General features: G+C 27.1%; 2 protein-coding genes across 3 annotated transcripts in view; both read left to right on the forward strand.

Moving 5' to 3' along the window:
* The first annotated feature begins 1084 nt into the window (after positions 1-1084).
* On the forward strand, positions 1085-37408 carry LOC145841081 (telomerase protein component 1-like). Of its 2 annotated transcripts, none has more exons than XM_082948448.1 (44): positions 1085-1630; positions 1896-2045; positions 2981-3103; positions 3193-3354; positions 6229-6367; positions 7010-7136; positions 10179-10336; positions 10767-10876; positions 11053-11170; positions 12685-12769; positions 13602-13786; positions 13858-13986; positions 14762-14936; positions 15325-15424; positions 15570-15786; positions 15964-16146; positions 16590-16717; positions 16777-16905; positions 17783-17989; positions 18173-18408; positions 19387-19541; positions 19664-19803; positions 21149-21276; positions 21549-21686; positions 22187-22402; positions 22597-22755; positions 24366-24508; positions 25662-25958; positions 26150-26276; positions 26901-27082; positions 27379-27695; positions 28386-28679; positions 28974-29119; positions 29215-29345; positions 31293-31487; positions 31653-31801; positions 31900-32140; positions 32262-32473; positions 33179-33312; positions 34215-34352; positions 35248-35372; positions 35693-35799; positions 36443-36544; positions 36956-37408. In XM_082948448.1, exons 1-44 carry the CDS (start codon positions 1091-1093, stop codon positions 37091-37093), a joined length of 7515 nt encoding a protein of 2504 aa, XP_082804574.1. In that variant the 5' UTR covers positions 1085-1090; the 3' UTR covers positions 37094-37408. The 2 variants fall into 2 exon arrangements, with proteins under 2 accessions (XP_082804574.1, XP_082804575.1); XM_082948449.1 differs by having other exon boundaries at positions 32289-32473.
* Positions 37409-66090: 28682 nt separating this feature from the next.
* Positions 66091-72089, forward strand: part of LOC145840283 (uncharacterized) — a 9858-nt gene continuing 3859 nt past the window's right edge. Inside the window, exon 1 of the mRNA XM_082947482.1 lies at positions 66091-72089. This exon is cut by the window's right edge and continues 3859 nt beyond it. Coding sequence (XP_082803608.1) covers positions 66091-72089 — 5999 coding nt within the window.

Genomic DNA, 72089 nt, shown 5'->3' on the forward strand with positions numbered 1-72089 from the left:
CCTTGCTATATAACTCCTTAATTTTGATTGCTTATATCTCAAGAGTGTTTTTTGAAAATTTAAGTTTTATAAAAAAACAACTAGTAGCTTAAATAATTTAATTATTTATTCGAAATAGGATATGAGCAATAGAGGAGCAACAGGGGTCAAAATTTGAAACTTACACTAGATATTCGAGCTTATTAGGAGTTGATGATGAAGAGCAAAATAAAAGGTCTTAGGTGTTTTTAATTGTAACTTGAGTAATATTGTTGAAGGGGGCCATAGCTTTTTATTTCTTAAAAGGGGTCATTTGAAAGAAACAGGAAGCCCTTTTCTAATGATTCCTAGCAAAAACAAGGTTACTTATAAGTTAAAGGTTTTTTCAATTTTCATATGTCAGATTGTCAATTCAAAATAGTAGAACTTTTTATACTTGATGTTTGTGTATAAAAAACTTAACTGATAAAACTAAATAAATTAAGAATTTTGATTTATCTGATATACAAATTAGGATCAGTTTTTTACTAAGATCAGGGTTCCTACTTCCCTATAAATTCCTATAAATTTACAATATTCTAAAAAATCCTTAGAAATTGCGTTTATTTTTTGCTTAGTGATTGTAATTTGAAAGCCAAAACAGGGACACAGCTTGGTGAAAAAACACACAAAAGATTTTTTTCTTTTCAAATAAAAATCTTTGCAATCTCAGTACAAAACTGACCCATGGCACCACCAAGTGGATAAAATTTTTCATGTTTTATGTTAAATACAATTTATCTAAAGTCTGCTTATTTAACTAAAAATAGAGCTCAAAAACCATTGAACTCTCATAAATTTCTTATTAACACAACACTTATAAACGGTTAATGCCATTTTTACTTTATGTACCTTAAAAATATGTTTGTAACATTTAAAATTCATTGTTTAATTTTGATAATTTCCCTATAAATTTGCTATATTTTATGGATTTATCAGCTGGATTTAAAATTAAGAATTTTGTTGACTAATAGTTGTATTCAGTTTTTTAACAGCATAAATAGAAATACACAATTTAATAATGTAGTCTAAGTAAATCTATAAACATTCATTTTTTCAGAACTTGGCAAGTATGCCAGCTTTGAAAAGTAATATAAGGTCTAATGAATACTTTCCTAAACCAAAAGTTGATCTAATAAATTATAGTTTAGTAAAATCGTCTCAACTTCTTTGTAAAGATGCCAAAAAAAAAACATCAAAGAATGGTATAAAAAAAGCACTTCAAAATGAAATACTGACTAGTCATAAAAGCTTGAGTAATACAGAAAACTTGATGTTAAAGAGTTTAGAGTCTGGCTTGGAATCATTAGTGCACAACAATTTTTTGAATACAAAAAATGATTTATTAAAGTTAACAAGTTTTAAAACTAAACAAAAAAATACAATGTTGATGAACCCTTTTATTACTAGTAATAAAACTAATAAATGTGTTGCAAAGGTTAATAAAGTTAGCCTAGAAAACCCTATGCTTAAAGAGTATGAGTTGAAAGTAAAGTCTATTTTGTCATCGACTTGTTTAACACAAATTAGAGGTTTCAACTCTGCAATTGGTACAGTTTCTGATAAAAATCTTACTCAACTTGGTGCAAAAACTGATAAAAGTTTTAGTCCGGTAAGTTCAGTAAAACTTGACTAATTCAGTTGTAATAAAGTTTTAAATACCTTATCCAGCTTTTTACTAATTTAACATAAGAAATACTTAATAATTCTAAGTAGTACTGATATGATTCTTTGTAATATTAATTTAATAATGTTGATATTATTATGAACTGGGGTTTAAAATATTTGGTTGAAAATACTACACTTAAAGTTAAGATTTTTTTGTTTTTAGTTAAAGGAATTTTATGGCTTAGTATAACATAAAAAAAAATAATTAGGTTGATAACAGTTTTATGTTGTCTTTACGGACTATTGAAAACTGTTCCCAAGAATACTATGTTAATGAAAAACTTCTACATATGAAATTTTTTACAAACAAAACTTTGGAGCCTGAAAGCAATGTTGACTATGAATTGATAGAGAAAAAAGTTGGTAATGTTAAAAAAAATGTAGTGTTTGTAACTATAACTTAACTAAAAGATAAATTTATAAATTTAGCAAAATATAAATTGTTACTGTAGGTTTTTTTAGATGTACTGAAAACATGTAGATAATTTGAATCACTACAAACATTGAGTTTTATCTATAAATATTTGTTTGCTATAATTTTTCTCTACTTAATTACTAAGTCTAGTTCCCAACATAGTCATATAAGTTAGATTGTATGTAAGTGTTGCATTTATAAATACTACTTTCACGTTCTTGGTAGATTAATGGCATCTAGACTTAGGAAATTTTGTGAAAAATAGTTGTTTTCAAACCAGTAAATTAAAAAACCGTTCATTATTACAAATTAACATAGGACATCCAAAAGTACACTTTTTGATAAAAATCACTAAAAAGTTATAAAAGGCACGGTAGAAATATTGATATACTATTGTTTTATGTTTTAAAAATATTTTTTTAATCCAATACAATTTCACATTTTAAACTTAAAATATGTTTTAATTATCTTTTTAAATTATAGTTAATTTTAGAAATGAGTACAAAAAAGTAAGGGATATTTTAGCAATATTAATATGTTTATTTTATACTAAAATGTTATACTTAAATTTTAATAGATTTGTTTTAATGGTGTTTTTAGGCGTGTTTATTATATAAAACTAAACTAGTGTAAAGTTTACTGCAACAATTCAGACTAGTAATACGGTGTCCTTGTTTGAAAATAACTGGAAACACTAAATACCTATACCTAGGAGTATCAAAAAGAAAATACATATATAATAAAATAAAATTTTCAAGTACTTTTTGTTTTTTAAGAAAACAGAAATTAGTAGCAAACAAAAAAGGATCTACGATTTGTCTATTTTCAGCATAACCAAATACTTTAAAAGATGTGTTTTATTCTAATAACACTTTTTAGATTGAAGCGATCAAAATTTTGATATGTTCCCTTGTTGACCCTCCTAATTATGATGACCCAGGTCATGAAATTGTAGACACATTGCAATACTTATTAGTCAAAGATCCAGAGTTCTTGTTAAAGGTTTTAAACTGTTATATAAACATATTTTTTTTTAGTTTTATGTAATAAAATATATAGTTACAATCTTAAATTTTTAATACATATTTCAGTTAGCTCTTTATTCTCGACAAGACTTAAACATTCGGAAAATGAGTAATTTTTTGTTAGCATATGCCTCAATAAATTCCCAAAGCAAGCCATACATTAGAAAATATTTTAAATATTGCATTAACTTACCTTCTGATATGATAGAAGTTGCGACTTTGTTTATGGTTAGTATTAGTTCTTGATAAATAATTGTCACTATTAGTAATATTAAATTGAATTTTTAAGTAAGTTGTAGTAACTTGCGTTTTTTAAGTTAACTTGATACGTTTCTAAAACTTTCTCCAGTTTTTAGTTGATCAAAAGTTAAATGGTAATTATTCATCTAATTATGATTGAAATATAAATGATTTACTAGCCAAAAATTTACAACAAATAAAACTAGTTGATAAAGTATGGAAATTTTATAAACAAAAATGAAATTTTTCTTCACACAAAAATAAACTCTTATAGTCTATGTATAATTAAAACAATTAAAATAAATTAATTAAATTTGCTACTGCTTACTTTCTTTCTTGCTATCTTAATTAAATTAAAGATAAATTAAGTTGAATTTCACGATTTGTTTAGCATAAGACTCTTGTTATGTTACTTAAATTGTTAAAATAACAAAGTTCCATTTGTAACATAACAAATTTAATTATGGCGTTATTGGTATAGAACAGACTGTAGTAGTGTTTCAAGTTTCTCATTAGAGTTGCTTGGGTGCATGAATGTTCAAATTCCGACAACTCAAATTCATCAAAATTTAAAAGGGCTATAACTCAAAAAGTAGTATATATATGAAAAAAGTGTTTGTAGGTCTAATAACTACCAAGAAGTTTTTTTTTTGAAAAATTATAGATATTTTATCAGTAGTGCTAAAACAAATATTAAAATATAGTAACTTTTAGTAAAATTTTAAGTCTCGACCCAAATAAACATTTAGTTTTAAATTTTATATTACTATCCTAATCTTATAAATCTATAACCGCTTTTTTTTTTAAATAAATTTTATTTTCTTATTTGAGGCCCTTTAAACATTTTTTTAAGAATTTGAGTTGTTGAACTTTGAATTTCTAAGTATTCCTTAATTTAAATATCTTATAATTGTGATTACAAGTTATTTTCAATTAAGATTATATTTTGTATCCTTATTTTTTTAAAAGCACTCGAAATGTTAGGTCTAAGGACCTGGTATACTGGTATACACAAAAAAAAAGAGAGTCAAACTCCACAGATACAGTTGATGCCATGTCCAGAATGAATGTATGTAAATAACTTTATATAAACTAGATATGTGTTGTATAAAGCACAAATTACTTTAAGCGTTTTTGGGCTTGATGCTAAAATGCACCAATTCTTCCTCATAGTCTGAGAAAGCATTTTAACAGAAACATGGGTGAAGTAGTTTGTTTATATTACTTTTACTTAACTCTTCTTTACCTACAAAATATGTAGCACTAAGTACAAAACTTAAAATGAAAGAACATGTTTGTTCTGTATTTTAATTATATTATAAATTTTAAAAGGAAAAATAAAAACTTAATTTTTTTATTTTTTTATTTAAAGTATAGGAACTTAAGGGTTGCTAAATTGCAACTTGTGAGAAGGTTCTTATTTTAAGGGTATGTGGCCCACCAAAAGTAAAACTGCGGCCTGCAAACATGCAGTTTTTGCTTGTAAAGGAGTATTTTTAAACTGTCACTAGATACTTAAGGAACTGCAGCCTGCAAATATTTTGGTTTCCGAAATTTGGCTGGAGACCTCAAAATGCCCACCAAACGCTGAACTAACCCTATAAGAGTTAAACTGTATTTAATCATCAGTATTATATAAAAGTTGGAAGTGTTCAAAACTTAACAAAACAAGAAATAAATCTTGAACCCTAAAAAATCCTTAACTAACATTAATTAAACAAAATTTAAAAAATTAATAATAGTTAATGGATGCAATATATTCAATATATAAATAAAAATTGTAAATTTAGTTCTTAAGTTAAAGATTTCTTAAAATTTATAGACATTAGCTATTAAATTAATTTTGCTATATTTTATACATCATATATAAGTTAAATTAAACTATGAAATAACTCGGATCAGGACTACCAAAAAATATGGAATCCTAGAAGAAGTGGAATTTGAAAATATAGGCTAGAAAAACCTGGAATTTAAGAACGTTTGAAAAAGACCTGGAATTTTGAAGAAAAATCACTAACAACCTGGAAAAACATTGAATAGTATACAATTTTTACATGTTAAGTAATGAAATTTTGATTTGATGCAAATATACTGTCATGTAGTTGAACTTTTTTTCGTTATTATTAATATTTGCTTATTAAATAACACATTTGAAGAAGCTTTACAATAGCTTTTCATTGTTCTTAAACTAATTAAGAATTTAAACTTAAAGTTATGCTAAAAATAGACTCACAAGCTTGTACTTTTGTAAGCCCGGTAAAACTTCAGAAAACCGGATAAAAATTTTGAAAAACCTTTAGCAACCCTGCGAAGTATGTTATTTTTGGGAACTGGTCAGTTCCCACCTGCGCACAATTAACCGCGTACCGACCAAAGATTAGGGGTAACAGTGATAGTAAAAAAAAAGTTGGGTAGGAGTTGAGCAGGTGACAATTGTAAGTACACCATTATTTTTAAAAACTTACTGTGCTAAACAAAAAAGCAAATATATGCTATATTTAAATCTTATGTCATCTTATAAAAAGAAAACTGTATTGTGTAATCATCAATGCATAGCATATTGAGTAATTAATAATATTTGTTTTTTTTAACTTAAATTGATAGTATTGATGTTTTTATATAAATATGATTTTAATCTGCCAAAAAACTTGACTGGTATGGGAATTTTAGTTGATGAAAAAAGTATGATAAAAAGCTTAGTAACCGTAATTTAAGCTGCAAAATAATTGTTAAAAAGTAGATAAATTTTATTTTTAATTAGTTAAGTACAAAATATTTGTAGTACTTAACTTATAATGTAGTTTATGTCTTTGCCAGCCGAACTTATTTTAGAAGTGTAAAAATGCTTTTAAAACATTTAAGGCAATGCAGCAATCAAAGATAAGTAACAGTATTGCTCCATTGGAAAGTGAAGTTCCAATTCGTAATACAACAAGCTGGCCGAGCTGTTTGAGAAAAGCTATGATTGAAAAGTTTCCAGATTTTAGTGAATATCAGCTAGGTAAACAGTGAAAAATAACTCCTTAACTTTTTTTATTTAAGTAGATTTTAAAAATATTGAAGTACAAAGGTAATATTGTTTTAAAACCATAAAAATATTTACTACTATCTTAAAAACGAAATAAATAATAGAAGAATAATCTGTACATAAAAACTAATGTCAAAAGTTTTTTTGATAGACTTCTTAGGTTATTTTCTAAAAAGTTTTATTGAAACATTGATAAATAAATAAATTGAAAATACTAAATGTTGTGAAACACTATATCAACTAGTAAAATAAAGATTTCAGTTTTTAAAATAAATTATGCATTAATGCCACTCTTTCAAGCTAATTCAATTTTTTTTTTAAACTCTGGTCAATCTTTGTTTTTAGCTGACTTAGCTTTTTATTTTATTGTTATAAACTTAGTTTACAAATAAAAGACTAGTTTATTGATTAAGGTAAAACTTTTATATACATGCGCTTCTCTAATTTGTAATTATTTAATATTTTAAACCTTGAGCATAAACTAGTTCTTGGTGACTCATGCAGGTTTCAAAGTTCAAAGAATTACAGCCTTAATAGTAAATAATATTAAATAATTTTTTCTATTTAGTTGAAGTTCTTTTTCATTTAAAATTATAACTGTAAAGTATATCACAGCCAAGTATAACAAAAAGTCTGCTGAAAAGAAAGATGACAGGCACAAAACAATTAATATGAAACAGCTATTAAGAAGATTACATATTGCACATCCAGCTAAACACGTTATGGCTATTCTAGGGAAAAAGTAAGTCTTTTTAGTTCTAACTATGTTTTGATAATGACATTTTCAACTCAGTATATTTAAAGTGTTTGTATGTTAAGAGTTCTTGAAAATTCTTGAAGTCAAATATTATATTACTATTAATTTGAGAGACAGTTTTTGTTTTTGTGTACAACCTAAAAGATAAAAAAGTGTTTTGGTTAGGTTTACTCATTCCTAAAGCTTGCCACTTAAGCCCTTATAGTTTAGAAAATTGTCAATTGGTGCTTCAACACTTTTTTATACGAAAATTAACTTAAGCTTTTATATGAAACCTTTACGTACAAACTACAAGCAATTTTTTTTAGAATTAAACAATGTCATTTAATTTTTGAGGTATTTAATTTTTTGTAAAAAGTTTCCAATACAAACGTATAGCCTGCAAATTTTTTGGGGTCAATCTTCTTGGAAATTTAAAAAATCCTTATAAATCTCTCTCCTCCTTCATTTTTTAAGCAATGTTTTTCAAATTTTCAGGAAATGTTGATTTTATTATAAGAAAAAAACGTTAATTATGAATTTTATTAAAAAAAATCTTATTACTAAAACTAAAAAAAAAAGTCTTTATTTTCAAAATAAAAAAGTTTTTTACAAAAAATTTTTTAATACCAAAGTAATGTTTTTTTAATTGTATAACAATTAGACTGTAAAATTTTGAAGAAGATTGCTTGAAAAATTTAGGAGAAGATAGATTTTAAATGAAATAGTAGTTTTTTTGCGGTTTAGTTTTTCCTTCCTATAGGGAACCTGTTATACGGCCATACTTTAACCTGTCATATCTCAAAAAATTGTTTGAATTTTTTTTAACGGTAAAAAGCAACTTGAAGCTTAGTAAAAACTCTATAAAATAAGATGAACTTGTAAAAAAAATGGCCAACCCCCTATGGCCTTAAACTTAGTCTGTTTTACTAAATAATAAAAAATATGAAAAAAATAAAAACAACAGTTAAGACAAGTTTTATTCATGGAAAATAAAATCTGTGCACACTTACTTGAAATATTTTATTCTTTTTTTTTACTTTTCACCTAGTACTCAACAATATTTAGTGAAAGTTTTTAAATTAAGTTTAGTGAGTTTTATGCCCCCAAAAATGGATCTCGTGCACTTGAGTGTGTATATTTGCACACCGTGAAGACCACTGATTAAAACAATTAAGGGTATCTTGCTTAAATTTTATATTTAAGTTCAAATTTTTAGATTTGTAACTTTGCTATAAAAACTTTCCTGGTATTATTATTTCTTGTCAATTTTAGGTTAATGATTAAAAAATATTGTGTTTTTATCAGAAACTTAAAAAAAAATGACTATTTGCAAAATGAATTTGATTCTTTGTTGTCTACCAAAAATTGTTTATAGCAAATAATGACAACAAACTTCGGATGATAACTTATAGTTTTACAAACATTGATAAAATAAAAAATGCTATGATTACAAGAAATTTGATGGATTTTATTTTTGTGCAAGATTATTTAAATACTTAACATGTTGAATAATACTCCTACCAATTGTTACACTTTGTTGAACTTTAACTAGATTCAGATAAGTTTACGAAATTTAAATTTGGATGATATCTTTTTTTTTAAGGTATTAATTTTTTTCTTAAAATTTTAAAGGTTGAACAAACGCAGGAAGTCCATGCATGTACAGTACATTGTACATTTACCAATCATATAATGGATTATTACAAAAATGTAATGTTAAGATAAATTTGATAAATTAATAATTTTTTATATAAGCACTGACGACGATTTTGACCGAAACTGACTTTGCATTAAAAAGTCTTAATGAATAAAAAAAAATAAATCGTATAATGGAATAAAGCCAATAAAACTGTGTATATCAAAAAGTTAAAGCTTTTAGAAACTAAAGTGAAGACAGGGTTGCCAAAAAACCTGGAATCCTGGAAAAACCTAGAATTTTCATCAAGATTTTTTAAACACATTTAAAAAAGGTTAACGATATCTTTTCAATGTCGATATACTATTTAACACAGTTTTTTACCTAAAACTTAAATTTAAACTAAAAACGAACCAAAAACATTTAATTTTAAAATCCTGGAAAAAATTTGCCAAAAATATTTAGCATCCCTGTTAAGGTATTTTTTGAGTTGAAAAACGATGAAAACACATTCATAATTTAAGATAGAAAAAAAAATATTTTGCTGTTTTATTAAAATGAACTAAGTAACAACATATTGAAATTTTTCTTTAATTAAACTTATATACAGGGTTGCCACTTTACCTGGAATCCTGGAAAAACCTTGAATTTGGGAAATTTTGAAAATAAAAACTGAAAAATCTTGAATTTTGAACGAAAATCACTAAAAAACCTGTAGTTTTAACAATTTTCACATGTTCAGTAGTAGAATTTCGATCTGACACAAAAATTCTATCATATAAATATAAAATTTTTGTCATAAAATTTTTTTTTATTAAAAAATGTAGTTAAAGTAGCTTATCAATGTTTTAATAGTATTTAACACAGTTTCTTACCTTCAACTTAACTTTAAACTAAAAATAGACCCAAAAATATGTACTTTTAAAAACATTGAAGAAATTGGGAAAGTATGGAAAAAAAAATTAAAAAAACAAGTGGCAACCCTGTTATATGTTTAAAAGGTATGGAGAATGGTGGTTAAAATTTTAAAGATAGATCTCAGTTTTTAGATTTTATTCAAAAGTACTTAAATGGTAGGTCTTAAACTTAATATGTACTTTACACATATTTTTTATATATTTATACTTATAATACTTACAATTTGATTGTAAAATGTAGTAACAAAGTATTTTTTTTTGTTAAATGTCATCTAAATAGAACAAAAAATAATATATAATCAGTTAAAATACTGGAAAAAAATAAATCTTCAAAATTTTTAGTCAATACAGCCTAAAGTAACTTCAACTATCTTTGCTTTTTTCTTACTAGGTTTTTTTAATGTTTTTGATATACTAAAAAGCGTAGACTAATGACCTTTGAGTCATTATAGGTCTCTAATTTGACTTAAATTTACTTAAAACATGTGTCAGGTACCCTGAAAGCGTTGATAAGTTTAGAGAATGCAAGTTAGACGGTGAATTCGATCCTCGGTTATCAGGAACTCGTATGAAGCTTAAGGTACCAGATACATGGGAAACCTTATGCTCTTTGCATGGGAATAAACCAAGTGTATGGCAAAAATTACTTGGTTTGTTCGAAGGCCAATATTTATAATTTCTTAAGTTGACTTAAATTAAAATTGTTGTTGATAAAAATTTTGAATACAAAACTGATTGTCAATCTACATTTATTAAGTTAATTACAAACTTTTAAATCATTGAATTAATTTAATAGTTGTTTTCAGTTAATACCAAAAATTTATCAACGATTTATTAGAAAATACATTTTTTCTAGTAAGTAGTACTAAAGTTAGAATTGAAAGTGTTTATGAACTCTTAAATTACTAAATAAAAATTACTTGATGGTTTTACATTACATATTTAAACTAATGTAAATTGAAAAAAATTGAAAATTCTTCATAGAAAAAATAAAAAAAAAACTGATAAATATGTTTTAAGTTAAAAAAAGGTGTAATTAAGATTTTTTGTCTAGTTAAAAAAAGTTATCTTTTACTATAGATGAGCGCAAGCTTGGGTACATGGCTTGTCTTCGAAATATACGAAATATGATACAGGCTGGTATATCTGAACAGCATCATCAAAAAGTACTTAAATGGCTTCCAAATCAGGTTGTATGAATTAAATCTATAAATTAAGTTCTTAAGCTTAACACTTAAATGTATTAACATCAAAAAGAATGTTATTAATTTTTTGGTTATTAGAGTATACTAAATTTGTTAAAATATAGTCTTAATACTAAATAAGTTAAATTGTAAGTGTTAAATCTAAATATCAAACTTATCAGAATGCAGTTGCTAATGGCCGTCAGTTTCCTATAAGCTACTTTTCAGGCTATGAAGTTTTAGATGAGCTAGAAACACAACTTGATAAAGCACTAGAAAAAAGAGAAGAGTTAGCTAAAGGTAAGAGGTTAAGTTAAACAAACTTAATAACAATTAATTAAATAAAGTTTATGTAAACTAAACTAATAGTTTTTATTTGCGTGAATTGAGAATAAAGTTTTATATTTGGCTTAAACTAGAGTATCTTAGTTTTTTTTTTTTAATGTAGTAAATTTTCGACACGTGGTTCAATCTTTTTTTTTTTGAAATTTTCAGTTCTCATGCCAGTTTTGAATTATAGAAATAACTTAAGGCTGATTCAAGATTGTTAATTATTTTATGTGAAACTCCTGCTAGTTAATTGAAAAATATTTTTATAAACTTTTTTTTCTAAATTTTTGATTAATTAAAGTTCTACCAAATAATTTTAAAATATTATATGATAATTAAATAATTATCACAATATACCTACAAATATATTTATACATCGTTTTTACTAACTTCTTAAATATTATTTTCCTGGATGTAATTAAAATAAGAATGTTTAAACAAATGTTTAAATATACAAATGATAACGGTGACAAGTAAAAACTTTTAAAAACGTACAATGCAGTTCTTTAAACAATTTAATTTTCAAGTTTATTGTACTAAATAATACAAAAAATTGTTTTAACTTCAAAAAAAAACTAATTAATTGGAAGTCGTTAACAAAATTTGCGCAATAAAAATTAAATTTAATCGTCCAAGGCTAAAAGTAAGAGACATTTGATGCAAGTTTTTTTAAACTATATTAGAATAATTTTATTAGTCATCATTAACTTCAGCTATTTTGTATAACTTTAAATAGTTTTTTTAGTGTGTTAACTTAATTGAATTAGATTGTTTTGTGTAATGTTTAAGGCTTTTATTCATTGTTAGAAAATTATTTACAACTTGTCACTTAAGGTTATATTAAATAAAAAAATGCAATTTATACTAGTTAATCTACTAAGGTAACTTTAAAAAATACTCAATGCACTAAATATCATTAAACTAAAGTAAAAAAGAAAGAGTTGTGTACACTTGATACATCTTATGATTTTATAGATAAATAGATCAAAATTGTATTTGTATTTAAATACTTACTTTTAAATTTTTCTCTTTTTCTTCAAAGTGCATTAATTTTCAAGTCAGATAAACAAAAGGTTTTTGTAAAAGCAACGAGTTTTTTTTAAATAAAAACGTTGTTCAGTCTTTATTTACTATTTTATATTCGTGGACCATGAATCGCTTTTATGCATCGCAGTACATATTGTTAGCTGATCAACTTTGCTTAAAAATTGTTATAAGATAAAGCTTATTTTAGTAATAACTTTTCTTAAGGTTAACATGTATAACGAACACTCAGTTCTTAAATTTACTAACTTTTTAGCTAATTTTTAATAACAGATATTTGTAACTATTATTGGTAATTGATTTCAGTAGTAAGAAAAACCATTGCTCGTATACTATGACTATACAATTTTTAAATGACAATTTTTTTTTAATTTTAGATATGATTATTAAGGTATGTATTTCTTTTTAACTAAAATTCTTTGTTTTCAATAAAATCGTAGGTATAGAAACAAAGTATTCTCAAAAAAGTCAAAAGCGTAAGAAAGATAAAAAAGTTAAAGATGATTTGCCAGACTGGGTAAAAAGGTAATTTTCAAATGATAAATAATTTTCAAAAACACTAAGTTAATATACGTTTTAAAAAAAATTAGTTTAAACTTAATAAATGAGATTTTAAACTAAATTCTTACACAATAATAAATAAGTAGTTGATATAAAGTAAAAATGTTAATTGTTAATCTCAAATATTAAAAGAAAAGAAAAAAATAAAAATGTATAATTGAAAACCCAAAATATTTGAATTTCTTAAACAACTAGCAGTATCTTTTTCATTTGAATGAAGTTCACCGTTTCAAAATTTGTTACTTCATTTCGAATAAAAACTATTTTACTAGTTCTCTATTTAAAAACAATTAAAATAAGATATGTACTTGAACTAAGACAGTTAAATTGTAAAGTTTGTGTTATAGACATCTGAATGTTTTCCGTCACAAACAAAAATACTATGTACTGTGGGCACAAGGTTTTCTTAACATTAAGCATAAGTATTTAAAAAACCGTAGATAAGTCTTTATAGGTATTCACTTTCTCTGTTGATAATCAAAGTAATGCCTTTTTTCAATCTACAAAAATAGTTTTACATAATATTATTATACATTGCAACTTAAATAAAGAAAAAATCGACAAAAGTCTAAGAGATCGAAAGCCTAGACTTTCGTGTTCTATATCTAATATACTTAAGCAATTGAGTGTTTTTCCACAGTTTTTATTGTAGTTAAGCAAAACAGTTGCAATATATTTTTTTACATTATGTAAAGAACAGTTAAGATAAAAAAAGCTTATGTATTACATTAAACGGTTTGTATTATTAAGTTTTTCTAAAAAAAATCTTGAAATAAAAACAACAAAAATGTCACAGAAAACTTGAAAAGAAAGCGCAAGAAAAGATGATGTCTACCTGTTACACTCCTGGATTGCTTGATAGATACAGAAAAAGCTTAAATGAAGCCATTGAAGTTTCTGTGCGCTGCAATTTACCACCAATCAAAGGGCACAATATAATATTTTGTGAAGTAGACGAGTGGCATGACAGTACTAAATTTGGTGTGTGAATTTTTTAAGTATATAAAATTGTTATTATTAATCAATTAAGTATAAAACAATATTTTTTCTAGGTCAAGGAAAGCGAACACTGCAGGATATGATTATTTTAATGTCGCTTATGTGTGCTTACACTTCAGAATCTTATGAGCTTTATCTTTATTATAGAAATAAATCTTTTGAGTACAAAATAGAAAGGGGAGGTAATTTCTTTTTTTTCAAAAAACTAAAATAAAAACTTAAAATAATATTATTGTTGATGGTTACCAAGTTTCCTAAATCTTTGTTCTAAATAATAGTTAGTATGACAGTAAAGAAAAAATAAAAATAAATGTCTGAAGATATCGAAGTAGTTTTGTTAACAACTGAATCTTGAACCTTTTTAAACGCAGATGTTTCACTTACAGTTTAAACTTAAGTTTTAGACTACTTATATAAAACATTTTTCTAGTGTATATATTTAGTAGTTCCTACTTATTGAAGTTCTTTTTTAAAACCAGCAATCATATACAATAGCTCGCTTTTATATGCAAAGCATTTTGAACAGAAATAAAACAGCTTCTTTTCAGAGAAAACTTTATAAGTTCGTTTGAAATGGTTCAACCGCATGTAATAGATAGTTATTTCGTATTTAGTACACTGTAATAAATATATTTGTATAATTAAGATGATACTTAAAGTTCAAAGATAGATTCTTATGAATAAGAGTTAAGTACAAAACTATACACTAAAATGTTATATTAATCGAACACTTGTTATATTTTTGAAAAGCCCTAAACAAAAAATTGTTTAGCTGCCAATTAAAGATTTTGATATAATTTGGTTGAAAATAAAGTCAGAAATTTACGAAACACTTGTAATTGAAAACAGGTTTTAAATGATAACCTAATCTAAGAGCATATTAGAGGTCAATAATTTTTTTCAAACCTAAATTTTTTGAACTTAGAAATAAAATTTACTATTTTGAGTTTTATTTAGGTTTGTTGAAAAACATGACTTCCATAAAAGACTTTGAAATGGAATATTGTGACGATGAAAGTCAAAGTGTGCTAGCATATATTGAGAACTGCACAAAAACTCGAAAATTTTTTGATAAGCTTATAATTTTCGGTGATTTCGATGTTGACGAGCAGTTTACTAAGGATATGATAAAGTTCGTTGATAAATAGTTAAATTTTGATTTGAGCTTTAATTTTATTAAGTCGAAATATACTAACTTCAATGAAATTTTTTTATTATTAAAAAAAAAAAAAAAAATTCTAACATAAAAATTTTAAAGACATTAATCAAGCTCAAGTTAAAATTGAGATCAAAATTAAATTTGATTTTATATTTTAAAATAGTCATGCTTAACTAATTAATTAGGATTCTTGATTAAGAAATAAGTTCTGTATAATTGTTTTATTCTAAAACATTTTCAAAATGAATTAAAATATGTTATTGATTAAATTAGTTTTAGTTAATAATTAACTACAAGTCTTAATAAAAAAAATTAATAAACTAGTTATTAATGAACTAATTTTTATTCTTACAAATACTAGATACAAAAGGCTTGTACACCCATGTGTTTCCTCTTACATTTTTAACGGATTAAAAGGAAGAAGCAGTATTTCATATGATCCACTTAACCAAACTTACACGGTTAGAACTGCTTAAAGATGTCGAAAAAAAAAAGATATTTTGTAATTAAAAAGACTAAACTAATACTAAACAATTAATTTTTTATGTTCATACCATTTAACTAATACTTAAACTATTTTTATGATTGTTGAACACTTAAAAACAGATAAAGGGTTATTCTGATCAGATGCTTAGATTTATTTCTGAAAATGGAAATGGTGCGCTTATTCACTATGTTGATAATATTGATTTAACAAAAGGTATTAGAGACTTGCATGAGCGTAAAATACAAGCTAAAAAAACAAATGATATCCTTTTGATACCGCCACAAGTTTCAAGCAATTTAAGAACACTAAAAGTTTTCATATCATCAACTATAAAAGGTATTGTAGAGATTGGAAACAATCACAATATATTTCATTATGTTGATATGGCTTATACTTATGTTAAATTGTACAGTTAAAAAACAAATTAATATAAAATGTAAAGATTTTTTTCATAGAAAAATTTCGGTCAAATGAATCGTAGATCAGGTACAAACTTTTTAAATGATTTTAAAGATATGCACGGAGAGCGAAACACGCTGGTCAGGTCTATTCTTCCTGATTTACAACGTAAGTGTTATTCAAAAGGAATCCGGTTGGTTGAGTGTGATTTAAGATGGGGAATTCCGGAAGGTGCGACTGGTCGTCGAATTGTAGAAACTTGTTTAAAACAAGTTTTAGAATGTCAACTCTTTTTAGGTTTAACTATAAAAAATAGCTCAACCAGTATATAATGAATAACTGTTATTTATATTTTTAGCATATTGTTGGAATAAAACTACCTTTAATCAACAGGCTTTCAACGTTGTTGTAGCTTTTTTTAATTTATCTGAGGCATTAATTTGAAAAAAATTTACCACTGCTACAGGTGAATTTACAATGAGATTTATTACATTAAGCTAACTTAACAGCTGGTCGAAGTTAAGTATAATATTTACAAAAATATTTATTGTGCATAGAAATAAGCTTGTTATCATATCAAATAAATCTGAAAACTAAATTTTATAAACCAAAAAACTTACAAAAAAAATGAGAGTGTTGAAGTTTCATAAACAATAGAAACAAGTAGTGTATATTAAAGTATTCTAAAAAGAACTATCTGTTTATATATACTGTTGGTAACTTTAAAAAATGATTATTAGGTTTTCTTGGACAACGCTATGGTTGGGCTCCAAACTCCAAAGATATTCCGTTTGAAAATGAATGGCTAAAATGGTTAAAAAAAGTTCACAAAGAAGGAATGTCTATAACACATCTTGAAATGTTGTTTGTAAGTTAAGTTAAGTTTACTAGCCAGTAAGTAAAACAACTAATATTTTATACTTACAGGCTTTAAAAAGGAACAAGGATGAAAATATTCCTTGCTTTTTTTACCTGAGAAACAATTTTTCAGAAGTTTCTAAAAAATACAGTCATATACTTAATGACAACAACCCGAACAAAAAAGCTAAGCTAGAGGTTTTTGCTCGTTTTATTATAAGTTACTTAAGAAAACATCGTTTTTAATTGACGCTTAAACTGTGAAAAAAGGTAAGCAAACATAATGCTTTGTTCGATATATTTATATGTGAGGAAGAAGTTATAACTGTTTGTTTTTATTAAGTTACTGTTTGTTCCTATAAAGTTAATACTTTGAGAAGTTGTCAAATTAAATTATATTGTTTATAAATAATAACACTAAATAATTAAGTATTATAGCTTGATGTTATTTTATTAGTGATATAATTACACTATAAGCATGTTTAACTTTGTATGTTAAATTAAATATAAAATTTTTTGATGCTTTAAATCAGTGTCAAGTTTTTCAAAAATTATCAAACTATGAAATTAATTAAGTCGATTTTTAAAACACTAATGACATGAATTTTATTTACTTTTATAGTTCAAATTAAAGAGATTTTAAAAGATTGAATTTTTAAAGGTCTTAAGCTTTTTTGCTTATTGTAAGCAAAGTTTAAAAATATATAATTTGTTATAATGAATCTTAAAGTTTTTTAATGTCATTTTGAAGTTTACTTATATGTCTTTATTTTGGTCAACTAGCATTTTATCTAATTTTTGTTATACAGTATACATTAAAAATAAAAATACTTCAGTTTGGTTTTAATTAGCTAAAACATAGTTATACTAGTAGTATATCTTATCATTGCATCTACCTTAAGTGTAGTTCAATGGGTCTGTGTTAACTGCTTAGTTCAGTTAAATATATAGTTGAATATAAAACCTCACTGGAAATTCAAAATTGTGTACGTTATTATTAAATTGGAGTAATGTCTACAACTTTGATTTTTTTTTGTAAAGCGTACAAATACAACTAATAACAACTTTTTTATAGGATTTAAGAAATTTAATTATCAATAAATGTAATACAAGTAGTATTGAAGTTGTAAACTATGAAGCGAAATTAGATACTTCATGTAATCCTGTGAAGTTTGACGGTATAGAAGTTTTCTCTGACAAAATTAAGACAGATATTTTAGACTCAGTTGAAGATATATCAAACAAACAAAACCATGAAGTTGATACCGATCACGCTTCTAAAGTAATCAACTAATAGCATAAGAATCTTTTGACGTTTTAAAATAATTTAATTTATAACTTAATAAATTGCATTATTATAATCATATTTAAAAAAATTGGTGTAATTTACACTTTTAATAAGTTCCTTAAACTTTAAAGTACATAAAGATTATTTAAAAGCACAAAAAAAAACTTCTTTTTTCAGACTGCAAAAATTTTTAGTAATATGGTGTCTCAGACAACAAAATGGAAATTTGAAGGACATTTAGATTTGGTACATAAATTAAAAGAAATGCTTTTCATGATTTCATCAAGAAACTTGAGGTCCTCGAAAATAATATTTATTCGAGGTGATGTAGGAGTTGGAAAATCTGCATTTCTTCGTCATTTGTTTCAAAATAAGGATAACTTTTATTTCTCAACATCTAGCGAAAAAAAGTTGTAAGTAAAGTAAAATATAAAAAATTCTGCCTTGAAAGTTTTTATATGAATGAATTTTTTTTATCAAGAATTACTTTTTCTAAAGCTTAATTATCAACTTTTAATATAATAGTATTTACATTTAACTATAACAAATGAAAAACTATAGTTATCAAGTTGATAATTCTTGTTGTAGTCTCGTGTTATTCAATACTTTCATAACCATAAAGCCATATATTTTTTATAAGGTTTAATAAAAAATAAGATGCTTAAGTCCTAGATAAATTTGAAATACTAAATAAAAGTAAGATAATATTGATTTAAAGTAAGAATTTTTTTCATCTAATTTGTTAAAAAAAGGTAGCAATCTGTTAAATTTTCAAATAAGTTAGTTAAATAAAATACTAAATCAAAGTGACTACAAATAAAGATAAAGGAGTCTTATATTTTTACTTAAAATTAAGTTGTAACATAATCTGAGTCAAATGTAAAATACAAAATAGAACAAAGTTAATTTGAAGACAATAAACAAAATATTAAAAAGGTTAAGGTTTATATAGTTGTGATTTTGAATATCTAAAAAACTTCCACAATACGAGGGATAAATTGAAATTTAGAATACAAAACTTTTTCATATGTTTAAATAAATAACTACACCATAGGAGAGTTAAGTTTAGTACATAAAATTTGAAAGAAAAACTACTTTCTATTGTACTTTGTTAAAAACTAAATTATTGGTAAGGAGTTGAAAAATTAAAATTTCTGTAAAATTATTACAACCGTTGGTATTTAAAACTCTGAGCATCAATTATGTTAAAAGTATACAACAAGAATGTTAAGCTTCGAATAAAAATGTTTTAGAAGTACCAAAAGTAGCTTTTAATGTACAGTTTTACATATAACTTTTATTAAGTGTTCTTAATAATAGTCGTGTATATGAAGTAGATTTTTTTAAAGCATGAAACCTGATTAGTAAGTTTAAACGAGTTTGGTTTTCAGATGGTGCGAAAATCAACTAAAACTGTTCTACATAGTTGGAGGTGAAACTTACTTGTCCCGTGACGTAGACTTTATGCTTGAGTGTCTCAATAAACAACTAAATAATATAACTAGATCTATCATTGAGAATGAAATAAATGACGAGAAAAAAAAAGGTTAACATCAACATTTTACAATATATTTTACATTTACTTTCCTGAGGTTTTAATTCAATGTTAAATTAGTTCAAATTAATCAGTAAGTTAAAAATAGGTTTATAAAACTAAAATGCTTATAGATTTTGAGCAAAATATAAATGAGAAGTATTCTGAAAATCTTTGGGAAAAACTAAAATTTTTATCTAAATGGATGCCACAACATAGGTTTTTGATCGGAGTCGATGCTGTAGATCTACTCAAAGCAAAAAATGTTCTTCAGGTTTCAAATATGAATTTTTTAATAAACCAAAAGTTATATTTTATAGTGTAACTAGGGGTGGGCAACGTAAATATTTGACGGGCCGGATCCAGAAAAATATAGTCCTCAGCGGGCCGGATCATTTCAAGTTAGTGATCTTTTGGATTCAGCTGGATCCTTTTTAAGATCCGGATCCCATTTTAAACATATTATCCGGATCCGCCTAAATACTAATTTTAGAAAAAGATCTAGACCCGAATTGAAGCTAATTTCAAAAAGGTTTGAATCCGGTTAGATGCTTATTGATCGGGTATTTCAGAATTTTGAATCAATATATTAATTACCAAGGTTGTCAAGTATGAAATTTTATGTTGAATTTAGTTAAGTATTCATAATTCTACATATATTATAACGCTGTACTAAATTAATACTAGTTAGTCCTAAAAAAATTATAATTTGGTTACTAAAAGTTACTCGAGCCTAACATTTCAAGCTAAAACATAAAAAATTGCTAACTATTCGAAATTAAATAATTTTGGAAATCCTTATCTGGAGTTTATATTGATAATATTTGTTCAAAAATTGTAAACAAAACAATATTAAACTACTATTATTTAATTTAATTAAGCTAAAGAAGATTCATTACATTTTTTACATGTATAAAAGAAACAAAACAAAAATAATTCTGATATAATAAACAGTTTTACCATAAAAAGCATATTTACAATATTCTAAACATTTAAAAAACAACTCAATACTTATCTGGAAAAGACAGCAGTTTTTTACACGTCTATTTTTTATGAAAACATTATGGTAGGTATGATCATCAAAGTTACTTCAGCAAACAATTGCTTTTGGATAATTTGAGAAAGGATTACTTCAACTGACTTGAAACAGAACAAGATACTATAACAAAATAGTGTTTTATCACCACGAAATGATAAGCCATTTTAACAAACGTTTTCAGGGTCAAAGTCTTACAGTTTTGTTTAATGAAATAGTTCAAAAAACGTTTTGTACAATTTTTGTGATAATTAAATTTGCTGGCCGGATTTTATATAAATTTTGAAAATGCTTAGCGGGCCGGATCATCTATTTGCGGGCCGGATTAATGTTGTCCGCGGGCCGGATTCCATTTAAAATTAAAAAAGGTTTGGGGGCCGGTCATTTTCACTCTGCGGGCCGGATCCGGCCCGCGGGCCGTACGTTGCCCACCCCTGTAACTTGAACATTTAAGCAAACTGTTTTTAAATTCAAGTTTTAACTTTTTTAATTAAAATTGAAGTATATATTAACTAGATTTTTATCTTTTCGTTGTATAAATATTAAAATACAAACTAAGTTACTAATAAGAATTTAAATTTAGTGGGTACCAGAAGTTTTACCTAGCAATACAACACTAGTTTTTACCACAAGCAAGTTGTATATAAATGAGGATACACTGAACAAACGGTCAGACGTGATTAACTATACCCTCCATAAGTTGCTGTATAGGTAAATGATTTTTTATTATTGGAAACAAAATATGTTTTTGAATACATTAATTATTTCCACAACTTTTTTTGTTTACCTTTTTAGCCCATGACACTTTTTTTTTTGTTACGTGATAAAAACGTTATTGACATGCCTTTTGAAGTAAAATTAGATACTGATCAAAACATGTTGCTTGATGTGATTAAATTAATATCCAATTGATTATTTAAACAAAGTTTTTGCGTATAGTAAAAAGTTATGTTGAGTATAAAATATGTTTAAATTTATTATAGTGATAAGAAAAAAGTACTGAAAAGTTTATTAGAAGATTATGGCAAATCTTTAGACAGTTACAATAAAGAGGCAATAGTAGTTAGCAAGAAGGATTCAAACTACCCTATTTACTTGCATATGCTTACTGAATATGTTAGGTGAGATTTAAAACTTATTTTCTAAGGTATACACATGAATACATAAATTCTTGATTAAAGGGTTGCCAAAAAACCTTAAAATCTTATAAATACCTTAAATCTTTGAAAAACCTAGAGTTTGAAAAATACAAATAAAAAATTAATAAAAAATAAAACATTGAAAACCTGGAATTTTGAACTAAAACTACAGTAAAGAAAAGAAATTTTAATAAGATTCGAAAAATCTATCATATAAATAAGTAAAAATGTATTATTATTTTTTTTATAGGAAAACACTTATAAAGTAGTTAATACGGTATCTTTTTAATGTTGAAAACTATTTAAGACAATTTTTATCTAATCTAGAATTTATAACAAAAGTTGATCGAAAAAATTGTTCTTTGAAACCTGGAAGAAATTCAGAAAACCTGGAGAATTTTTTTTTCAAATCCTTTGGCAGTCTTTACTTAATTGTACTTTGAATTTGTTGAGTCTTTTTTAATTTATGTAACTCTACTCAGGTTGTTCTCAAACTTCGAAAATTTACAAAACGACTTAAAGATTTTACCAGAGTGCCTATCTGATATTGTTCAAATGTGGTTATATCGGGTAGAAAATGAAAACAGTGATTTACCACATTTCATACAACTGCTTTTGTGTGTTATCTACTGTTTTGCCAATAACGGTATAAATGATAACACACTTTTTTCTATACTTCAGTATTACTTCACCCAAAGGTAAATTTATAAACCTTAAATAGTACTTGTTCAACTTCTTAAATAAAGTCTTATTGATTAACTTAAAAAATTTGAAATAGCTGTTAACGATTTGTAATGACTTATGCTTTCAGCGTTTCAAACTTAAATAAAACTAATGCTTAAGCAAAAATTTTAACGAGAATAAAGTTTTCACTTACAAAATGTTCATCTAGAAACCTGACTAATCACGAACAATTTAGTATGCTTAGAAGTCGTTTTACAAATGCAATTTGCTGCTTGAAAATTTTGTTTTCATTCGAACCGTGTTCTGATGAAAGAAGCTTCCTTATTAGATTTAAAAATAAGTTCATATTAGACGCTGTCAAGTCCAGGTTTGTTGCATTTCGAATTCAATTTATAGTTGCAAACTTTGTAAAAGCTTAAAGTACTTAATTTATTAATTTGAAAATTATAACTATTGTAACAGTTTGCAAACCTTTAAACTGAAGCTTTAAGACTTAAGAATATAGTAGATAAATACTAAACGTAAATACTTTTTAGATAGTTTTCTAAAAGAGTTAAATTTTAAATATGTGCGCTGTAAGTCATAAAACAAACTTTGTACTCTAGATTATAAAGTATAAAATATTTTAAACAGAAAATACTATTTCTATTTTTGAATGTTATTTTTTTAATCACTACGCTATAACTTTATAAGAACTAAAAAGAAGATACTAAGTATAATATAATGTAAAAAAATGACTAAAATTATTTTCAACGCGTTTTAAAGTTAGTTTACCATGCTCTCTTAGCTAGTTAATGGTACTAACTAACTGCGCACAGGTAGACAACTTAAGGAAACACTGATTTAGAGGACAGTTGAACATTTTACTGATGAATTTTTATATTATTGTTAATTTTTACAAAACAACTATGAATCTTAAACGTTCTTCCACCGTGAACCTTAATTCATAACCCAAACCACTACTCTATAACTTCTGGCTATAACCTGAATATGTGAATTAACTCTTTTTTTTAAATCACTGAACTAAAAAAACACGTTGTATATTTTAACTGTTAAGTTTCGATATTTTATCTGAATAAAAATATAGTAGATATGCGTGCCCGACTATTCAAATTCGGATAATTCAAATTCCGACAATTCAAACTCAAAATAAAAAATTGAAACGGCTAAATATAAAAAAGTAATGTATATTTGTCTAAAATAAATGATGCATATGTAAATAAAATAAATATCTACAGGACATTTTTTCTTTTGGCAAAAAGTTAAATATTTTTGGAGATAAAGCTTTATTAAAGTAAAAAATATAGTTATTTATAGTAATTTTTAAATATTTTGAAAAATATTTTAGATTTTTCAAAAAAGATAAAAGTGACTTGTAGGTATTAATAAGATCTACATAAGCATTTTTTATTTTTTTCAAATTTATATTACTTTTTGAGATATAGTGTTTTAAATATTTTTTTAAGAATCTGAATTCTCGGAATTTGAGTTGTCCGAATTTGAATTGTCATGTAACCAGTCGATATAAAGACTTGAATTGTTTAATTATTCTGAGTAATAAGAAGAAAATGTTTAATTTTCGATAATAAATATCAAAAAAGTTAAGAAAAAACAGTATTGTGTAATGCCAGTAAAACTATAGGCAAAATTAATTTTATCTTAAACTAAAAAATTAGATACACTATATAATTTATACATAAATAAAAAAATTATATTTTAAAATAATCTGCACAATTAATATTGTTTATGAAATTAAAATCTTGAAAGGACTGCTATAAATAATTTTTTAAATATTTGTTAACGCTATAACTAAAACCGTGTTAAAAGTGTATAGAGCATTTGTAAACTTAAATTAGTGTTGAAACCATTAATAATAAATTAATTCAAGCTGATTTTTATTCTTTTTTATACTTCCAAATGATAAAATCGTATTGTATAAAACTTAAATAAATTAACTAACTTGTTAAATTTTTAAAGGTATTTTCAATGTGATAAAGACATAGCAACTGTTCACAAGGTAGTAGTGTCTTACTATACCACTATTCTGTGCACTAAGCAATCTTTTACTGATGAATTTCACACTGCGTTACTTAACCTTCCTCTACAGATTGATGCTTCTGGTAAGAACTTCTGTTTTGCATGGTTATATAATAAAACATAATTAATATATTGGCATTAGAAGTTCAGCAATTAATTATAATATTTACATATAAAAAGTCATCTCATATAATATATATTAGAAATATAGTCTATTAGTTAAGTATGCACACTTATAATTTTAGCATCCTTTTTTGTTTTTAAGTTTTAAATGTTAACTACTAAAAACTAAAAGTACAACTACATATTAAAACCTTTTATTAATAGTTTAAAATTTGTATAGTCTATTTAATTTCAAACTGCAATGGCTTAACAATTTTTTAAACAAGATCCCTTCTACTAATTCTATTCAAAACTAACGCAAACTTTTGAAGTTAATTGCTAAAAATTTATTCTATTGAATATTTGGAAACACTTAAAATGACGAAAAGAAAGGTTATTTATAAAAAAATATATTTTTAATTATGAATAAAATTTTAAAGTAAAACAGAAATCAAAACGAAAAGTTTTTATTACGTTCATTAAGGATACAAAAATATCGAGTACATTATAAATCGTCTTATAGAAGCTTTTTTTTATAACATTTTATAGGCTTAACACCTTATGTTTACATTTATAATTCATGATACTAAACTAATTTTAAATGTTAAATTTTAAACAAAAGTTTTTGCTCTGTTGTTTAAAATTCTTACTTCACATATGTCATTAGCAGTGAAGAAAAAATTGTTTCTTGTTTTAATGTATCTTAACTTTTAAAAATCTAAGTGCTGTATAACAAACTTATAAAATTATATTTGAGTAAGGTAAAAGCTTGAATAATTACTTTTAAAATAACAAAATGAATGAAATGAAGCTTGTAGGATATAATTCAAACTAATAGTTAAAAATGCATAAGACTACTAAAACTCTTATTATTTTATATCTGATTGATTATTGTATATCAATAAAACTTAATATTGATTAATTTAAAAATATTAAATATGTATGTGTATCATGACTTGGGTATAACTATTTTTTCTTAAAATTTAATCAGGTTACTATGTTTTACTAAATTTTTGCAAACAAAGGAGAAAAAGTTAAAAATATAACTAGAATTACTTGCTAAATGTTTCTTTGTAATGTAATTGATAAGTCCTGTATTAAGCTAAAAAGTAAACTTATTAATTTATTATACAGAAGAGAAAGAACGATTGAAAATACTACTGAATAATGAAAAGTTTATCACCATAAAATGTTTGAGTGGCTATGTTCACTCACTAATAAATGACTTTTCTTTACTTTCCGATGAACATATAGTAAAAGAAAGTGTAGCTGCAAAACTTCAGCATATACTTAAATCAAATTTGCACCTACTCAAACAAGATCCTCATCTTTTCTTTCCAATTTTGTTTTCAAAAGACCCTCAGTTAGCTCGCAATTTCTACTGTAAAGTTTTCTCTGTTCCTTCGCAGCGAAAAGAAGACACAGTTTCAGGTATTTAAATGTATATTTTGTATTGGAATGGCGAGTAGTTAAATAACTTAAGTTATATAGTTTTAAACTAAACTTAAAAACCTATTAAAAAACAAAAACTTGATGTTAGAATTTAAGCTATCGTATTTTGAAGTTATCAGTTAATTTCAAAAAAGTTGTGTTAGTTTTTTCAAACCAAGTTTATTAAGCAGGTGAGGTAGAGAGAGCGTTAATTATGGAAAGTGTAGATAATGAGGAGGAAATTTCTATTAATAAAATGTTTCCCTCCAGTTCTACTTTGCTCAATTCAGCTATTCTGTCTGTACGTCATTCACCAAGGTATGGCTAATAGATTATTTAAGAGTTTTTTAGTCAATAGTGTTAAACTATAAAGTGGTTGTAACAACTAGCGCTGTTCTTTTCTTCCTTTTTTATCAAAGTTAAAAATGCTTAAGTTAAGTAAAGCGCGAGTAGTTTTTGGGCAGTCTAGTTTTAGCTTTGTAATAATATCATATCGTGCTAAAAAGGTTGTGTTCGCCTCGTACTTCTTGTACGCAGGCGACTGTTTTTTATAAACTTTAAATTGAAGTAGTTATTTGTATATTTTGTTATTATGTTTAATCGCAGTTTCTATTCATTGTAATACAGCTTTGTTTTCTAGACTCGATTTCTTTATATACAAATAGTTAAGCATTCTTACAATCTAACTATTTAATTAGGCTAAGCTTAAAAGATAGTCTAAGTTAAGTTCGCAATTCATTAAGTCGACTTAGCTAAATAACTTAGCTAAGTCATTTCTAAACATTTAAATAACATCACCGATATATTTATAACGCGCACGGAGTCAGATAATAACCAGTATCGCGTATAAGTAACATTATTAAAAACATCGGTCGATTGTTAAATGGTTTGATAAAAGATAGATTTTTTGCTTATGCACTAATAATTCGATACACAAAACAGTGGTAAAGTATTGGCATGTGGGGAATCAAGTGGCGACATCTCAATAATCGAATGTGATACTCTCAATGTTAAACACGTTCTTTTTGGTGCTAAATCGAGTAATATTTGCCTACATTTTCTTGATGAACTGTTCTTGATGAGTGGACACTTAGATGGAGATCTGGTCGTTTGGAATGTAGATAGTATGTATTTTTGATACTATTTAATTTACATTCAGACTATATTTGTAAACAAATACTAAACATTTATTTTTAAAGTATAAAAGGGTTCACATATATTTTAAAATTTATTAGTCTTTAATTTTTTCTTACACCTTAGATCTTAACTAGTATTTTTTTCTGTTTCAGCTAACATAAATTTTTTGTTTGTAACATATAACTGATGGATAAACAATTGAAGTTAAAAGTGCAATAAAAATTAAAAACTTCAGATTGTTTAAAAAGAGCTTAAATAATAACAAGCAATAATTCGTAAACAGAAGGGTATAAGGTACGGCGATTAGAAGGGCACAAAAAGGAAATTACAAGCATTGCTTCAAGCACAGCTAATTCTTATGTAGCAACATCGTCTATGGATGGTAAAATGAAACTTTACCAAACCAGGCTAGACCAAAGCGAAGTGATTGGGCCAGTTTTAACCATAAACTCTGAGCGTAATTCGCCTATAAACAGTGTATCATTCCATCCTACTGTTTTAAAAGCAGTAGTTGGTACATGGTCAGGCTGCATGGAAATTTTCGAGCTTAAGAACGGAAAAAGAGTAGCCAAAATTTGCTATAATGGTACCAATAACTCGGTAAAGCATAATTTTTGTTAAAATATTTTTAGTAAACTAAACTAGCTAATTTTTTACTGTACAATTATTATAAACTATATAACTTAATTTTACTTGTGTTAACGACTAAATATATCCAAAGATTAAATGTTGAAATTTGAAGTGTTCTAAAATTATTATTAAACAATTTAAATTAATTAAAATCTTCAACCTTTAATTGAAACTATTTTAAACTAAACTTAATAAGCTTATAAATAACGCGTTATTGAAAAAAAAAGAAACTAACTTAAACTAAACGCTCGAAATGTCAATTCAGCACATAATTCTAAAATGAACATGACAATGCAGTACTTTGCTTAATAGTTTTGTATATGTGTAGTAAATAAAACACAAAACAATTTTTTATTGTAAGTTTTTTTGAAATCAATACAAAGTGTAACCAACAAACATTACGATGCTAAAAACTGCGCTGAAAAATTAAATAATGTTTTTTTTTTACATTAATTAATAATATAGACTTTACTTTGAAAGATTTTTTTTTCTTACTCTACTTACTATTTTAAAACATGTTATATAACTTAAAATTGAACCATTGTTTGTAAATTTCGTACAGTTCTAAAAGTAATCTAAATGAAAAAGTGATGAGCATTTTTCTGTTTTATACACTCAAGTACTTAGTTGTGAGTGACTTACTTTGAACTTACATTACAGTTTCGAGATGTTAAGTATTCTCCATGTGGTCGATTTATTCTAGCCAGTATTTTATACGAAGATGGTGTTCGTATATGGAACGCTGACAGTGGGGATTTCATTCGAAACATAACACAGAACTCAAATGACTATCTTGACAACCAAATAGAGTTTTTTGATTTTAATAATAACCGGAATGACTTACTTGCTGTCGCTGGTATTAATAGGTATCAAGACAATACCTCTGCAATTCGTATATTTGAAAATACGAGTGGCTCTGTAACTGGGTGTATTCGAAATGTAACAGAAAACAAGGTAACTAGTGTATCTTTATATTTTTTTGTTAGTATATACTTGTACTTTGCACGAGAGTAAAAAAAAAACAGGACAAAAAAAGTTGCGGACTGAGGGTAAGGGTTAGGGGTAACAGTGGTAGTAAAATAAAATCACTAAAAAAAAAGATAATTAAAAATAATGTATAATAAAAAAGAAAGATAGGATATAAAATTCCCCCCGTGCAAAAGTGTCCCTTCGTGCATATTTGACTACTACCCATATGAAATAATCTTATAATTTAAAACATAATGTTTAAAAATAATTATTTATCAGAATGACACTAGTCTGAAGTCTGCCGTTTGTTGTTGTAAATTAGATGATAATATTTTTATCGGATACAAAGATGGAACTATATGCCAGTACAGATGTAGTTCTAAGAATCGTTCCTATTATTCCATTAGACCTTTCTCTGCTGTTGTGTAAGTAAATCAACTATATAGTAACTCATATTATAATTGTCAAGTTTAACTATGTAATTTTTATGTGTTTTTTAAAACTTTTTGCTTGTTTTTAGATTCATCGAAGCACTAGCTGAAAGAAACTTGTTAGTGGTAGGATATAGAAATGGTAAAGTAAAAGTAGTTGAGTTTTTTCAAAATGAAAATAAAGCACCCCAACTATACTGCGAAATGGAAGGAAATTCTGGTAAGTTTGAAGTTGTTTGTTAAGTAATTATTTGAACAAACGAAGTTGTGATTCTAGAATTTATCAATAGTTGCAAACAAATTACATGTCTCTCTACAAGTTGAATTTGAACGAAACCTTAAAAACGTTTATTAAACAACATGTGTAGCTCCTAAAGAAATGTTTGTCTATGGTTTAAGTATTGAGTTGAAATAAGCGAAAAAAAAAATCATCAAAGCATTCTACATTCGCTGAAAAAAAAATATTGAAATATGTCTTTCTTAATATATTTTTTAATAAATAATCATAAAATGTATGACGATAGCTTTTCCTAAGTTGATTAAAGCAATGCTTCTCAAAGTGCGCACAAAAGTGTGCATTTAAGTTGTATTACTGTTCATAGAATTTAGGTGAGAAGGATCTAGATAAAAAAAAAAGTGTAATAACTAAAGCTCATTATAGTTGCCCATAACAAAGTATGTATAATTTAATTACATGTATAGAATCATAATATCCCTATTTTAGTTGTAAAAATTTGTTTATAAAACTGTCTAATTTGCCTAAAAACTTCCTCAAATATTTAATTATGGATAGCTCTTTCAAATATTTAGAAAATTTATTGAATTAAAGAAAATTTTATAAATATAATTAATACTAGCATTCTTAAAGTCATATTGTTCTTAACAAAGTATTGTTAAAGTAACTTCTTACATAGCACAAAAATAGTTACTTATGATAATACAGAAAGGAAGTTTAACAGCGTCACTATAATATTTAAATCAATATAAAGTAACTTAAAATTATTAAAAAGAAATGACCATTTACTATATTAATTAAATACAAACAGTTAAAGTGGTTGTAAGTTACATACTACACTTGTAAAATTTAGTCTTTTATTATATATCTCGAATAGTACTAATTAAATAACTATGTGTACTTTGCAAACAATAATCCATCAAAATTTATAACTATCTGATAAGCGCTATTAACAAATTAGTTGTATAAAATTTTATATAAACTGTTGAATTTTACTAAATTTTTTACTTAAGCTTTAAATTTGTTTTAAAACTTAAATTTATTATACTGCTAACTTTTTTCTATAATTACTTGAATATAAAATTAAAACAAGACATTATAAATATTTAATCTATAACTTTAATTTTCTTTTATGTAAATTTAAAATTTTCAAGTTTCTCAAATCATCCTTCTGTTGTGTCAAACATTGTTTAATATTTTTAGTTTCCAACCATCTAATGTGTAAAAAAATTTTACTTCAAAAAAATAACAAGCTTTTATTTTATACTCAATATTATTGCTTGAAGTACTTTCAAATGCGTCGTCAGCAAGCCATTAAAATAATAACAGTTGATTTTTTATTTGCTTGCTGTGACAATGCATTTGAGAGTACTTCAAGCAATGATAATGAGTTAAAACTAAAATGTTTGTTGATTTTTGTTAAGTATAATCTTTCATCAGGTGATACACAATAAGATATTAAATCTTGAAGATCTAAACAAGCAGAACACGTCGCAAAAAAAAACATTTTTTTTCTTATTAATTTTACTAAGTTTTATGTCCTTAAACTAATAAACAAGTTATTTATGCCTGAGTCCAATTTTTTACAATAACTCATACTTACGTGTTATACTTATCATAACTAATAAAACTCTATACTTGATAACTAAACTACCTAATGATACAACTTGATCTTGTTTTAAATTGCATCAAAATAAAAATTAGCATTGTATTTTACATGACAAAAACTAGTTACAATTCAAATAAAAAAGTAACTTCTAAACTCTATTCCTTGACTTATAGTTAATGAAACTTGAACTGTTAAAAAGACTAACAATTATTTTAATATAAATTGATAAAAATTGTTTCCGGTAAGCCATTGCTTTTTGTAAAGTATTTTGCATTTGGTTATTTTAAGCTACTTAAAAAAGCTTAGCTGATTATCATTTGCAGATAAACTTTGCTGTGGATTATTAATAACAAATAAAGAAAATTCTGAGGAACCCATCATTGTGACATCTGGCTTAAGTGGTCTTGTGAATGTTTTCAAGCTAAATTCACAAAATGTTTATGGAAAAATTCAAATACGGGATAGTTATTGCATGTGTTTGGATTATTTTTATGAAGAAAACTTAGTTATAATTACTGGTTAGTTTGCGCGCAGTTTGTATATTACCATTTCGACAGAAAAATAACTCAAAATTTTACTTAAAGAGTTTATCACTTAAAAGACTTTTTATCTCCTGTACTAAAATATTCTGAATGTGTCCTTCTCTTAAAATTTATTAAAAAAAACACTGTTTTGTACTATAGGAGGTAAGGATGGTAGCATAAAGTTTTGGAATTCTCATGAGGACTCCAATGGTAGTTTGGAAACTAATTGTTTTGAAAATATTGAAAATGCTCATGCTGATTGGATTACCAAACTTAGTTGCGTTGAAAACAATGGCAGTCTGTTATTGGTTAGTTATGTTTTATGTTAGCTTTACAATTTGAAAAATAAATCAAGCGTTAGTAATGAAATAATATATACTTGTTTTAACACTTATGAAAACACTAGGGTTCTGGCTGCCATGACGGTTCTATAAAAATTTGGAAAAAAAATGAAATTTGGTCTCAAATGTTTCATTTAAATCGTTACCATAAGTCACCTATTTGTATGTTGCTACTGAATGATGAAAATAACATTACTTCTTCTGATATTGAGGGACGAGTTTGTCATTGGTACAGAAACACCCCAATCCCATTGATTGAAACGGACAAAACATGCGGAAATTTAAATAGTATACACGTCTATTCAGGTAACATTTACTTACAATGCAAACTAAATTTTATAGAGTTATTTCTTTAATTTTTTTTTTATTAAACTTATAATGTGAATGTTGTTAATTTATACGATTTTTTTACAAAACTTGAAAATAGATTCTGAATTTGTTTCTCACGCTTCAGAAGAAAATAATCCTGGGTATACAAATATAAAAGACTGGGCTAAAAATGTTGATCAAGATAACTGGCTTTTGAATCACAATTCTAATTTAGCTAATAGAAGCAAAAATGAAAGTAAGGTACATTTACCAAACAATATTTTGCTTGTATCTGAAGATGGATGTTTGAGAATATGGTCGAAAAATGTAGTTAGTAATTTTAGTATTTAAATAGCGCAATAATGTTATAATTTTAAGTAATAAAAGTTTAACTAAGTCTAAATTAAAAAATTGAACGACATAATTTTTTTAAGTCGAGGATTTTTTATCTAAAAAAATAAAAAAAGAGATTTATCTACTTCTTGAACAAAAGTTGCTTTCATAATTTTAAAAAACTAATCGCTTGCACTTAAGAAAAAAAGATAAAATGATAAATATATACTCCGGGTAAGAAATCTAGTAGTGCCTAAACAACTTTTTTAATTCATTAACATATGTTAAATAAGTTCAGAGTGTATTATTATTGTTTAGAAATTTTTATGCTTAATAAATGTTTTATTTGTGTACACGACAATTCCAATTTAATCGACAGATTCAAAAAAAAAAATTATGCTAAGCTTGGTATTAAAATTTTTTAACATTTTTTGAAATTAGTAAACTTTTTGATGGTTGAAAACTTAAATGTGTAGTACACATTGTGTACTTGTAATTTTACTTTAGAGATAACAATATAAGTTCTCGCCCTAATAATAAGGAGATTTAGTTTATTTGAATGATCTATTTGAATTAGACTTTATTAACCTACTGAGAATCTTTTTTGAATTATTTCAAACGAGTGAAACATTGTTTTGAAAATATAAATTGAATATTAGCAGTAAAATTTGAGTTGAAAAACTAAAATGTTGAAACTTCTAGGAAAGTAGGCTTGCAACTTTACTAACTGAAAGTTCACCAACAACTAAAATGAGTATTAGCCAGTATCAATGCGCCTCGGCATCTTCAAATCGTCTTATTTGTTGGAATGTTAATGACTCTATCAGTTCATCAAGGTTAGTTTTTTTAGTAATAACTCCAATATTAATATAATAATAATATTAACTCTTTCTAATCCTCTTTCAATTTTATAAAGTTGTATCTCATAAATATTTAAGTTAAAGTTAAGTAAACTAGAATAATAAAAACACAAATTATAAATAGTTAGTTTGGTATTTAAAAATGATAATTAAGTTTAATAATTAAACCCGTTTGTTTTAATTGCTGTACAACAACATTATTGTCATTTATTGATTGTTTTTCAAAAAGTTTTTTTGATTTTTTACATAGTTTCTCTTTTAAAATAGAATTCAAGCTAATCAAGTGTTTGTTTTTATTCAAAGTTTTCTGAATCAAAGTTGTTCCAAGCCAGCTGCAACTTAATAATTTAATTTTTAACTAGTTTGCTTTTTTTTTAAGATTAATCCTAAAGTCAAAGTACAATAAAAACAATTTTTTTGCTAATGTAATAAACGCTTATAAACAAAAACTTTACTTTTTTTTAAAGTTAATATACAAGCTTAAATTTTCATCAAAAAGTGACACTAATAAAAAAAAAAAAGTAAAAACGTTTCATGCAATTTTTGGCCACATTTATCAGTTATGCGGGTTCACTAAAAATTAATTAATTCAATTAAGCCTTATTATATATATATGTAAATATATCTAAAATGTTAAGTTCAAAACATGTACTACATATGTTTCATAAAGCTTATTGTTTTAAGCTTCAACTTCACATTTTGCATTAATTTGTTAAAGTCCTTTAATTTGGCTCAGTTTAAATTGACTCAGTTAATTTATTTCTATTTCTATTTATATATATACATATCTATTTATACTTCATTTTATAAAAAAAAAATTTGTCAGTGTTTATATTAATAAATCAAATAAGAGTGTATATCAAACTATATTATTTTAGTTCTGAAGACCGAAGACTAATTAAAGATATTAGAGTGACAAATAAGTACATAGGTGTATTACATGATGATACGGATTCAATAAGATTTTTCAAATGGTGTTCTAACTCCTTAAAAATTATAGAAATCGAAGACGTAGAGTTAGTTTGTAACTAAAAAAACTTTTTTTAATATTTGCACTTGAATAGTTGTAATTTAACATTATGATATAAATAATTAAAATAAAGTCGAAAAACTGTAAAATTACCTTTTCATCTACTTAAAAAATTATCTTAAAATATTTTTATGTAGTAGTGAAAACTAAGCTCAAGTTAAATGTTTTTTTCTGCAAGTTTTACAGTGGATATTTTCTATCTATTTATAATGAGTACCTAACTATGCTATTATGCTATTAGAGTATTTTAAGCTTATTGACTTAAATAATGTAACTTCAAAAATGGCACTGATGAAAATCATAAAAAGTATTCTGTTATAATTTCAAGTAGGTTCAAATCGAAAATGCGTTTAAGTATAACCAATAAACTTTTTATATGCATAAAAAAGTTCATCACTAGGCCTTTAAGTTTAAATATACTAAATTCGTTAAATATGGTTTGCTATTAAGTTTTTATAATAATTACTGATGCATTAAACAAAATCTAAGGCAACTTGAAAATGTTGTTGATAAAAGCAACACAAAAAATCTTAATATAATGACAAGTAACTTTTGTTTTTTTGGGAAAATTTTTGAGTCCTAGATCTACTTAGAATCTAAAACAAAGATTATAAATTAGGCACTAGTAAGTCTATTTTTAAAAAGTTAATTTAAATAAAAGTGTTTATAATTAGTACTGATCTTTTATACCTTTTTAACAAAGTAATATAAAGGTACAGGCCGTTAAATAATTCCATAATTAATTCTACGAAAAAAGTTTTCAAAAATTAAAACAGTTTTTTTCTTATATAAGTTAAGTTGATGCTTATAAAAATTGATATTTTAATTTTGTTCGCTTAAAGTTTATTTCAGAAAATATTAACATAAATATTTGTTTTTAGCTGTATAGCAGAGGTTATTACTGATTTTGAAAACCATATGAAAAAGAAGTTGCAACTTCAACACGAGTTTGAAAAGAAATTTGAAAATTTTGAATTTCCTGAATTTGACCTAGATATTAGCATTGGTACTTTTTTTTTTTACGTTTAAAAATTGTATACTTAAATTTTGGTAATTTATAGTTCTATATCTTTTTCGGATTCAAGTTATTAAAATTTTGGTTTAAAATTCTAATTTTTAAGATAGAGTAACTGACAATTGTATTAATTGATATTAATCAAAAAGATAATTGAGCTTACTAACTGTTTTATTTTTTAGTTATAGAATATATTTTAGCTCTTAAATATTGACGTTGCTTAATAAATAAATCGTATATAGTTTTCAAAGATACCTAAACTTAGATTTTATATTTATGTTCGTGTGTTAAATCAAATTAAAAAAATTTAGATCTTGATTGCAAGTTAATTCAATTTTCTTCGAAATTTATCGTGCTGGTTAATTTCAACAAAGAAAGAAAAATCTATTTATACGATGACAACAAACTGAAATCACTAGTAAGTATAATGAGTTTACTGCAACGAACTTTTGTTTATTTTAAGTGTAAAAAATAAAAATAAAAACTGTTTGATTTTTTTAAGTACTGTTTTAAACTTAAGTGTATAAGATTCAATTTTGTTTGTTGATTACAAAAAAGACATAAAATTGATTTTTTTTTGAAAAGTAAAGGTATGTAATCCTAAATTTAATAATTATTGGTAGCGTCTACTAATGTTGGTAATATCAATGTTGGATTAATTTTCGAATAAAAACATAAGTTGTACTCCTTAGAAAAATGTTAAAGTTTAAATAAACAATTCACGTATAAACTATATAAATATTTAAATGAACCTATAAAAAATCACACACCCAAAAAGGTATTAAAGTATAATTAAAAAGCTTCTGACAATATTTAAGATAATTTAACTATTCTTTTGACTATTGAATTATATACTTACTTTTATACACATGTTAGCTTATAGTAGATATTTTTTTCTAAACCTAACGTGGAAATTAACCTATAAAGGAAGTCATAAACAAAAAAAGAGTACTAAATATTGTAATATTTCGTATATATTTACAGTACTGAAATTAATATAATTGTAATTAAGTTTCTTCATATTCAAAGCTGTTTTTTTCTAACTAAATATTAAACTTTAGAGTAACAGTGAAACTAGTATCAAAGATTTTGATGTCAGTGAAAATAGTGTTGTTACATGTGATGGAAAGTTGTTGAAAATGTGGAAAGTAGTTAATAATCAGGTTTTATAAATTAAACAACAAATTAAAATTAAATAGAAAGTGTAATTTAAAAAAAAGAATATTATTAGTAGTTATATTTTAGTTTCATTATTTAAACCCTGCTAAGCAATAAATAGTAGTTAAAATGTTTAAAAATGTTTTATTTTATTTATTAAATATTTGTCACATTTTTTAAAGTAATTTTCAAAACTATATATTCTTTTAGCTTGGTATTGAACTCTTTTTAAGTAATTTTTTTTATCATGTTATATTAATTTTCATTCTGTACAAAACTTAATATCTCATGATTAAGATGGCATTATATTTGAGCTATGTTTTTTAACAGTTTTCCTGTTAAAAAAATATTCTATTACTACTGTGTTCTAATTAATTTACAACATTGTACTCATCGCTAAAATGAAATATTTACAGTTGAAACAAGTTGGACAGTTTCTATCTGAAAGCACTATTGTGTGTGTGAGTTTCCTGAATAAAGATTTTATAATTTATGGAAATGTTATTGGTTCGATAAGTGTTATTAAATGCTCTTCGTCTTATTTCGTTATTTGAAGTTTTCCATCGAATTTACACTTTTATCCAAAAACATAGTGTTTGTACTGAAATATATTTTTGTTGAACTGTAAATTCTGAATCAGCTTTTATCAATTCATCATAGAATCACATAAAAGTTGCAATTTAATAAAGGTTATACTAATTTGCAATACTGTTATTTTTTAGTTTGTTTTTCTACCATTAAGTTGTAATATTATACACATTCCATCTTTTGAGTATTATGTTTGCTAATACTGAAAAATTTGTTTTAAAAATTGTTATACTTCTGTTTCACGTGAATCTTTCTCAAAGTGTAAAATAAAAGTTAAGATTTTTGCAAATTTCATTTTCTCTATGTTATTTTTCTACACTTCGTAATTTTTTTATTTTTTTGATCTTTAAGCTTAAATTTTATTTTAGAAGAAAAAACCCAATGTATGTACTTAAAATTAGTTGTTAGTAAAACAAAAACTTAAATGTATCAAAAACTAACATCCTTATCTTTTTTATAAGTTAGAATACAATGTTTTGATAATTTTTTCAGGTGAATAAAAACCAATAATTTTTAGATTTTTCTATTCGTACTGAAAGTATAGACTGCACTGAACGTCCATCAACAATTTGCGAGACAGCCTTCTGCCATTTTCGTCGTATAAGAAGTCGTTAGCCTAATAATGATGAAACCAGTAGTAGATTGTCTTGAAAAATTTTGATGCGGTGCAGTCTAGTGTTGATTATGTAACAGCGAAAACATTTCAGCCTTGCTGAAGACCTTCAAAAAATTGCCACTAGCCTATTGAAACTAGTATTTTACTAAATCTGGCCATAACTTGACAAAGTCCGGATCTAACTAAAATTTTCCGACTAAATCTGGATCTAACCAAGTTAATTTTTATTTTGTTTCAGCTGGGTCTTGATCTTAAAACATGATCCTATCAGGTTTCCATTTAGTCCAGAATTTAAATAACAGATCATTAGCTGACAAAGCTTTTTTATTTCGTTATTATGTTTTATAATGAATATTTCTAATCTTCATAAAAACAAACTATACTGTAATCTTCCTTTATTGTACCAAAATATGTTTCTGTGTGTTGATTCGTTAACACACAGAAACCTGTGTTGGTACATTAAAGGAAGATAACTGAATAAATTGTTTTTATTTATATTTCAGTAAACTTGTTTCACTAGGACCTTTTGTTAGCAAACGATTAAATCAATATTTTGAACAGTTTTTTCTAATCTTCAAGATTTAATTTCGTTACAATGCTTGTACGTAAACTAAACCTATATGTCACAATATATAAACTGACTAATACTGACGCAGCGTGATATTCGTTAATTCAAAATAAAATAAAGTATTATTTCAAACTGATATATGGGACCATACCACTTGTTTTAAAGCAGATAACGACAGCTTTTTATTAGGTTGAACAGAATATATATTAATTTTTAAATCCGATGATTGATGAAATACAAATATATACTATCATATGTTAATGATAACTTTAATATTAGAGTATGTTCTTAATTGAATGTTTTCAGATAGCAGGTATATTGGTTAAGTACATATTTAGAGTTTTTATTCCTTAATAGATAAGTAGTAGGCAAGTTAAACAGATAAAAAGTAGACTTTGCTTATCTGATCGTAGTCAAAAGAATTACTACTAAGTTATCAGACTTGAAACGAACACTAATTATAATCTTAATATTAAAACTGACAATATCAATTAAGATTGATTACGTCAATTTTAACGAATTACCCACAAACAAAAACTAGTACCTAAGCAAGTTTTCTTTGACTGAACGGTTTCTCGTGAATATTTCTTTCTGTTGAGATCTATTACTCTTCATTTCATTATTAGCAGTAATGGAGTAAAAAGAGAGATTACTATTTTAAAGATTTTTGTTTATTAAGGTTATACATTTTTCTTTAAGTGTTTGTTCTTGTACAGTTTTTTTATAATGAACAACACATTTAAAAACAATGACTAAAATCTGTTCCAAAGACCTTAGAAGTAAGTGTTAGTTTTTTTTTCACATAGTCTTATGTATAGTTGAAAAGGGCCTGCCAATTGAGAAAAAGCAGTGATCTCTTGTGTTTTTTAAAAACTTTTACTTCTTATAAAGAGTTTTTCTTGTTGTAAAACCGAGATTTTTCAGAACCAACTTTACAAAAAGCAATGTATAGTGTTTAGAATTTCCGGCAGTAATATTGTTTTATTGAACGATTTAAAAAGCGCTCAAAAGTCTTGGTTTAGAACCTGGTATACAAAGGAACTTTACGGATTGAGTCGTACGCCAAGTGCTAAATAATTTCTTACGAGCTACTTCACATAATTTTATCATCTAAATATTTAAATCTTTAGTAAAAAAACAATGAATTAAAAGAAATTTAAAAAAAATTCCTAAGCAAAAAATTAACTGAATCTTTTGTTTAAATGTACTTAAAAACTTTTCTAATAACATAAGAACTAAAAAAATACATATTTAACATGAAATAAACTTTAAAAAAGAGATAAATATTACTAACATGTGAATGCTTGAATGTTAGGTTACAACTTATTTAAAGAAGTTAAAAATGTAATACGCTGAAATACTTAAACATTAAATTTTCTTTTTATTAAATAATTCAACTTAAACAGTAAAATTAAATATACATTTGAATAGACTAATATATAATTTTTTAATAATTTTAAAGGTCTGAGTGCTACATAACTGAACTTGACTTTCATAAATGAAAATATAAAGATAAGTACTAAAACATTAATACACATGAGAAAAAAAACAATAATAATATTAGCAACAACAAGTAGGATTTGAAATAATAAAAATATTTAAATTCTACTGCCAGGAATCTTTTAACACTAAACACAGTGCTTTTCACAAAGTGTATTCAAAAGTTTCCATGATTATAGAAACTTGTTTTCATACTCCTCTATAATATCTGTATTTGATTTATTTAGTGATACTTATTTTATAGTCCTTCAAAAAATTAACATATTGTAAGAACAAAAAGTTAACTAATTTTTAAGAGAATGTAAAAACTATTCGGTAAAATGGGATCTGTCCTGGACAAGACGTAAACTGTATTCAAGTGGTATACGATTCGATAACCAAAAAGTTTTACACCAAGTTCATGGACCAAACTTTTTGAGCTTTTTTTGTCGTTCAATAATCAATATATATCTAAACCTAAAAATAACAGTCAAAATAAACTTTTTTTTATTTAATTTTTAAACTATGGTACTGATGTGATTAGAGTTAAAAATAAAAACTTTAAACGCGTTATAACAAATTTAGAACATTACAACTTAAAAGTCCTAGGCATGACGTTAAGCTGTTCTGGTGTATGACTCGATAACCAAAAGTATTTTTGTACACCAGGTCCACAGACCAAACCTTTTGAGCGTATTTATTTTGTCGTTCAATAAGCAATAATAATAAATAGTTGTATAAAGTATTTACTAAATTTTTAACTTATATATCTATACCTTAAAATTATTATTTAAAAGCTTATAAAAGTATAACACGACATGAGTTAAAATACAAAATTATATTATTTTCTATGTACTTTAATTCATAGCTATCCTGATTGATTGATAGCTGCAATTTTTTTATGCAATGCTTTTTTTTTTTAATCAGAGCTTTATTTTACTAAAAAAAGCTGAGGTTAACTTTTGTTATAGTTAATAATACTGTACCCTTCTTAAACTACCTATCTTGTTCTCCCAATATTTTTCCTTTTTGTTCTCTTCACAAAATTATTTTCATGATAAAATTAATTAGAACAGCAAAGTTCACTAACTATTAAAACCACTCGTAATTTTTATTTGTTTACAGCAATAAACTTCATCAGAGTTACAGCTTATTACTTGATATAAATATTATATAATATTTTTGGGCTGTTTTTACTAAAAAAAATAAATGTATTACCACGAAGCAACGTTTTTACTATTTAAAACTATTTATAGCAAAAGAAGCCTAATTGAAGACGAAAACCGTTTAAAATTAAAATAAATGATTTATTTTAAAGTTAATTACTATAACATATATATTTATTTATTTATTTTGCATTACTAATTTAAAAGCAAAGATAAATTATTTTTCAAAATTAAGTGTTCAGAAATAGTATAAGAATAATGTAGTTTAAATAGGCTAGACTTTGTTTTTTTATTTAAAGCTATTTACCAATCCTAAATTAATCATCTTTTTCTCAGCGACAGTCTCTTGATCCTATTAAACGAAGTATTGAGCTTCTTATAAAGCAAAAGTTCAACTTTGGAATACAACACCGGGTTGAGCAAACTGTTGATTGGTAGGAGTACAATTGAGGATATCGAGTGAGCGATTCCGGGTATTTCGTATCCTGAAAGTCCGAGGAAGGACATAATGATGATTGGCAGCCAACACACCACATCCGTTGCCACAACCAAGAAGACTCTCACAAACATGGTCTTTTCATTTCGTACCGTTTTTTCTTTAAAGCGCTTTTCGACTTTTTTGCGTTGCATGCCTCTAAAGATTAATGCGTACCCTACGCAAATAAAAATAATTATAAGAAAGTTGAAGCTTAGGAGGGCCGCTGAAAATCTTGAAGCTAAAAAAGATTTTGAAAAGAAATCAGGCAAGCACACGGATGATGAGCTGTAAAATCCAAAAGTTTTTTTCGCTTCGATGTTTAGCGCAGGAACTATGCTTTCTGTTTCGTAATCATCATCATAACCTAAATGAAATATCAACACTTCCGGAAAATTATCAGTGCCGTTTGTTTTATATATTTTTCTAAAGTTCTCAAATTTTTCAATAATGTTTTGCAAAGCTTTTGGATCAATGAGACGTTCCACCATTTTGTTTTTTAAGTAGATATGCTTTGAGATGACGTACTTTTGGATAAACTGTCTTTTTAAAACTACCGGTGTCAAAGATAAAACTAAAGACAAACTCCAACAAAAAAGTACAAGGATGTAAACTTTGTAAGGTTTGATGTCTAAGCTTCCGTAAGGTTTGTAAACGGTGTACAATCGGAAACTTGTCACTAACAAAAGTATCAGCAGAGAAGTTTCGGATGAAAGTAATGTTAATATACCAACTACATCACATCCTACACTCGAACGCCATTCTAAATTTTTAGCGCAATACTCACCGGAAAACTGCTTTGATTTAAAAGTAATGAAAGTCAAAACTAGTCCTAACAGTATGTCTGACAAAGCTAAATTGATGATAAAAAGTAAGTTATAAAACTTTATGGAGTGCTTGCTTTGAACTCTTTTTATTTTATTTATGTTTTTAACAATTACTATTGAGTTCAAAACGACGATGCTTATAGAAACGACCCAAATAAAATTTCGAAGGTAAGAGTTTTTGATCATTTCTTTATCAGAGCTGAAAGAATTTTCTTTACACTCGTCAGACTGATCGGAACAATCTAGCTCATTGTCGCCTACTTTTTCTTTTCTAATTGACACTGGGCTTCCTTTGGTGCAATTAAAATGCGTTTCGCTGGAACAGTACTTCTCATCCGACTCGTCAGAGCAATCGATGTTGAAGTCGCATACTTTTTTTATGCCAATTAATTCATAAGTGTAGGAGTTGTTGTTTTCACACAAAAACAGCCAGGGGCATCTTAAAAAATTATCTTTGCAAATTTCGTACGGAGAAGGAGTTATTTTAAGAGAAACTTTATTTATATTATCGATAAACTTGCTTGATCCATTAGGGAAATTGAAGTAAGAGACAAGTGGTTTAGTTTTACTGAACTCATTTTTTAGAATAACGCTTAGTGTTGTCCCTTGGTAAACATATCTTTCTGTTTCTTCGAATTGGTTAGCTTGATTCATTCCGTACCGTGAAAAAGTTGTGTTTTGCGGAAATAAGAAGCTGAAGCAAAAAGGAAACTTGTCCATATTAAAACATTCTCCGGAGCATTCGTCTTCTCTAAACGGACATTCATACTTTAAGTTGCAAGTAATATGTTCAGTTTTTGAAGAATTCGTTGTTTGATCTTCATGCACCCATGACTTTTTGAGAAGACTAGGAGTCTTGTTCAAAGCAGTTTTACCTTTTGCACATTTATGACTTTTTGTTAAGGGTCCACTTATTAATTCTGTTTCGAGCTCGTAGGGACTCAAAATTTCATGACTGCAGTACTTTTCATCTAGAGAATTAAATAAGTCTATATTCAAATCACAAATTTGATTAAACGATAGCCCGTTTGCTTTATTGAAGTCTTTTGATAATTTTTTGCACAAATTTTCTGTTTTAGAATCTTCACAACTACATTCGTCTGACAAATCCATACAATCGAAAATTCCGTCACAAATTTGCGAACTTAGAACTATTGTACCGTCAACACACGACGAACAAAATGAAGAAAATTTTCCTGTCTGATCAAAGCACTTATCTTCATGATGCTTGCAATAACTTTCGTTAGAAGAAGCTCTTCTAGGCTGTGGAACAACTTTTCTACGAAACCCATAATCTTCTATCAAGTGGTCAGATAAACATTTCAAACCAAATATAAGCTCTGAAATCAACTTTTTCCCGTATTTATAAATATCTTCATTGCTAGAGTTAACATGACGTTCTAAATCTCCGCTGTCTCCTAAAAGACTAAGCCAAGTTGCAATATAAACTTCACTGTTTGGTTTGTTAACTCTGTACATAGTAGGGTGTTTACAGTATTCTATTTCATCACTACCGTCAATGCAATTTTGAACGCCGTCGCACAAAAACCTTTTTGGTAAACATTTGCTTTTGTCTAAGCACAAAAACGATGAGCTTCCAAAACACTGCTCTAAAAATGTAGTTTCGTCCAAGTTTGAGTTGCAGTCTTTCGTGCCGTCCCGTATCATGTGCGTAGGAATGCACCTGTTATGTACTGAAAGACCATTATAATTTTCGGAAATGCATCTCAGTTCCTCTGGGTAGCAAGGGAAATTTTCAACACCCTCGTCAGACTGGTCGTCGCAGTGCATTAAAACGTCATTTACAGCACTTCTCGCGACGCATTGGCTTGACTTGCACCTGTACTCTGTTTTCAAATCGCATTCGATCGTTTGTCCGTCTACGTTGACCTGTAAAAATATAAAATTTTACTCTTTTAACAGAAAACAATGCTTTTTTTATTAAAAAATCTAAAGAAAGCTTTAAATAGTTTTACTTGTAGAACTATATAAAGTGAATGAATACTAATTTTATTAGATTTCTGATTTGTATTTTACCTTTACAATAAAGTTTTGTTTATATTTTAGCCTTAATTTGTTTATTTTTTGAGTCTGAAAACATTTAATAAACTTATACTTTTGAATTATGTTGAACTATTCGGAATGCAATCTCAACAAAGTCACTTGAACCATCATCAGAAATAATAGCAAATGTTGTCATGTTACCTTTTCTGTTAACAGCTTCAACTACGTTGGTGGATAAGCCAGTTTCGTAATCATCTAAAATTCTAAGGCATCTAATCAATATAAAACATTTTTAAACTGTTCACAGTTTTTTTTTTGATGTAGTTATCTTACAAAATTAAAACTATTTTGAATACGTTACTACTTAAAACAGTCTAAATATTTCATTGGTGAAATAATTCGCTAATCATCAAACAAATGAATGAAATATTTAGACTTTTGTAAGTACATTGTAAGAAATAAACTATGTTAAAACTACCTATAGTTTAGAAATTTTCTTTTAGCTTTAAAATCTTGAAGAATTATTGAATGATCATCACATAGATACTTTGAATAGTTTGCACAAGCAATATGTGTAAATTTGTAACTAACACAAACTTTGTGATTATAAGAATTTTCACATTCATATTCGCTGTTTGTGCATTTTCTTTTATGTATAAAATTTTCAAGATCTGTTTTAAAAAATTACAAATCTTAATAATAGTTTTATACTCAGGTTGAAAAACTATAAGTTTTACGTATCATTAATATTTACTAAATGAAACTCAATAGGTGTGCTTTAGAGAGTTAACATGATGAAAACTATATAACTACTTTTTTGTATTAAACAAAAAAAAACTTAGATATTTAATAACCAAAAGTATTTAAGAAATTATCATAATTAAAATCACGTTTTTTCGGTTTTTTAGTACATATTATTTTTCAGCTAAGTTGTGTATTAAATCAAAAGTAAATTCAAAAACATAATATTAACATAATGTACAACTTAGACTATTAAACATTATTTTTATATAATTTACTGGTAGCATAAAAAAATGTGTTTCTAGTATGATAAGACACATCTTTTAAAAAGCTTGCTTAGGGTTTTTTTTAATTTAATATTTTTATAATTTTATAATTTTATTGAAAAAAAATTGAACATCAACCAAACAGATGAGCAGAAACTTACTTTTCTGTGGGTTGGAAAGTTTAATGCGTATTTTTTTACTAGACGTTTCTTGACCTTCAAAATTAATCCTAATTGAAGAAATAAAAGGAAAAAATGCATATATAGTTAAATAATGTAAATTTTGCATATTTTGACGGAAGTTTTAAACTTATCTGCTTTTAAAGATAAAAAATCTAAAAAGTATAAGATTTAGATCAAAAGACAATGTTATACTTTTAAGTATCAAATTAATCTAGAATATTTTACTAATTAACATTGTTTAAACTAATGCGTTCTTTTCAACATTATCCAAAACAAGCGTTTCCGCTGTTTTGCTAGTGGACAATGCATTATACGTTGCACGACAATTAGTTAAGATGACTTCACTGATGATATAAGTAAACAGTGGCTTTGTGGTAAAATATTATAATAGTTTGTAGATTAAAGACTATAGTTTTCTTCAACAACAGCGAATGAAAAGTTCTAAGAAGAACAAAACTAGGGTCTTTGTCTACTGAGAGCTATTTTATGATGATTAAAGTAATATGATCAAAACTTGTTATAATAAGTAAGTTGTTGGTAGATAATCTATAAAAAAAAGTAGGGTAATTTGGTAGACTGCATTTTTTATCAAAAAATTCAACAGCTTGTAATCATTCAAATAATATTTTTTAAATCATAAATAGCATTGTTCAGCTAGTATGTTTTTAACAATTTTAATAAAGAAGTTAATAAAATTATGTACAAAATAAAAATACCAAGAAAAAATGTATCTCATTCTAAATCTCAAATATAAATATTAATATTTTCTAACAAGTTTGTTGAACACGAAATAACTATCTGTTCTAATAAACATAAAAAGAAAAACTTTGCTCAAGAAGCATTATGTAAAAAAAACTTCGAAAAATGAGTGAAACACCACTCATTAATTTTAACTTGTTGAGCTATATACAACAAACAAACTTCAACAGTATAAATTTTAATTTAAGAAAAAAACTTCCCAATTTAAATTTATTATAAGATAGTATATGACATAACTTAAAAATAGTTAAGCTATGATAAAAAATTATTTATAAATCTGCTTTGAGACAAAAAAAACTGGTATTTTAACTTATTATTAATGGTCTAACGCAACCAACGATCTGGATCCAGCCAGGTAATATCTTTTTGGATCCGGATCTGGCGGGTTATTAATTCTAAAAGATATCCGGATCCGAAACTTGAGGATCCGGTAGATCACTAGCTAAAGTTTTATATTAAATTAATTAATTTTGGATACTACTGGTCAAATATTAGCATTATGTTTAACACTTATGTAACTTGTTTGACATTGTTTTACTTATTGAAACGGGTCAAATATGCACGAAGAAACTTTTTCACGAAGGGTCACTTTCGAACGAGGGTTCATTTTTGCACTAAGACACTTTTGCACGGAGGGCCACTTTTGCATGAAGAGTAATTTCTTTACAAAAGTTAAAAAATTCATATATAAATAAAAAAGTAATAAAAAAAAACAATAAAAAATATATGTATTTAAAAACAAAAACAACAAAAAAAACAAGTTACCGACCAACAGTAAGGATTGATAGTAAAAGTAAAAAAGATAAAAGAAAAAAAATGTCAAAAAAAATAGAAAAATGAATTAATTAATAAAATAAACAAAAGAAGAAAAAGAAAGCCACCGACCGAGGGTTAGGAGTAACAATGTGGGTAAAAATTAAATAAAAATTTCAACCCGTGCAAAAGTGTCTTTGTGAAAAAGTGACCCTTCGTGCAAAATAGACTCTTCGTGCTTATTTGACTCCTACCCATTATTTATAGTGTTGAGAACATTTTAAAACTTCTAAATATTAAAAATAAAATATGATAGTAAGTTTAAAATCTTAAAGTGTTACAAAAAATATAAGACGTAAAAATACTGAATAAAATAGTTTTACATCCATAATGAAGTTTCGATAGAGAACAATAAGTAGTTTTAAAATGTTTAATGAGTTTATTTAAAGGAGACATTAATTACTATGCCTAAAGATCTTTAAACTTTTAAATTAGCAGATTAGGTTTAATAACAACGAAAGTAGTTATCAGAGATTTGTAGAAATTATAAGCTTAAAAGTTTAAAGTTATTTTTTTAAAGTTATTTATTAACAATAATATTGGCTAAACCACAAAAAAATCTAAATTTGGCAGAAAGTAATTAATTCTAATGGTGTTTCGATTAAGGTTTTTGTTCAGCTGACCACTTTTTTGGTTAATTGTTTAACTAGTATAGTGTTTTTTCTTGAACAATAAGAGAAAATCGCACAAAAAGTTTGCTTTAAGGACCTGGTGTATTTTCGGTTATCGATTTGTATTAAGAATTTTTTGGGAATATTGGTTCTTCGTTTAACCAGGAAAAATGGAATTGTTATCTTTTGTTTCATATATTTGTTAAGTACAAATTGTTTTCTCTAAAAATACAGTCAAAAGCCGGATAATACCTGCATGCCTTTGTCTACCCTTATTCTATAACAATCTTGTTTGACTAAAAATTAATAAGCTTAATTAATATTCAAGATTAAAAACAAATTTTACAGTAAATTTTATTAAGTTTTCAGTTTATAACAGCATAATTTAGTTTCATACCGACACCAATACACTATTTTGCAACGAATTTATTAAAATTGTTTGTAAGAATTAGTTCTAAAGGAATATGACCTTTTGGTCATAAAATTGTCTTACGGAATACTAGCATTTCGAACTTAAACCATTCTTAAACTTTGCACTCCTGTACAAACATTGGATGGAAGTCGTATAACTCGAAAACTAAAAAAAGACCTATCTATATTTTCTTCTTGGACTAGAGTACATAAAAAAGAGAATCTAAGAAAAAAGTTAAGTTATTTATAATTTTAGACACAAGACATGGCTTTCATGGTTTTCGGAAGAAAAATTTAGAAGAACATTTACGTTTTCTTTTCTGAAACTAAACAGTTTACGAAAATAAAAAAGTTTCTAAAGTTTTTAGTTTTCAACAACTATCTAAATTTTTAACCTCAAGCTCTTTTTCGACGTGAAATAAACTATACACGCTCTTGGTAGTCTCAGTCTACCGAGAACTTGCGTTCTGATGGTCTAAATTGCATTATCAATACTTTATTTTAACTTGAGTTTGCTTCACGACACATTAAAGTCCAAGCATTAGCTCTGATGACTTTTGCCGCTGTTTACCTTGATTTTTATGTTTTACAATTTGTATAAATATGTTTTTTATACTTTCTTTTTGATTTTTATTAGTTTAATTAAACTAAAAGAGTTTAACGAAAAGTATACAACAGTTAATAAAAAGTAAAACTTATTTAATTTCAAATAAAAATGGTTGATCATTATCGCAACTAGTTGTTTTAGCTAAATTAAACTCTCACTTAAGTGCGTTTTTTAAACTTTAGATCAAATGTCAAGATTAAAAAAATATCCGGATTTGGCCGGACCTTAGTTTGGAAAAAATATCCGCATTCAGCCGGATTTCAATTAGGAAAAACATCCGGATCTGTATCCGAACGGTTATAAATATGAAAAAAAGATCCAGATTCGGCTGGATAGAAAATTTGTGGATCTGGTAGATCACTAATTGTTATATTTCCTAATTAAAAAATAAAAAAACATAAAACTACGTGTTTACCAAAAAACAAATTAAAACTATTGATTTTCACACCTGTAACATGCACAACATGTTTATAATTCTGAATCCTAAATAAACAAAATATAAAAAGTGTACTAGTAGATAAAACCGAATGAAAACTATCTTAAGTAAAAATTAGTATTATTAATATTATTTTTACTTAATATCAAATTAACAAATATTTAAGTATTTACAAATTTTAAACTTTACAAAGCTTGTAAAACTGTATTAATAGCTAAAAGTTTATACCTTTTTTAGTTTTCTTACTATCTCAAAACTATGTTATAACAACAGCTTTACAAAAAAATGTATGTTTTTTTTCTAGAAATATTTAGATACATATAGTTAAAAGTAAACTTAAAAAAAGTGTTACTTAGATTCAATGATTTTTTGTGAACAATTAAATGAATACAAGCACAATGAAATTAAGTGAGTACTTCTATTAGAAATATAAAGTTGAATCAAAGAACAATTTTTAAGAATTTAACATTAAAATATACAACTTTTCTACTTTTTATTCACTTTAATTTTACGTTTAGAATAAAATTGTAGTTTTTGTGTTATTTCTCATAGTAAGCTGTCTACAAGCTACAAGCTGTCTACAAGTTTTTATTATTAGAAACACTTTACTTTATTTTCAATGACCTTTACGTGACATTAGACCTATCAAACTACAATAGAGTTAAATACTGTATGAATAAAAAAACATTATAAAAAGTTTTATTGTTTTTTTTTTATTCTACGTAAACTTATAATAGCTTACTGTTTAATTTGTTATAACAAACTTTTTTTCTCATTTTTTATTTTTTAAATTTAAGTAGTACAAATTAACTTGTTTAATTTAAAAAACTTCGTTAAGGTTTTATGGGAACTTACATAGTGCAATTTTTAATTACAAGTATACTGAATACTTAACTTATTAAGTTAGAAAATAGTTTTTAAACTTTAATGAATAAAAGTAAAAACTTGAAAAAAATATTTGAATAAGTAATTAAGCATTTTCTTTAAAACATTAATTTAAAATAGTCTTAATTTACATTTTGGCATAAATAACTTAACACGATCCTAAGTAAGGCCCACTACAAGATTCATTATTATAGAACATAGTATGGGGTACCTATATTCTCGTACTCTATTCCATTTTATACAAATATAAAAGTAATATGTGATTGAACAGAATCTTCTTTACCTATAGAAACTTAATACAGTTTAAACGCACAATTTTTTTTTTTTTAGTTGTCGGTAAAGGTTTTTCTGAATGAAGTAAAATCCCTGTAATAATTAACAACAATCTTTTTATCAACTAAACTCATTGAATCTATGACTTTTTCATGTTGTAAACTAATAAATTTTTAACTTTTAAACAAAAAATATAATTTTTTTCAATTAATTTACACCTTTAAAAACAATTCAAACTATTTTTTTGCAGTTTTTGCACAAGTCGTTAAAAAACTTTATACATAGCTCCACGGACAAAAAATTTAAAATGTACTTTATTTTAATTGATTATGTTAAAAGATTCTGATTACAAGAATTATAACATTCTAAAAAGCTCCACATAGTAAAACAAGGGTTCGGCAGCTTTTTAACAGTAGTAACTCGCAATTACTAAAAAAGTTTCTTCACGAGCCAGTTTTTTCTTAAAATTTTTCACGGAACCTTAGTCTTTTGGTTGCTCTTTAAAACTCTTTAAATGTAAAACTATCAATGTAATAATCAATGAAAAGCTCTACTTTTTACTGAAATCATCTTTTTAGCTGGTTTAAAACGTTGCGGCCCATATCTGTTTTCCGACCCTTAAATTAAACCAAAGCTTAAAATAACGGTTTAATGACAATTTAAACATCTATTATGGATATGTTCCTTTTTTGTAATAGTTCTTTTTATTTTATTTTTTTTATTCATACTTTAATAATTTTATTTTTCTCTTTAAAGTAAATCAATTTTATAAACTATTAATGCTTTTTGTTTTAGGTTAGATATATATTGTATAGTTTAAATGTTTAGTCCTGGACAAAACGTTAAAAGGTATCCGTGGTGTGCGATTCGATAACCAAAAGGTTCTTTGTGCACCAGGTCCTAGAACCAAATACTTTGAGCGTCTTTTTTTGTCGTTCAATAAATTATATAATTTTGTAAAAGTGGAAAACTGTAACTTTTTCAACAACTATTTATTCAGAATAAACGGTTTTAAACAAGTATCTATGTTTTAGTTCAAAGTTTATTGATCTATTTTTTTAATTCTATTGACAAATTTAAAATATATAAGCCTATATATATAAAGCTTAAAAGATTGTTGACTTTAACTATATAAATGCTTTAATTTATCAATTTAAATTTTGCCATGATTCGTTAAACACAAACATGGTCTTAAAATTGTTTATTTAGGCCAGATTGAACTGATCATAAACCAATGATAAAGTAAAATAGGAGTCAGCACTTACATTTTTTAGCTTGAAAACAAACTGAACAAAACAAGCAAGCTTATGCTTTTCGAGTTAACATTAGTGCTTATTTAATGCCTAATTTTAAGAATTCTACTTATAGATAATCTAATTAATTTAATACTATAAGTTTTTTGATTTATTCTTGGCTGTTAAGACTTTTTCCTTACAAATCTATGGGTCCGAATGTAATGTAATGGTGTTTCCCTAATATTTGGGATAATAAGCAAAATATTCATTTTTTTAAATTTAATTTTACCCTTATCCCTAACTAACCTTGCCTAAACATGATAGATATATATCAAAAAAAAAAATTTCTAATAACTTAAAATAAAAAAATTATGCAAAAAAACTTATTTATTTTGCTGACTCAGCAATTACTAGGGGAAACAGCCATACATTACAACAAGACACAAAATCTATCCATCTAAATTTTTTTTTTATAATTCTAACTCTCTTCTTTTTTAATAATACCGACCCCTAATGTAGAAAAACTAGTAAATTATATGATTTTGATTATTACGTTAAGTAGTAATAAAATTTATGCCTTTTTTGTATATCTTCCCTAGATTAAAATGTATAAACTAAATAAAAATGTTGTGGTTAAGTTATTTGTATGAAAATTGTTTACTTTAGTGAATTAGCATCCGATTTAAAACGCTTTTTTAAATAATATTTTATGGGACACACTCAGTTCCGACCCGCGCACTATTTTTACTTAATCAACTCCTTCAAAAATAGTTTATACACAATTCAATTCCCGCCCGATCCATTCCCACCTAAGTTATGTGACACGGCGTCATTTTTGCACGGGTTTCATTTTTTCACAAAGGGTCACTTTTACACAAGTATCCACTTTTTAAAAAATTGTCATTTTTGCACTCGTCATCAGTTTTGCATAGGTGACACTGTAACAATGTAACCTAGGCAAAATAAAAAACATTGTTTCAATATATTCAAGAACTAAAATAAGAATTCGTTCCAAAAGAAATCGCTTCCTTTTAGTGAGACCGTATGATTAAATTAATGTGGAATTTTTTCTCTTCTAAGTGTATATAAATGAGTTTAGAGAGAGTTAAGCCGGTTTTATTCTAAACAGTAAAGCGGAATTTTTGGCGCATGAACTTTAACACCTGTCATTCACAAATAATTAAAAATTTTCACAAATAGCAGATTTATACCTTTAACCATATCTTAACATCAGCTATACTTCACGGAAAATAGAAAAAAAACTTTACGAAGAGTTCGTATATAATTTTCATTGCATTTAAGCAAATGAAAAACTTATAATTGTATCACTTCTCGCACCGGTCAAGAACACGACAAACCACAGCTAATTAAAAAATATAAAAAGCCATAAAGAGTTTAAACAAGCTCCCGGAGTGTGTGGTGAAAATATTTTTTACTTCCAAAAGATTTTAGAAACATAAAGTTTCTACACTAACTTTTTGATCAAGGTAGGTTAATTAGTATGTATTAAAATGTTATAAAGCTTAAAAAGAGTTTTTAATAAAAACAACATAATATTACTCAAAAATATATTTAAAATATGTTTATAGATGTATACAAAAAACAATACCTATTATTATTTAAAATGTTAATTCATCAGTCCTTTTACCAAAATACATTTATTAAAAAAATATTTAACTCTACCTCTTTTAGTTGACTGATTATACCATTCAGTAAAAAGTTTAGCGTTTAATCAGTATAAGAATAATCTATATCTAGTTTAAGTACCCTGAAATAGTTATTGATGTTTGCGATAGGTTTATCTTGAATTTTAGCTAGTTTTATAGTTTAGCAGTTTTAGAATAACTTTATTATGAGAAATGTTTAACTTTTCACTACAACTTTGAAATCTTACTTACACTCATATAATATACACCTTTATACCTACTTTAGGGTAATTAAAGCTATTAGTACTTGTTAGACATAATTTACTTTAAAACTGTTTGCCTCGTATTGTGTGTAAGTGCAGTTTTAAGCAACAATTTAAATATATTTTTCTTTTTTACATAGTTTTTTCCTAGGTTTGTGTGTAAATACTGTTAAACATACTTATTAGAACTTTTTTTTTGTTTTTCTAGCTCAACTTTCCGTATAACATAAAAGTTGTTTGTTGTAAAATATATGCACTGACTCATACCTTTCATATTTTAATTTTTACAATTAAGTCGGTATTAAATTTAAAATGATTGGTATTTAATAAATAAACAAATTTAATATCAATTTCGAAAGTATATCATGAATTATTTTCAGGGAAAATACAATTAAAACGATACAAGATAAAACTAAACATATATATTGCAAAAATAATCAAAAACTAATCAATCAATTTAACTAAAGTATGATTAAGAAATGTACATTATAAATTAATATAAATTGGTTTTAACTAAAAAAGGCTGTAATGTAATCAAATTATTTCATTTTTGCACAAAGTAGGTTTATTTAAATGTCTTAAAATAACTTTAAATCTGACCAAATAGAAAATTTTTGAGCATTGTCTAAAAACACTAAGCCAAGAAATTTCAAAACTTTTTCATTAAATTACATTGTACACTAGTTTTTCAGCTGTAGACAGTGTATTCATAGAAGTTCTGATTGCCAGACTCTTTTTTTCTTTTATATCACCAATGTAAGATATATTGCACTATGGTACATGCTTTTTCATTTTTGTTTTTAGATGTTTTGAAGTTCACTCAATGTAGTTACTTTCGAAATAGCACTTAAATTAGTAGACAACAAACTCTTTTCTTCTGATGTCGTTGAGTCTTTTACGCTTCGATTATGTATTGGCTCGGAAGTTAACTCTGGAATTCATTAAAAAATATATTATGCTTGTAATTTTTACTATCTTCATTAAACTAATACAGAATCAACTCCAATATATAAGATTTTTAGTAGTATTGGAAATTATTTCTAACCAAAAAGTTTAACTTTACTTGACTAAATAGATTGTGTTTTTATTAATTTATTCTATAGCGTTTTAGGCTACCCGTTTAATTTGAGAATTGATTTTATAATAAGTGATTTATCAATTAAGTCACAGTTTATTTAGCCAGGTAAAACTAAATGTTAGTCTTATATTTTGTTTTTTGTTTTGTTTATAAACATGTTAAAATTATTTTCGTCAATTTAGCTATATCTAAATTCAAAAGTCAACCGTGCAAAACTGTCACTCGTGTACAACTTGCACATAAAATGGCTAAGGTAAAAAAAGCGATGCCATGAAAAAATAACGCTTCAGCCGTACAAAAGTGGTTACTGGTTACTAGTGTGAGAGTAATGGCAGGCTTAAAATCTACACCTATGCATATCTAAAGTCGTGCAAAAGTGACTATCCCTGAAAAAGTGATGCGATGTAAAAGTAACTGACGGGCGGAAAACAATCGGGAGGGATTTAATTTGGGTAGAAATAATTAGGGTTTTAATTGATTGGGTAGAAATTGATTCGGGTTGCAACTGATCGGGTGAGAACCTATCGGTTCAGAATTGATCGCGGGTTAGAATTGAGCGTGTCCCTTTAAATTGTAAAAAATTACAATATAAAGTCTGTCTTTATACTAATTTTTAAAATCTTAAAAGATTCAAGCAGAGTAAATTTTACAGCATGAAGTCGTTACAAGTCGAAAAACAGAAACCATGGTTAAACAATTAAATCTTTTAGTATGGTGATTAGTGATGCTTGCTATCAACAGTTTATTAAAAAGTATATCCTTATCTTTCGCACGTTGCTTGTGGTTGGTCTGATGGACCAGGTTGGCTACGGCGCGAAGAGTGTGGGTCAACACCCCTTTTGTTGATCCCTCTGTCAATGGTACGCTGGCTACAGCGAGTTTCGGGGTTGTTGACCTTGTCTAAAGTATGATGTATGTTCTCTTTAGAGAACATACTATCCTTTTTGGGGGGCTTGGATCTATTACTCATTATGCTATACCAAGAGTTAGGTGTGGCCCACTAGTTGTTTAATTAAATTTAGATATTTTAGATATTTAGATATTTTAGATATTTAGATATTTAAATTAATTAAATTTGATTTGTAAATTTCAGAGATTATTAAGAGCACCAAAAGCAGCTTGCTTCTTAATTAATTATCCACAACAAAGCTTATTTATTCATTTTTATGTAACCAAATTACAGATAATTTCAATATAATTAACTATTAACACCAAAGTTTATTTATTTAAATTTATGTAAAATCCAAAGTACAATTAACTTCAATTTAATTTTATCAACAGCAGAGTTTATTTATTCAAATTTATGCAAACCAAAAGTACAATTAACTTCAATTTAATTTTATCAACAGCAGAGTTTAGTTATTCAAATTTATGCAAACCACAGTAAAATTAACTTCAATTTAACTTTATTAGAAATTTCCATTTTAAGAGACAGAACTAGAAAATAAGAGATTAATGACAATACTCACAATTTAGCACATAGGAAGTTCAGCTTGAGCCTTTACAAATCTAATCATTCAAATCTAAGGCGGCAATTTAGAAAGTTAACAAATTAATACAAAAAACCCCTAATTAGAGAAAACTCTTTTGCTGAATTTAATTTAAAGCCAGAGGCGTTACATTTTCCCCTCTTATTAAACATTTTTAGAATTTTAACTTAGGTTTTTTTAGATAAATATTAGTTTTAAGGTGTTAAACGTTTGTTAAACTGAAAAAAACTTTAAATATAGTCAAGGTTAAAACCATTATACACTAGAGCACTCAACTTAGAGATATATAAGCATGCAACATAAGTTTATAACTTTCTTTTTGTAATTTACATGTAATAAACAGAAATAATATTTTAAGAGATACTTATGATCATCAACTTTATGTGCTAAAACGTACTTGCATATAACAACATTTTTGAGCTAATTCAAAATCTGGATTTAAACACTCTACTAGCTATTTTTAAAGTAAAATTAAAACTATAAGTATTTAAATGTAGTAAATGCTTAAGACACTTTTTAAGTGTGGTAAAAATGCTTTTTTTAACAAAATAAAAAAGAAATTCTAAAGAAATTGTAAAGAAAAGACTTTTTTAAAATATAAATTTACAAGTTCCTAATTACAATCATGAGTCAAAAGCTTGTTTAAAAGTCAGTGTTTACCGTTCATGATGATGATTCCTTACTCTTACACTGGAGGTTGAGGCTCGGCCTCTTCTTACTCGCCTTCTCCTCCTCTTCTCTGGTTGCTCCAGCTGCGGCCGCTCTTCTTGTAGCGGTTCTCCCGGAACTCTGGCGGGAAGTTTGGCTCCACTGACGTCCTTCTTCGCGAATTAATCGCTGGCGACCTGGCGTTGTTCACCATCGTCATCAACGCCAACGGATTTGAGGGTCTGCTTGACATCATCAGCAGACGGGTTGGCATTGCCCCATGGCATCCGAAGGTGTGCTGCCATGTATGCATTTCCAGACGAATCAACATCGTCACTACAATTCTGCTGTACATAGTGGCAGCCTGTTCTTATTAGAATGGTTCATTCTGAGGTCTCTGGGGTGTGGCAGTTCGACTTACCCCACCAAACTAGATGAGTGAAAGTTATTGAGCCATGATTTTTACAATTTGCTTGGCAAGCTTTCCCAGTGCTAAACAGGAGACAACCAAAACTCAATGCAATATAGAAAATTTTAGATTTTTATATAAAATATCACACAGTACCTATTTTAGCTAAGATAATTACAAAAAAAATACATGTCTATAAGATACCAATTTTTAATGGTTGTACAAATAAATATAAAATCAAAAACCCCATTAATTTTAAAATTAAAAAAATTCTTAAAGTTTAGTCATTTAACAGTAATATAAACAATGCAAGCAGCTTCCAGGTGTTGTACAAAATAATCAGTGAAAATCAACTGTTGCTTATTTGAATAAGCCCTTAAGTAGTATTCATCTAAAAAGTACCAAATATCTTTCTATGCTTGTACAAAAAAACACCAGGTCTCCTGGCTTTGACCATGGCAGGCTTGTAATTATCCAATATTATCTCGAGCTCGTAGTTGTGTTTTGGCTTTGCGTGGTAGGTTGGCTTCCTGGTAATTTCAGGGAAGTCCATTAATAGTCTTTTGCATTTTTCTTCTAACGGAGTCGTATTCTTACCACCCAGATTGATGTGGTTGACTGAAGCGACTATAGGGGTGGGCAACTCAGCAGGTGCGAACAGTCTAGCTGATTCGTTTGACCCCATCTTGCATAGTTGAGAGGTAGATGGCAGGATCGCTAGTTTGTTCTTTCTTAACAGGTCCATGCCAATAATGCCAAAGTGGCGTGATTCTTGAATAACCCAGAACGAGTGGTTGATGGGTTCTAAATTCCCCAATTGAAGTTCGACATCCGCGCTACCAATAGGGTGGGTTGTTTTGTTACCAAACCCTTGGATGGTTCTACTTTGTTTAGGAAAATATTTGTCTATACCGTTAGTCAATTCCTTCGGCAGGATTGAAATTTCGGATCCGCTGTCAACCAAAAAGATAACATTTGTGTTTGAATCCGCTAAAAATAGTAGGCCCTGAGGGTAGTTCTTCGGTTTGGGTGCAGGGAATTTATTCAGTTGAAATGTCCATTTTTCTACACTTTTATCTTTATTGTGATTGGTAGTGTCGAGAGATTTTTGTTGTGGTTCTGGCTGCGGTTGCGCTGACCGTTGGGACTGCCCGTTGTGGTGCTGGCTAAGGTGGCTCGGATCGTTGGCGCTTGTCGTGGAGGTGCTGGCTAAGGTGGCGCTGACCGTTGACGCTGGCCCTGGTGATGCTGGCTGTGTTTGCGCTGACCGTTGGGACTGCCCGTTGTGGTGCTGGCTAAGGTAGCTCGGATCGTTGGCGCTTGTCGTGGAGGTGCTGGCTTCGGTGGCGCTGACCGTTGACGCTGGCCCTGGTGATGCTGGCTGTGTTTGCGCAGACCGTTGGGACTGCCCGTTGTGGTGCTGACTAAGGTAGCTCGGATCGTTGGCGCTTGTCGTGGAGGTGCTGGCTTCGGTGGCGCTGACCGTTGACGCTGGCCCTGGTGATGCTGGCTGCGGTTGCTCAGAACTTTGGTTCTCATCAGGTGTTTCTGCTGCACTACGTGAGGCTGTTTGCTTTATATGAAAAGTCATCTTCGGTTTGTTTGAAGGTGTGGACACTTCATTTCCTGGATGACTTATAGTGCAGTTTGAGGCATTTCTGGTTGATCTCGGTTGAGATGGGGGTTGCTGTCGAGGGGCGGTTTTATTTACAAACTGGACAGCTTGGGTGTGAGATAGTGTAGCCCCAATCACTCTCCCTCTCACTGCGGAGAGTTTGGGAGCTCGTTTTTTGCATGAGGCGGAGATATCACCTGGCTCCTTGGTAGGTCTTGAGCCTTTGAGGTGTGTGAAACCTGGTGGGTAACCTGGATTTGAGGATCCATGTATGTATTCTGTCTAACCTGAGTTGAGATGTCGTGATTTGTCCTTGTGGATGGATTTAGACTTCTCAATTCATGTAATTCTTCTTGTAATTTTCGAAATTCCTCTAGAAGTTTAGCCCGTCGAATTTGTTCCTTCAAATCTTTGATCCCCTGTACTAACTCCTCGGCACCCAGTTCTTGAGGTGGCACTTGAATAGGGGGTCTCCTGTTGTTTTGGAGGGAATAGTCCATGTTTAAGTGGTTAGGTTGGAGTTGCTGTTGGAGTGGCAAGGGTGAGGTTCTTGCTGGAGGAATGGAGCTGTTGCTAGGTGGTCCTGTCACCCTTGGTGGAGGCCCATAGTTGCTAGGTGTAGAATTTTGTTGGGGTGGGTAGCTTTGTCTTGGCAGACCACTTGGATTAGGCTGGTCTCTAGGTTGTTGATAACTGCCCATTGCTGCCTGGAGTTCTTCCTCCATCACGTCCGGGTCACCATATCTTTCACGCGTAGGGTGTGGTTGGTCTGATGGACCAGGTTGGCTACGGCGCGAAGAGTGTGGGTCAACACCCCTTTTGTTGATCCCTCTGTCAATGGTACGCTGGCTACAGCGAGTTTCGGGGTTGTTGACCTTGTCTAAAGTATGATGTATGTTCTCTTTAGAGAACATACTATCCTTTTTGGGGGGCTTGGATCTATTACTCATTATGCTATACCAAGAGTTAGGTGTGGCCCACTAGTTATTTAATTAAATTTAGATATTTTAGATATTTAGATATTTTAGATATTTAGATATTTAAATTAATTAAATTTGATTTGTAAATTTCAGAGATTATTAAGAGCACCAAAAGCAGCTTGCTTCTTAATTAATTATCCACAACAAAGCTTATTTATTCATTTTTATGTAACCAAATTACAGATAATTTCAATATAATTAACTATTAACACCAAAGTTTATTTATTTAAATTTATGTAAAATCAAAAGTACAATTAACTTCAATTTAATTTTATCAACAGCAGAGTTTATTTATTCAAATTTATGCAAACCAAAAGTACAATTAACTTCAATTTAATTTTATCAACAGCAGAGTTTAGTTATTCAAATTTATGCAAACCACAGTAAAATTAACTTCAATTTAACTTTATTAGAAATTTCAATTTAAGAGACAGAACTAGAAAATAAGAGATTAATGACAATACTCACAATTTAGCACATAGGAAGTTCAGCTTGAGCCTTTACAAATCTAATCATTCAAATCTAAGGCGGCAATTTAGAAAGTTAACAAATTAATACAAAAAACCCCTAATTAGAGAAAACTCTTTTGCTGAATTTAATTTAAAGCCAGAGGCGTTACATCCTTTCTTTACTTTCGTTTTCTTAGACCATGCTAAAAACTGTATCTATATAAAGTATTTTTTTATTTTATGTATAAGTGAAATTATCTTAAACTATTTTTACAAACTCTTAACTAAGTTATAACTTTTTAATAATGATATTGCTTGAACACAGTATTAAGTTGAAGTCAAAACAATTCGTCTGAAGTAAAATTTTGCTTATTTATTTAATATTAAAATGGTATAAAAATCATTAACTTAATATCTTAAAGCAGTGTTATTTTTCAATAAACATAGATAAATAACTGGCTAGTAAATATTTAGAGTTATATATTAATTGATTTAAACTCTATTTTATACTTAGTAAAAAGGACTACATTTAGTTTAAAAAAAAATCCCCAGCATTCGGATGAAAATTAATTTGAAAAATAAGTTAAATCCTGTTGACGGGTATTCTTAATCATAAACATAATGCTTTTTGCCAAGCCTGCTCCATACCTTACTTTATACCAGGGTTTTCCTTTTTTTTTTTCTCAAATTGTCCCCTTTGAAGAAATTAAAAAGGCTATTGCTCCTCCAAAAAGAGTACCATTTAAAACACTAAGACTTTTTTTTTTGCTCTTCATCTACAACTCATCATCTCAACATCAACAACAAGTATATCTAGTAAGAGTTAAAAATTTTAAAATTGCCCCCTCCCTTTGGCCCTATTACTAATAACTGCTCCCCAAACTTACTAAAATCGCACCGAGGGGGGAGGTACCGCCCACTTTGGGAAACCCTGGTTTATACTAAAGTCTTTTAAATAACTTTACTTACAGAACGATAATGTTAAACTTCTTAATTAAAGAATAAAATTTCTCAACCTCTACAGATATATGAAATAAAATTACTAAGACTTTCTTTACAAATTCTAAATATAAAAAAAGTGTTTTGCCCTATATCGCTCTTCAGTTATCGTTACAAAACAATAAATGAATTTTTCATAAAATATAGAGGTGGAACTACAAATATTGAGAAAATAATATTTTTAATATAAATCTGAAGCCTGAGGGAAATTTAATTTATTCGTACAAGATACCTAACCACATGTTTTAAGCATTCACAAGATGCAAATAACCAAATGTTTTTTTTTGTCTGGGAATGTTATTTGTAAATTTTTTAAGTGAAATAAAGTTGTAAGATATAAATATATAACAATTAAAACACCAAATAGCCTAGTTATGGATGTCTATTTAACTTTTGCTAATTAATCTGCTTTGAAAGCAAAAACAGAGCAACTTTTGAAATTTGAAAACTTATAATAAGCAATGAAAATTTGAGACAAGTTAGGAACAAATTAAACACTAAAAACCATAGTAACACCACATTGGAAAATATTTAATAATAATATTTTTTTTTTTAGTTAAAATATTATTTGAAAAAAGGTGGCTGCTTATAACACCACATACTTTCAATATACTTTGCAGGCTAGAGTGTTCTACAGAGCATATTTGCCCACAGACCATACACTCCCCACCCTTAAAGCTACAAAATACATAACTGATGACTCTTTTTAAAATACAAAGAATAAAACTTCCGTAAGTAACACTACTTAACAAAGTATATGCAGATTTGATGGTTATAATACATCATATTTAAATATTATCACAATTTAAACTAGGGTTTGCTAGCTTTTTTAAGTGGTACGCCATTTAAAATAAAAAGTTGCTTGTAGCCATTATGCAATAAAAAAGTCTTTGGCTGGTCCTATTTATTGAAAATAGTTGTAGGAATAAATATATAAAAATGTTTTAAAACAAACAAAAAGTTTTTTACAATTTTGATGTATTAACTACCAATCTTGATTGAAGGTAGACTATCTATCCTTGGCTTAAGAATTTAGTTTTTTTAAGGCTTATGGTAGTGCCACAATCTGAGCATACAGAAAATAACTAACTCAGTAGCAGAGTTACTAGAATTTTTGAATTTTCATATGTTATTACAAAATTGTTAATCACTTAAGGCTTTAAGCTGATAAATTCTGGTTACTATGCTCAGTAGTTTCTGAAGATATTGGGCCGAATAAACTACAAGTAGAGCATCATAAGCAAAGAGGAAATATTGTACTGTTAAGTTAATCGCCTTGTAATTTACTCTCAGACTTGCAAGTTTGAAAAGTAGACTATTTTTTTATGCAGCTTAAGTGCTATATTTAAAAAACCAAAAGAGTAATTCAACAACCATGAAAACAAAATTTCAAAAAGATTCTTACAACTTACAACTCTCAATTTCAAATAAATCCAAAGCACTACCATTATATTGAATGTTTGCCTTTGTTTTTGTGTGAAAAAACTTCAAAATTTCAAAGAGATGTAAGGGACATTTAACCTTTATTAAAATAGCAAACAGTCCTTCTCTACTTAGTAAATAAAGGTTTTGGAAGATCAATAAACGCAATATACAAAGGCGCCTTCTGTTTATTACGCTTCTCTTGCAGGTGTGGTACAAAGAAAATCATATTAGTGATAAAATGTTTAGACATAACCCACTACCGCTCAGGATATACTCTTTTAGCCTGCTACTGCATTGTAGGAACAACTATAAGTTTAGAGGCTGGTAATTCCAAGAAGGTAAATTCCCTTGTGGTTGTTGCAATTTGACCTAGATTGTTTGATTTTATGATTTTACCACTTAGTTTAGTTATTTTTTTACAGCTAATATTTTAGTTAAGTTAATATCTTAAAGTTATTACTTTAGCTTCAGGCATAACTTCTGGCACCATAACATCTTTCAAACATTTTACTAAAATGTCATGAAGAAGAAGATATGAGCAGGTGTTGCATTTTGGAGTTACTGTCTTGTTGCTCCATGGAGACATCACAAAATATGGGAACAGGTCAATTATGCACAAAGACACTTTTGCACAAAGGGTCATTTTTGGACCAGAGTAAAAAAAAATTTAAAAAAAAACATAAAAAACAAAAAAGTACATGACCAACTCACAGGCTAGTTTTGATTTTTTTTTGAAAAATTCAGGCTAGCTTTAATAGCTCTGGTTTATGACTTATGTTTTTAATGATGTTTTTTAAGTTCTGTTGTTAATATTTTAAATAAATAAGCTTTGTTGTTTTAAATCTATTTAAAAAAAAATTTATTACAGTTTATCAAGAAGTTTAATTTACCTTCAATATAATCTGTTGACAAATATCTTTAATATTTTTATTAGCCTTAGACTTTTTTATCAATTTAGATTAGTTTGTAAATATTGCTTTAATTATTTTTTTCTCCCTTTTACCAATTTTTTCATTAGGTTTTTTGTATTTAAATGTAGTTTTGTAAGCTTAAGCTAAGCCTTAATGTCTTGATATTATTTTTGAGATATTTACTAGAACTTATCATCTTGATAATTTTAATTATTAATTGAGTGAAGCATTGTTTTATGGATAAATTCACAAAACATTAAATCTGTAATATACAAGCTGTATTAATAACAGTTGTTTTTTAATTTTGACACTAATTTTAATTTAGATTTTTATTTAAATTTTCTTATAAACTCAGACTAACTTAATATAACTCAGGCTGATTTTTTTGCCTCAAAGTGAGTCAACTCTATTGTAAAAGTATACTCAAAGTCTATGATAAAAATGTTATTATAGCATCAACTAGAACCACTATCATAGATAATGAAAGAAGGTGGGACAGTACTTAAACCAGTGGTCTGTAACTTTTAAAACCAGTTCACATATATATAATAAAAAGCCTGTGCAGTGCACTAACAACTAAAGTAAATGTTCAGTGAACACATAGTTATTATTTTGTGTTTTTATGAAAAAACTACTTTATAAAAGTTTTACTTGTACTAATAACTACACTAAGTGTAATAGTGATTTTTAGTTATCAAGAAGTTAAAAATCTAATTACATAGAAAATAAGCCTTCATTTTTTATTACTCGTTAAAATGTCTGTGCACACTTTGAGAAACAAAATAAAATCTTTTTTCAAACATTTTTTCTTGCATTTAAAGCAACCATATCAGTTGGTTTTTTGTTCTTATATAATAATCAAAATGATTGTCTAATTTTAAAAGGAAGGGTCAACATACTTCAGAAAACACAGCATGCCTCCATTAGTAATTTCAGACAAGGAATTAATTTCAAAATAAAAAGAAGATAAACACATGAAAAATAAGTAGTTTAGTTTTAGTCTTCTTTTCCTTAGTTATAGTTTTCAATACTTTTTATTTATTAATGTATTTTTAACAAAAAATTTTTTTTTGAACTAGTCCTAGGACTTTTGGCTTACCCTGTATACTACAGCAGTAGCTTTTTATACTTCTCACTTTTCATTCAAAACTTAATTTCATAATATGCTTTTTAGTTTATAGTAACAAGTTGCATATGCTTTTTCTAACTAAACTAAATTAAATAGTTAAATTGTTCTTAGTTTTTAGTTAGAGGTTGGCACATTTTAAGGCTAGTTTTAAGGATTTCAAATGACTAAACTAGTTTTTTGTTAGATTTTTAGAGAGTTTGAGTTAATTTAGCTAAAATTTTGTATTTTAATGGTTTCCTTATGTTCGATTATTTCATTTTTATTAGATTTTAAGTGTTGATTCCAATAAAAGATTAAAAATTTTGCTATAAAGCTAGTTAACAAAAATATTTTTTAAAGCCTTTTGTTAACATAAAGTATGAATGAAAGCATATATTACAGGGTTGCTACACACTCAGGATAAATTTGGATATTTTGAAATTTTTTAAAATCTATGGAAAGCTCTCGATAGTTTTGTTTTATATAAGAAACTCAGTATAGTTCTTTTTTTAGTTATTATTATTGTTTATTGAATGACAAAAAGTGCTCAAAGTATTTGGTCTTTGGACCTGGTTCAAGAAGAATCTTTAGGTTATCAAGTGTACACCACACATGAAAATTTCCTGGACATGAAAATAATCTTAGAACAGATTTTTCTAGATTTTGAATGAGATTTAGTTTCAATATTTTATTATTTTATAACCAATTTTAATAAATAACTCGATTTTTTATTATTTTGAAAAATTAAAACAAAACTTTTTAAAGATTTGATAAAAATCAGGATAAATTAAGGTCACTCAGGACAGTTTTTTTGACTCAATGAGTGGCAACAGTCTTAGATCTTAGTGATTTTGAAATTTAGTAAAATAAAGAGCTCCTGATAAATTGTCCACCGTAAACCACTGATAAAAGTATTGTGTAAAATGGATTATTTAGTTTAAACTTTTATAAGGTTTTTTTTTTATTTATAGTTGCATGAGATATTGAAGTTTATTTTTAATTATGAAAAATAAAATTCAATAGATTTTTTTAAGCTGTAATGTATAATTTTCATCTCTAAGATCTTGTGCACGCTCAAGCATCCAGTACACACTGGGTTAAACATAATAATTGCACCAAAAACATAAACACTTATGAGATTTTTTATTACTCTCAGACTGGCTGAGCCTAGTTTATAGCCAATCAGATTATTTTTTGGTTGCTCAGACTAGTTTTTTTTTTTTTGCTTCAAATATTGTCAACCCTGACATAAATACTTAAGCTGCAAACTTGTTTTATTCAAAAATTTGCAAGTAGCTACTTGTAACATAACAACAAGTCATATATACTTATTTACTTTTGAAGCATGTAAAATTTGCTTAAACATTTTTATAGATGGTTTTGCTATTATTCTAAAAAATTGCTATCACAGTTTTTGAATTTGTCATGTTAATAATAGCAGGTAAGCATTTATTGTACTCAAATTAAAAACTTTTTTTACATACAAAATGTTTTTGTTGTTTTTTCAGATTTATTGTTTATAACAAAATGTTTTTAATACTTTGAAAATATGAAAACCTCTTTTAGTCAGAATGATCTGTTTCTTCTTATGGATGATAGTCAATGGATTTGTAGATCTACTTTGTTAAAATGGTATATAGATAAATTAAAAAAATCAAATAAATTTGAAAACTTAGAAGAGTATACAACAGCTGGAATAAAGCTGCTAATTCCTAATAGTGATCACTATGTGCCATTAAAAGAAATATTGTGCAATCAAGAAGAAAATATTTGCACATATGCAAATGTTAATTTGTTATCCTCTTCTTACATTTTTGTCTTTGGACTTGATTTATCTGCGAGTGTTTTACGTGTGGATATTCCACAGTCTCATACTGTTCTTGAAAGCTTAGTTTTAAACTTAGAAAAGTGTCTGCAAGCTCTTGTTGAATGCAACAAACTCAACATAAATGAAAGTTTTCAACCAAAAATTTATGTATCTATTTTTGCTCAATGGCATGCTACATCTTTTAGTGATGCAAACATAGCAGGTAGACATGTGCAGCACAAATTTTTAGTTCACTGTTGTAAATTAAGTAGTTGTTTGATCAAGGAATTGATTGACAATGTTAGGCAGTTTGTTTTTAATATTAAAAATACCTATGCTAAACAAGTTGTAAATCCATACTCTTGTTCGCAGCAAAACATTTTGATTGGAATGCTCAAAACAGGTCGGTCGAGTTTTAAAAATCAAAAAGCAAATTGTAACTTTAATCTGGTCATAATAACTGATGGTGTGATTGGTATGCCTGAACAGCGTTCCTTAGACAACATTATTTTTGATTATCATAATTTAGGTATATCTTGTTATTTTTTGCATGTTGTATCTTGTGATAATGATTTTGGTTGTATACCAAACTTAGAAGTAATGCAGTATGTTGCTGCCACTACAAAGGGTGATTATTTAAAATCTAGCAATAGTTTAAATCATTCTGAGTTTATAAATATCTTGCAAAAAAAATTTTTAATTAAGTCACTTTTTAGTGATTTTAAACAAACAAAAGAAGCACTAAGCCCTTTTATGCATAGGGTATGCCTTGAACAGACAATAGAAGTACCTCTATTTATTTTAATAAAAAGTAAATTAATGAAAGGATTTCAACCTAGTGGTGTAACACTTGAAGGTAATGTACTTACTGTTGTTTTAGAAAAATATTGGTATAGTAAACAAACCGTTATGCAATATGTTATTACTAATAATTTTGACAAAAACAATGTATGTAAAATAAAAGTTCTTATCAAGTGTGCATATCAATTTATGTTAGACTTAACACAAGGACCTAAAATAATTCGTCAAAATGGAGAAAGAAAAATTTGGAGTGATTTTAGAGTAAATGCTTTATTAAATTGTCATGTTTATATTAGTAAAGAGCTACCAGGTTCAGATAATGTTATACAAGTTCTAAACAGCTTTGTTACAAATAATAAGCGTCATAACGTACCAAAAATACTATTAAAGGGTCAAGCACTGTTTTATCAAGCAAATGCTCGGGCGCGTATTGAGCTTCAACCTAATAATATTGATGTAGATTTTGCCATGTTTTGGAAATTCGTTTTAAACAACTTATCTTACATTCGTAAAGCTTGTTTGCATTCTCACTCAATAGAAGTTATATTACAAGCTGACAATTTGACAACTGGGTACTATACATCGACAGGATCTGATGCACATTATGCTGCAATAACTTGCAACGTTGCTTTTAATGCTTTAACTGAAACACTTAAAAAGTATAGTGACTTTATTTTACTTCATGATAAAGCATATATAAAGGTAGTCAAAAAAATAGAATCTAGTCTTGGTTTTGCACTTGATTGTAGTGAATGTTATTCACTAGATGTTGAAGAAGCTCCTATATCTTTTATGCTTGTAGAACTTATAAATCGGCAACCATTGATTGTTGTTAATGTTTCCTTTTCTTTTGGTACAGATTTCAATGTTAGAAAAAAATACTTATCTACTTTAATTAAAAACTTAAATAACATATCTTTGTCCACTCAACAAAATAACAGTACTACAAAAAAAGCTCGTGTGCGTCATGCCAGCTCCAAGTCAGTTTTAAGTTCAATTAATACTTCAAAACATCCTTTAAATGCAGAAGTTTTAGGTGTTGTTTTACAGAAACCAATTACCTATACCCTAATTCGTTACGACTGCAGTCCAAGTGATCTTTTGTCATTAAGTTTTCTTAATGACAATGAAAGGTATTTGCGTGAAGAGTTTTTTCTACACAACAAAACCAATGAGGACGAAGGATGCTTTTATATGTATCACAAACGTTGTGTTTGGTGTATAGAAGACTTGAGCTATGCTAAGACTTTAGCAGAGTTGTTAGTAAGACTTCGGCAAGTTGAAGGTTACAGTTTAGCTTTTTCATCATGTGGAAATCAAAATATGGTCTGTGAAATAAAAAATTCAGAATTTTTGAAGAAAAGTGAGCAAAAAGAAAAGTGTGAGTGTCAGTATGGTAGCCGCCAAATTCAGTACATTATTTTTCCTCCAGCAGTCAATGAGACAGAATCCACATTTTCATTTTGTGAGTCTGAAGAAGCTGATGATATTTATTTGAATGTAGATGTAATAGAAAAACCTGAGAACTATCTAGCTGCAGAAATTTGTTTAGACCCACAACAAGTTATGATAGAAAATGAAAAGCAAAAATATAATGTTGATGAATGCTTTTGTAGAAGTGTTTGCTCACAGTTTTATAATGACTTAGACATGCAAAAAATGACTGATAATATTTTTGCTTTTGATACTATATGCTTAAGCGCAGTGCAAACTTTAGAAACTTTGAAATCTTTGTGTGATAGTCCTAATAAAGAAGTTTGTTTGCCAAAAAGTTGTAAACTGCCTTTTTTTAGTAAAAATGATGTCAATAGATCATTATTGTTAAATAAAAATACAAATAACAACAGTTCAGATAATTGTAGTGCTATTCAAGTGGAAAAAAACATTCTTCTTTATAAAACTGTGTTTAACTTTGAAGCACTTCTTGAAAAGTTTTCCTATACAGAAATACAGTTTTCACTTTTAGAGCAAGCTGATATTAACCAAACTAATGGTATAAATTCTATTTTAATTGATTCATTTAATAATAATCTTAAAAACTTGTTTAACTGTGAACTAGTTTTAAACGAGTATAGTAACTCAACAATAACTACTTTGATATACCACGAAGACCCTTTGTACCACCAAGGAATTTTAAATTCAAAATTAAAATCACTTAAGTGGAGATGCTTTTTAAAAAAAGGTACAGAGCTACAAGTGTTAGTTTATGTAGTACCTGCCACATACGAAGATTTTTTGACCTGTTATGCTATTAAAGAGAGTTTAGCAGAAAGTGTCGATGACTACAAGCATTCAACTTCAGTGCTTAAAACTAGCTCAGAATCCTCTATAGGTGACACAACTCTTTTTTATCAAAAGCGTAGAAAATTTTCTGCTCACCATTCTTCAATGAGTGAACGCTCATCGTTTTCTAACAAAACAGAAGGTTACATTAAACCTCACAGAACGTTTTCTTCCTATATATTCAACTGCACAACTGACAAGCTATTAAGTTCTGTTTTACAAAGTAATTGTGAGTTTTTACATAGAAATTTTAGTCCAGAAGATGAAGTAGTAAAGGATTTCCGTATACGGTTTAAAGAGCAAACTGGAGAATTAATAAAATGTTCACGCAAAATATACAAGTCAGCTAGTATTAATCCTTTTTGTGAAGAAAATACAGATAATGTCAAAGATGACGTTTTTGCAGAAAACAAAAACGAAAATGAAATATTTTGTGAAAGTATAGAACTGATCAGGGACTTTTTTTATAGATCTTTTTTATCTAGTGTTTTTAGAGCTGTGCAGTCATGTGGCCAAATAGCTGTTTCTAGTGATGATGTTGACACTTGTATTGAAGACTTGTGTGTTGAAAGTACAGTAGAAATCGATATAACTGATTTTTTGCTTTACAGTAATCCGCAAATTATGAAATTTAAAAATCAGTACATACAAAATAATAAAATTGTTAAAGACTTGGATAAAATTTTAGAGTCAAGATTTAAAAATCTTGAATCCAATTTTCTTAATAAAAATCAAGACAGTAAAGCTCAACAAGATTTAAAACCTTTTCAAACAAGTTCTTATAATAGTGCTTTTGTACCTGTCAAAGGTGAAAGGGTTTCAAATAAAGAAGAAAAGAATGTAAATTTCGGAAAAAATGATAACATTCTAAAGCAATCTTTAGAACCTATAACTGTTACTTCAGATAGTGTTCCAGAAAACAGTCCTTGTACATTTACAACAGAGTGGAGTAAGTTACCCAATTTTTCTATTACTCATTTGTGCTCAAAAGATACATTAGACTCTGATATGAGTGCTAGCAATCATTTTGATAGAGTCATTAAAAAATTTTGTAAGCAATATCATTCTGATAGTGACTTGTTTTATGCTATCTCATCAGATTTAATAAATAGATCAAAAAGTTGTTCATCTCTGACAAACAAAAGGAGTACTTCAGAAACAGAGCTTGAATCAACTTTACCAAATGATGAATTTTTACACTTTAACTGTTTAACGGAAAACACAAAGTTTAGTACTTCTGCAAAAGAGAGTTTATCAAGTAGTAACGATATAGACTCTTCTCAAGAAACTTATTCTGGTGATGTACCTTTGTTTTTATATTTATCTTGTACAATCAAAGAACAAAACTCACGCAATGTAGGTTTTAGTTGTGTTAGAACATTACCATCAAACCTAAAATCTATTACCAAAACCCTTGAAAAACCCTGTGATGATTTGAACTTGGGCTCTTTAAAAATTACATTAGATCTACAATGGTATTTCATTCCTGAAATAAATTCTAATAAAAATCTACCTGTACTCTCGTGTATTAAGCACATGAAAGATACTGAAGCTTCAATAAAATGGGTAGTAGATGATGAGCTCATGTCAACATTGTGTAGAAGCAATTTACACAGCAAAGCTGTTTTAGAGCGAATTATTCAACATGTTAAGAGTTCTGATGATCAAAATCTTAAAAGTAGAAAAGAAAATTGTAAACAAACTAAAATTCGTTTAGATTTCTGCTATGGGTTCAATAAAAGTATAGAAATATTTCGAAAGGAATTGAAAAGTATTGTTGTTGCAGATTATCCTTTAGAAGTTGTTGGAAATATATTCTACTGGAAACATAATAAATCAATTTTTGTACCAATAAATTCTACATCAAATGACAATAGCACTGACAAGGTATCAAAAAGTGCAAACTTATCAACATGTGTTAACAACAATATTAATAAAAACTTAACTATATGTTTATCAGAAATTGAAGCAGATTTAACGAATGAAGATGATAAAAAAAGAGAACTTGAATTTGTAAACGCAAATGTAAGCAAAAAAACGCATCCAAATGAAAATAACAAAAGCGTTAAAGTCCTCAACGAACCTACAACAAATTACAGTGAAAGTCAGAATATGGACTACCCTACTAGTCCTTCTGAATCTTATAATTTATTTGATGATTATTGTTTTTCAAATGGCTGTTATAAAAAAGATAAAAATAATAGACCTGCTTCTAAATGTTTCCAAAAATATTGTGGAAGTTTCGAAGATTTTGTAGTTTCAATGACAATAGAAGAAAACTATTGCTGTTTGTATTTGCATAAACGTGCCAGTTGTCACAAAATGCATGAGTTTACAGAAGAAATAAAGATATTTTATAAACTTATTCTGAATAAAATCAATGCTGCCATGAAAGCAACAAACCAAATACTTTTATTACAAGAAATGTATGAAAAACATGAATGTCAAAAAATGCTTGTAGAAGAGCCTCAAGAAATGATTTGGACTAATTATGAAGAAGTAAAATCAACAAACTTAGCAGCTTCTTTAAAGTATCCTCCAGGTAAGTTTAAATGTAAACATATAACAGAGGTAGATTTTTCAATAGAGCTGCATAAAAAACTAGTTGAGCACATATCAAAAGCTAGCTACACAGAAAACTTAGCTTTAAGTCTAATTAAAAGTCACTTTTCTTCTTTCATTGTAAAAAATCGGCC

Source organism: Thalia democratica, chromosome 7 (assembly GCF_965202585.1).
Source record: "Thalia democratica chromosome 7, ktThaDemo2.hap1.1, whole genome shotgun sequence".
Classification (NCBI taxonomy): domain Eukaryota; kingdom Metazoa; phylum Chordata; class Thaliacea; order Salpida; family Salpidae; genus Thalia; species Thalia democratica.

Coding starts and splice junctions, on each gene's coding strand:
- LOC145841081 (XM_082948448.1), top strand. CDS start 1,091: ATGCCAGCTTTGAAAAGTAATATAAGGTCTAATGAATACTTTCCTAAA. Junction 16,906..17,782: donor ACAAAAAAGCTAAGCTAGAG/GTTTTTGCTCGT, acceptor ACTTTTTTATAG/GATTTAAGAAATTTAATTAT. Junction 27,696..28,385: donor ATAATGGTACCAATAACTCG/GTAAAGCATAAT, acceptor CTTACATTACAG/TTTCGAGATGTTAAGTATTC.